This window comes from Meriones unguiculatus (genome assembly GCF_030254825.1).
Source record: "Meriones unguiculatus strain TT.TT164.6M chromosome Y unlocalized genomic scaffold, Bangor_MerUng_6.1 ChrY_unordered_Scaffold_35, whole genome shotgun sequence".
Lineage (NCBI taxonomy): Eukaryota > Metazoa > Chordata > Mammalia > Rodentia > Muridae > Meriones > Meriones unguiculatus.
Genome location: NW_026843712.1, coordinates 8,258,671 through 8,330,759, shown reverse-complemented (window position 1 = coordinate 8,330,759; position 72,089 = coordinate 8,258,671).

The following is a 72,089-nucleotide window of genomic DNA, read 5'->3' as shown; positions in this document are numbered from 1 at the left end:
TGTGTTTGAGATTGCAAATGTGTACAAAGGACTATGTGACTTCTACTATGGCTTTAGAGTAAGAAGGTTGCAGACAATGAAGCCTGTCTCAAACTCAACAATGTCTCATTCCTGCCCAGAAAGGTAATTGTTATGTTCAACAATTGGTTAGAAAAATATAAAACCAAAAAAACATAAAAAACAACCCAAATTCTCTAAATCTTTGTTTATAGAACTTACTGAAGCCAGATATGTTGGCGTGTTCCTGTATTCCCATCAGTCAGGGAGTGAGAGGAATGTGCATCTCTGTGAATTAGGGACCAGACTGGTCTACAAATTGGGTTCAGGACAGCCAAGGCAACACAGAAAATCCCTGCCTCAAAACAAAACAAAACAACAACAACAACAACAAAACCCAACAAAGAACTTACAGATTTCTGGTGAATATTCTCCTGGGAATGATGTTCAAGTTTGAAGACAAATGCATTTAAAGAAGGTTGCGGGGAAATGTGCCCTATCTAACCTGCTACTGGGCTGGTATTTCAAGGAGTGAGACTGGGCATAGCCACAGGGAAGCCAGCATGCCAAGAGAGGAAGTAGTTCCCTGCCTTGCATTATGGAGATCATTGTACTGAGCCTCCAATGTAGAACAAGTGGTTCTTCAGCATACAGGGAGCTGTTCTCTGAGTGACTGCTCCCTGAGGAAGACCTATTTTGGCACATACTTACATAGTAGGACAATCTGTTATGATGTCTGGCTAGGTCAGACATCCCAATCCATTCAGCCCAAGAGGACAGAGATCTAGACAATTGGAGAGGGTGAGACTGGAATCTTTTAGCTTTGCTTTTGATACATTTGTTTCTGGGTGTAACAGCCCTGGCTATTCTGGACTCTCTCTGAAGAACAGGCTGGCCTTGAACTCATAGATAACCAACTGCCTCTGCCTCTAGAGGGCTACAATCAAAGGCATGTTACCAAAATCTGCTTGAGATGAAATTTTTCATGTCGTCCTTCACTGGGTTGGAAAGTAAGATCTACAAATATGTGAAGCAGAGAGATAAACACATATGCAGTTCCCAGGTGACAACTGTAAGTCCAAATTGTAGTGAATTATTATTTAAGTCATATTAAACTTTCTGAGAAAGCTATGTGCTTTCTTTAAAATCCATGTGGTGGCTAGGGTTATTCTTATGTATTTGAATTGCTTGGAAATCAGCTACCTGGCCTTTTACCTGCAGTTTCCAGCTTGGCTATCCATGTTAACACTGGTGACCAGACCACGCCCCACTGACTTTAAATCAAGGTCTCCAGGGGTGGGATAGATGGTAAAGAGCAGAAAAAGAGGAGAAGCAGCTCCTCAGGTTCCTCTTAAGTCCACCCCCAAGATACATTGCCAGTTTTCTTTTGCACAAACTCCTTATCTTAAAATAATTTATGTTGCCAGGGCTAGTGTGCTAAGGATGGGACTCAAATTTATCCACTGGTAAAATACAGCTGCTTCTGAGAGAAATGACAATTCCTCATTCATTTATTCCAAGGAGGGTGGGAGAGCAGAAAGAGAACATAGAAATGTTATCTCAGTCTCTGGATAGCCAACACCTGCCCACTTTACCTGTGCTGTATATAGAGCCAACCTCCCTAGGATGAAAAGGTGAGGATTGAAATCATCACGGTGTCAGGTCTCAAATCCTGGACAAACTGCTAAGTGTTGTACTTGTTAATACATCAAAGCTGAGGCTGGCTAGCCAAGTGCTCCAAGCATCCCTTCATTTCTAGCTGTTGCAGGGTCCTCCTGGCTTGCATATCCTGCCCCTACCCTGAAACCTTCAGCCCAGGGACTAGCCTGCCATTCTGCCAGCTGCTCATCCCTATATAATCCAGTTATTTTGGCTAGGCTGGTTGTTCTGGCCCTTTTACCTCTTGTTCAGTCTCCTGGCCCAGGCAGCTGCTCTTGGTTTATGACTGTCTCCTCACTTGCTCTCTCTTTTCCTCCCCCCTCAAATGACCCTGCTCAGCTTGGCCCTGTTCACTGTGGATTCTCCCAGATGTCTCATCCTCTGGCTCTATTTAACCTTTTATCTACTATAAAACTTCTTCTCTACTATACTTAGAAGCAGTCTTGTCCTTCTTCTTGTTCTACTATACTTAGTAGCAGTCTTGTTCTTCTTCTTGTTTCTTTTTTCTTTCCTCTCAGTCATCTGATGTCAAAACCCAGAATTTCTGTAGGCTTACATGTGACAAAGGAGTAAGGTGAAGATCCTCCCTCTTGAGATTAGAGAACTATTCTGTGGGAGAAAGAGATGGAGATTTAGTGACAGTTGGGCATGACCCGTACTACACGGATAAAATACTCTATGTTGGTGATTAAGTGTTGTGCATGGCACATGGACAGACACCAACTCTGAGGCAAGTAAGTGTTAGTAGCCTCTGGTTACTGACCTGTGGAATGAGGATCATAATAGCACTAAACCCATACAACTGTGGTGAGTTTTGAATGTGATGCTACTTCATAAAGGACCTAGAAAGAACCTGCTATACAGAAGGCATTTGCATGTGCATATGAGCACACATGTATACATGCATGGGAACACACCTCAATCAAGATGAGCACACACACACATACACACACACACACACACACACACACGCACACCTCATTCAACATGAGTAAATCCAGGATGTTCTGGCTAACCCATAGGAGTCCATGGAACCCAAAGGGGAGCTCTGACAGCTATTCAATAGAGCCCAGCATAGGGAGATCAGTTGCTCATTGTTAAATCTCAGACAACTTGGCAAACAAAAGCTTTTCAGGACTGCTCTGTGTGTAGAAATTGCCCAATAAATTCTGTTGCACCTTGGGAAAGGAGGAACCCACCAAACATGTAAGGACCTGCAAACGCCAGCTGTGTTCATATAAAATCTGAAAAATGGGCTACTGTTCCAAAGGGGTGGAGTGGGCTTAGAATGTTCTGAGAATGTTCTTTAAGAAATGGGACACTGTGGGCCTTGAGGGAGGGCAAGAGAGCTGGGGTAGGCATTCAAACTAAGGAAAAATGTCACAAGAGAAAAACAGAGGTAAAGAAGAAGCCTGTTTGGTTGGAGAAACAATGTTGAGGATGGATTCTGAAAGTCTAACACACCCCAGGTGGGGCTGATATAACACTATTCAGGTGAGGGAAGAAGTGAGTAAGACCATTCATTGTATGAATTTTCACTGTTACAGTGACACCTGCTATGTGAGCTTTGTAAGGCAAGTGTGTATATTTTATATAACAGTGTACAATATTTTATAACCATGTGAAACCCAAGCACACCCTTTGCATAGCAGAATACAAGCTTATAGGCTAGAGCTAATTTCCTCTGGTTGTTGGCACAGCACCTCTGTGGCCCCACTCTTAACTCTTCTAACATTTGATCTTAACATGGCTTTTCTCTATATTCACAGAAGTTAAAGTCAGTATTCATTTGACTTGCCAACAAACTTCCAAATCAATTGTGGCTGATTGAAGGCAATCTTATATGATGCTTATTTGATTTCATAAATATTTCATAGAGACCCTGTCTTCTGTATCCCTTCATTTCATTCAACATTTGTTTGCAGGAGAGGATCCAGACCTTGGCTGTACATATTGAAACTTTTTTTTTTTTGATAAATATTTTAGTTTCTCTGTTTCTTTGTTTTCATAGTAGCTGTGACATGGGAAGGTTTGTGACATGCTTGGGTCTTTCTATTCAGTATGCAGTGCTGAATGAACCGGTTTTGACAAAAAAATTAAATGGCATATGACTGAAAAGTTGAAATGTAGATGACTCTTGACAGCTGGGTCACTGGTTAAAGATCGGTATTTGAGGGAAGGAGGACCCTAGTTCAGTTCCTGGTATGAATATTGGAAATCCTGGGAGTCATAACACTTTTGGATTTTATATCCCTGGCTTCTGTGACCATCTGTACTCATATACACACACAAACTTGTGCAGGCATGCACACACACATGCACACCCAAGCACCACTAAAAATAAAAATAAAGGGTTATATGCCTAGGAGTGGTATAGCTGGATCTTGAGGAAGGACTAGTCCTAATGGCCCAAGAAAGCACCAGATTGATTTCCCAAGTGGTTGTGCAAGTGTACATTACCCCCAGCAATGGGGGAGGGTTCCTTTTTCTCCATGTCTTCTCCAGCATGTGTTGTCACAGGAGATTTTTATTTTTTAGCCATTCTGATGGGGATGAGGTAAAACCTCAGGGTTTTTTAATTCGCATCTCCTTCTTGAGTAAGGATGTTGAAGATTTCCCTAAGAGTTTCTGTTCCATTTGATTTTCCTCTATTGAAAATTCTCTGTTTAGCTCTGAACCCCACTTTTAAATGGGATGACTTGGTTTGTTGGTGATTAATATCTTATGTTTTTCATGTATTCTGGATAGTAACCCTCCCTCTGTCAGATACACTTTTGGGGAAGATCCTTTCCCTACCTGTGGGCTAGGGGGGCCCACGCACGAAAAGTACCTAAACCCACTGCTCCGATGTAGCCCATAGACTCAGTCTCCAAGTATGTTCACTAATATGCAATACAGGGACTCTCTCTGATGTGAACTCATGGGCTGACTCTCTGATCACTCCCCCTGAGGGGGGTGGGGGTGAGTGCAGCCTTGCCAGGCCACAGAGGAAGACAATGCATGCACTCCTAATGAGAAATGCTAGGCTAGGATCAGATAGAAGCAGGGGAGGATCTCCCCTAACAGTAGACTAGAAGAGGTGCATAGGGTGAGAAGAGGAAAGGCGAAAGAGAGATTGGGAAGAGATGATGGAGGGGCCCTCAGCTGAGATACAAAGTGAAATAAAATGTAACAAATAATTAATCAAAATATTTAAAAACACACAAAAATTAAAAATCTTTTTTGTTTGTCTTTTAAAAGAGAGTATCTCTGGTTGTCCTGGACTCACTTTGTAGGCCAGGCTGTCCTTGAACACACAGAGATCCTCATGCCATTTCCTTCATAAGTGCTGGCATTACAGGTGTGCACCATTGCATCTGGCTCTGATAAGAAATCTTAAAGACAAATATTGACTGCTGCTGTTGACACTAGAGTTTCAGGTTTCTTCTCCCTGACATACTTCTTGATGGCTTCCTTGTTTGGAGCAAACACTGGGTAAGCACCTGCAGCCATGATTGCATTTGCCAGATTGTATTCCTGCAAAGACAGGCTAGACAATGAGGGGACCCTCCTTCCTAGACAGCTTGAAAAATGGTTTTGCAGAGAACATGTAACTTTCAATGATGTTGCCTTGGAAGATGCAATAGGCAAGCATCTAGTCCAGTCACATGAGTAGGGTTGGTGAGGAGCCACTCAGACCTCTTTGAGGATCAGCACCTGGGAAAAGAAGCTCCACATTTCTAGTTAGCAAATTTTGGTACCATTTGCTGTTCATTATTGACTATGGAAGTCTTGCTGTCTTCTTTGTCCAGTTAAAAGAATTGAGGGAAACATTTTATTTACCAAGGAAGTTATTCCAGGATGTAAACTGACTGGGCTGGAAGGAACTTTGAAATGTTAGTTCAATCTTAATTCTTTCACTTAATTTTATTTTCCATTTAGAGAAAATTTCATCTTATAAAAAATACTTCATGGATCCAACTACAAAATCCCTTCTAAATTCCATTAACTTTTGTTACTTCTTTGCTTATCCTGAGAACCTTAAGTCTACTATACTCCAGTGACCTCAATTTGCCTGCAAAATGCTTTGCTTGATAAAACTACAAAGACAGGCAATTTTACAAAGATAGTTAGATTTCTCTCTCTCTTTCTGTGTTTGTGTGAAAGGGGGTGTTGAATGAGAAAGAGAAAGAGAGGAAAGTAGAAAGAGGAGGGGCTGCTGGAATTCAGAGCCTTTTGCAGATGGGGCACATATCTATTACTGAGACATTTCCCTAGATGGTTGACAACCCGTCCCCCTTAACTCTTCCCATTTTGAAACAGAATCCTGCCATGAAGTCCAGGCTGTTCTCAAGCTTTCTGTGATCCTCCTGTTGTAGGTGTCTGAAGGGGGGAACTACAGGCATGCCTGGACACAAAGCTATTTACTGAAGCCAAAGCCAGTTAGTGAGCCAAAGCCATTTAGTGGAGCCAATGCCAATTAGTGGAAATGTTACCAAAAGCAGCACTAGGAATCTAGGTCATGGGTGATTGATTTAGGTGAGAACATCTGCTTGTCAGTCTTGGATCATTTTTGAGATATCTTAAGGAAATATTCTTGAGATATCTTGCAGGAGGTATCTCAAACCATAAAACAGTTTTGCAATCTTCTGCAGCAGTAAATTAGTAAAAGGTAAGTCAAAATGATGAATAATGGGAGTAAGCATGACTTATTTTTACAGGGTCTCAAAGACTCCATCAAGATGGGAGGAGTAAGGTGAAGGAGTGTGGTAATTGGAATTCTGCCTCCTGGCCTTGGCAGATGCTGGTCTTATTAATAGTTCCATTTAAAAGAGATTGTCCTTGGTGGTCAATCTTTGCAGGTGGGCTTTTCTGAGCCTGAGAAGTAGATAGCAAGCTCCCTGCACCCTTGGGAACCTCAAGCAAACTATGTATAGCCTTGAGTTAATTCTGCATGCTTTGCCAGGTGGACAGATGTGTTGCTACTGTTAAAAAAAAAAAAAATTGCTTGTATCCTGTGCTTTATCAGTGTTGTTTGCACATTCAGTAAATTGAGACTTGATCAGGAATCTGTCTTGCCTCCATTCTTCACATCTCTGTCTCCCAATTTCCCCCTTTCAGGTGGATCCTGTTCAACTAGCCTGTGGGATGGGTCGGTTGGTGCCCAAAAAAGGGACCTTGAAAAAAAGGGGCAAAAGTGAGAAACATTGGTATTTGGAGCTCCAGATGCCTAAGTAAAAACCGTACTTTGTGATACTGCCCATCGCACAGAGAAAGACAAGGTAGGCAGGCAGCTTAATCATTTGATCAGAACAATAGCAGTCAATGTTAAACAGGACGAGTTGGGAGAAATTCCCTTATACCCTTTAGTTTGTAAATGATGTATGTCCCTCCTTCCCAGTGTAATGTATGTAAATATGGAAACACGGAGAGTGTAGGGAAACAATTGCAAGAGTATTACACCAATAATGGTCCAGAGAAGGTACCTGTTATATCTGTTCCTCTGTGGAATCTAATTAGAGATGTGTTGGATCCTAGGCATGAGACTGATAAAATGAAAAATTTTGATCTCACAAGCTAAGGAATGGCTTAAAGAAAATGGAGCAGCCAAACAGGTAGGAAAGAAAAATACTTCTAATGTGATTTTAAATGTTCATAAAGGAGCTCAAACAGATTTGTGTAATTTGAGAGCAGAAAATAATTAAGAGCTAGATAGTGAGGATGAAAGGGAGTCACAGGAAGAAACTGCCAAGTCTCATAATGCACACTGGTGGCCTGTGCCCTCTGCCCTCCCCCTCCCCCCATGGCTTTCACTACCACATGTGCAGGAGATACATGACCACTGCAGGAAGACATTATTGTTCTTCAAGAGAAAGTGCAATTGGAAAGGAAACAAGTCCAGGTATTAAGAGAATTAGAAAAACTTCAATGAAAACAATAGTAAAAACAATAATAATAATAATAATAATAATAATAATAATAATAATAAAAGTAATAGTAATAGTAAATAATAATAACAATAAGAAATTTGGATTGTTTGGTCTGGTAAATTTTAAAGTTGGTTTACTTTTAAAATTATAAATGTGCTTTATGATTTCATTCCTAAAGAGTATGCTTTGTTTTAATATTACAAAAACAGGTTTTAAAAAAATAGGTAAATGTTTAAAAAGCAGGGACCACCATTGTTCTTTCTCTTGTCTCTGATTTTGCTTTTGTATGCTGGCTGTCTGCTTTGGTTTCTAGTTTTGATTTGCTCTCGAAATCTGGGGAAACTGGGAGAGTTTGCAATCTGGTCAAGGGAATATGAAGGACTCTCTAATTCCCTGGGAAGAGGCTTATACATCTCTACATTTTTTGGCACCAGGAGAAAGGGTCAGTGAGACCGTATTTTGTGTGATAATAGGGCTGTGGGAGTCCACTCTCCATTTGGAAGCTGTGGAGAAGGCCATGGGTGCTCTGCTCCTTCTGGTATCTATGTGTGTGGAGGGGACCCATGAGAGGGTCCACTCCTTCTGGAATTTGTAGTACTTGTGTCCAGTAAAGGCTGGTCAAGCCCTGGTATTTGAGTATTCTGGTTACACCAAGGTGACAATGGAGGATTTCTATGTTCCTTAGCTATGTCTATACGTGTGTTTATTTTTATTTGTGGACAAACAGATGATATTTTGAAATCTGGCTGATGATAATAATATTTTTACATGAGACAGTTTGACTCAACACCTCTGAGTTTGGTACTGGACCATCAGAGTTTAATTTTACAATACATTTTAAAATGTGTCAGGTATTTTAAAACAATAACCTTTGGTAATTCTAACAAGATACTTAAATCAGTTTCTCAAACCTTTAGGTGAGGTAAAAAGACCTTGGTATTTATTTTATGAATTATGAGAAGTAAAAATCAAGCCATGCTGTTTGAGCCAAGTAAACAAGAACCGCAGTTATTACATCATGTTAAAAAAACAAATAAACAGCAACAACAAAAAAAAAAACAACTATGAAATACATTCTTCATTTAAAAAGGCTGGATATCACCTGACAGCAGTGACAGCTAAATACCACTTGAGATAAAGCTGGACACAGAGAGAGACATTGGGACACAAAGAGAGACAGGGCAACCCAAAGAAGGACACCTAGTCTACATGCTGATTTAATGGGTGTCGGGTTAACACTTAACATAGGCAAAAGTGTGCAAGCAGTTTCTCACGCAGGCAATTTTACTTAGCCAAAACATGAGAGGTCTCACGCGAGGTTGCACAAAGTTTGCAGTCTGTTTCTCAAGGTTGCAGGGAGTTTGCTATCTACTTCTCAGTCTCAGAGCACCTAGCCTGCAGAGACTGACTGCCAAGAACCGTCTCTGAGAAATGGAATGATGGATAAGACCCGCATCTGCCAAGGCCAAGAGGCAGAATTCCAATTACCAGACTCTTTCAGAAAGGGTTAAGAAAAAGGATTTAGTTAGCTTCTTTGTTTCAATTACTAATATTTGCCCCTGGTTTCCACAAGAAGTCACTATTGATGTAAGACTCTGGCAGAAAGTTGGAAATTGTCTTTAAAATTTTATGATTCTTCTCGTCCACAAAAAATGCCTGTCCAGACATTTTATTACTGGAATTTGATTAATGATATTCTTCAGGTCAGACATTCCCAACCTGACTTGGCTGAGGTAGTTTCTCAAACTGGAAAGTTCCTCAAAAATGATTCTAGAGGCAGTCCCAAATGCCTTGAAGTAGGTAGGGACAAGGCTGCACTACCCCAACATTTCTGAGTTCCCTCCCTATCTCCATACGTATGCCAGAACCAGAGGCTGCAGACCTAGTTCAGCCTGCAGCCAATTTCCTTTACCCTCCCTTTACAACTCTTCACTTGCAGACACAGGACGGTCCTAATGACCTAACTTTCCCTGAAAAGGCCACTTCCCTTGAGGAAAAAGCTGCCAGATCCTGTAATGTAGACTGGCAACGCCTCCCGTCTTTCCTGGCTCTGGAAGCTGCCCCCTTTTTATCGACTCCATATATTAAAGTTCCTCCTTTCTGTGCACCATCCTTACCTTTTGATTCTGACATAGAGGATGCAGCTCAGTACACTGAAACTGAACTCAGTCAGGAGGTCAAATCCCTCAGGGAATCTACTTCAAAAGAAAGGAGAGCATTTAACACAACTTAAAGAACTGCAGGAAGTTGTCTCCTGTACCAATGTGTTTTATGGCCTCCCCCATTCTTTTTTCTAAGGGATTTAATGTGTCTGGTTTTATGTTGAGGTCTTTGAACCACTGGAAGTTTAGTTTTGTGCAGTCTGATAAGTATGGATTTATTTGCATCTTTCTACATGTAGACATCCAGGTTGACCAGCAACATTTCTTGAAGATGCTATCTTATTCCATTGAATGGCTTTGGCATCTTTGTCAAAGATCACGTGTCCATAAGTGAGTGTGTGGGTTTATTTCTGCCTTTTATGTTCGGTCCATTTGATTCACCATTCTGTATTTATGCCAGTACCATGCAGTTTTTATTAATGTTGCTCTGTAGTACAGCTTAAGATCAGGGAACGAGATACCTCCAGAAGAGCTGTTATTGTAGAGGATTTTTTTAGCAATTCTGGGTTTTTTGTTATTCCATAGGACATTGAGAATTTATCTTTCCAGGTCTGTAAAAAATTGTGTTGGTAATTTGATGGGAATTGCATTGAATCTGTACATTGCTTTTGCTAAGATGGCCATTTTTACTGTGTTAATCCTGCCAAGCATGAGCATGGGAGATCTTTCCATCTTCTGATCTCTTCTTCTAATTCTTTCTTCAGAGACTTAATTTTTTTTCAAACAAGTCTTTGACTTGCTTGTTTATGTCACTTGTGGCTATTGTGCAGGGTGGTGTTTTCAAGCCGTACCACTCCTATGCAAATATCCAAATGAGGCTCAATTACACATAAGGACATTGGCTCAACCATGTTCCTAGCTGCTTTCTTTGTAATAGCCAGAAGCTGGAAACAGGCCAGTTGCCCCTCAACTGAAGAATGTATGCAGATTTTGTGCTACAACTACACAATGGAGTATTACACAGCGATGAAAAATAAGGAAATCATGAAACTTGCAGGTAAATGGTGGGATCTGGCATCATCCTGAGTGAGCTGTTCTAGAAGCATAAAGACATACACAGCCTATACTCATGCATTCAGACATGTAATATAGGAAGAATCTTTTAAAATCTGTACCTCTAAAGAACCTACACAAGAGAGAGGCCCCTAACTAAAATGTTAACACCCTATTCCAAAAGCAAAGAAAAAGGTCATCAGAAGAAGAAGAAAACCAGAAAAAAACTAGAAAGCAGCCACAGAGGGCCTCTGAAAGGCACTTCTGTACAGACTATCAGAGCAGATGCTGAGACATATGGCCAAACTTTGTGCAGTGTTCATGGAAACTTATGTAAGAAGTGGGAAATAGTAAGATCTGGAAAGGAAAATAACTCCACAAGGAGAGCAACAGAACCAGAAATTTGAACACAGGGGTCTTCCCAGAGACTTGTACTCCAATCAAGTACCATGCATGGAGCTAAACTAGAACCACTGCTCAGGTGTAGCCCATGGCAGTTTCGTGTCCAATTGGGTTACATAGTCACGGGAAGAGGGACTGCCTTTTACATAATCTGATTGGCCAGCTCTTGGATCACTACCCCCTGAGGGGAGAGAAGTCTTACCAGGCCTCAAAAGATGACAATCCATTCACTCCTGATGAGCTCTGATAGACTAAGTTCAGAAGGAAAGACAGGAGGATCTTCCCTCTCAGTGGACTTGGGAGGGGCATGTGTGTAGAAGGGGGCAAGAGGGTACGATAGGAAGGGGAGGATAGAGGGGCTTATGAGGGGATACAAAGTGAATAAAGTGTAATTAATTAAAAGAAATATAAAAATAAAAAAAGAAGAACTGGGGGAATTGGATCTTGAATTGACCCAACCCCTAACTGAAGCTGCCACCCTCCCTCCCAAGACAAAGAACAGGGTTCCTAATACTCTGTAGGATTTTACTGTAACTCCTAGCAGAGCACAGGCTCCTGCCCTACCCCCTGCCAAAGAGGTCCAGTCCACCTCAGGCCCTGTAGTTGAAGGAGAGGATGAGGAGGAGAATCTTTCCTCCAGTGAAGGGGCTCCTGCAGATGAAAATGAAATTTCTGCCACCTCAGCTGGGTAATGGGATGGAACATATGAACAACAGTACTGCTGCAATAGGCTTAGATATATGAAAGAACTAAAAATTGCAGTTTCACAATATGGGCCAGTTGTTCTTTTCACACTGTCCATAAATGAAACTCTGAGTGAAAAGTGGCTGACACCCAATGATGGGTAATTTTTGATTCCTGCTGTATTATCAAGGGGCGATTTTGTCCTCTAGAAGTCAGAGTTAAAGAATTTTGCAAGGAAACCACATGGTGTAACACAGTGGCTTGGCAGCGAATCCAAACACTGGACCTTGCAAAAATTATGAGCTAATAGCCCCTATGACTCCAATAAGCAACAAGTCAAGTATCTTCCTGGTCTTCTTTATCAAATACAAACTGCAGGACTCAAGGCTTGGGAACAGCTTCCCTCTAAGGAAGCCCTAACAAACTCCCTAGCCAAAATCCAGTAAGGACCATTGGAGCCCTACTGTAATTTCATCAGCCATCTTACTGACATTTCAGAATGGATTCTGGGCTCACATGAAAATGAGAGTGAATTCATAAAACCTCTTCTTTCCAAAATACTAACCCCAAGCTGCCTTATGGCCATACCCTGAAGGCAAAGACATTCTCTTTATGTCAAGTACTGTGCAGGCATCAGCTCAGCTCATACTATTGGCGTAGCTGTTGGAGCTGTATTCCAGGGCCTAACACAGGGCACCCTCCCTAAAGCTTCCTTTATTTGCAAACAACCAGGGCATTTGGCCAAATAATGAAAGGCCAATAAAACTGAGCACCAGCCGGCTTCTACTTGAGGTCCCTGCAACAATGGCCCTCAGATTGTATCTCTAAAAAGGATACTCAAGGCAATCCCTTACCAAAGCAGGGAAACTTGTTAAGGGGCCTATCTCTGGCCCCAAACATGAAACAAACCTCTGGGGCTACTGGGTTTGTCCCCCAAACATCAACCCCTCAAGCTCAGTTATCTCAAACATTTCCCCCATTCCCAAACAATCAGGACATCCCTTCCTACACATAGCAACAGGCAGGAAGCACAGGGTTAGAATTATGTCCCTCCAAAAGCACAATCCTAACATTGGGAATTCAGGTCTTGAATAGGGGAGTTTTTGGACCCTTGCTTCCTGGCATCTTTGTTCTACTTCTTCTTCTTGCTAGTTCAATTCTCCAGGGACTTCATATCTCTTCCAGAGTTATTGACAATTATTATACAGGAGAGATAAAGATTCTAGTTTCTTCTACTTCTGGTCCCTTAACTAGTAACCAGGGACAAAGAGTTGCTCAGCTGTTACTGCTTCCCTCACCCATTTTAACCAGAAACACTTTTGAAAATCCAGAGGCAGCAATAATTTTGGTTCCTTCCATGCTTACTGGATTCAGACTATTACTCAGGATGGACCCTTCTTCAATTTAAAATTGGATGGAAAAAGCTTTGATGCCACCATAATTACACACACACACACACACACACACACAAATGGCCTTTCTCCTAGCCAATTTCAGCTTCCTTAATCCACATCAGGGCGGATGAAAGTCCAATCCCAAGCAAAGTTCTAAACTCCTCACATGGACAGCTGAGGAAGGAAATACTGTGTGTGCCTGGCCTACCAGCTAATCTCTGGGGTTGGGATATTCTTTCCCAGTTCAATCTCTTTATGCATAGTCCAAATGAAATTTTTACCCACCAAATGCTAAAAATAAAACAGACCTTCCTTCCCAGTCAAGGCTTAGGAAAATATTTTCATGGAATAAAAGAACCTATCCAGGTAATTGAAAACATGACTATGCAGGATTACGCATGACAAATTTAGCTTAATGGTGGTTGGCATCCCTCAACTCCATGCAGACAAAATCACTTGGAAATCGGATGAAGCTGTTTGGGTTGACCAATGGCCTTTAGCCTCAGAAAAGTTATCAGCATGTATGGCATTAGTACAGGAACAGGTTGCCACTGCTCACATTGAACCTACTCTTCCTCCTTGGAATAAACCTATTTTTTGTTGTTAAGAAACGTCTGGCAAATGGAGGTTAGTGCAAGACGTAAGAGAAGTTAATGAAACTATGCCTACCTTGGGTGCTTTACAACCAGGACTGCCTACCCCTACAGACATTCCTGCTGACTTTTACAAGACAGTTATGGATCTTAAAAACTGCTTTTTTATCATCCCCCCTGCATCCCCAGGGTAAAAAGTGCTTTTCATTAAGGTTGCCAGTAACAAACTTCAAAGGGCCTATGCCTTGTTTGCAATGGAAAGTTTTGCCTCAAGGCATGGCTAATAATCCCACTCTGTGTCAAAAGTGTGTAGCCCAGAAAACTGATTCTTTGAGAACATTTTGGCCTTCTATTTATATAGTATGTTATATGGATGATATTCTTTTAGTTGTACCTGATGGCTCACTGTTGCTTCATTCTTGTAAAAATTTTCACAAAAATTAATAGATTATGGTTTACAAATTGCACTAAATAAAATTCAATTAAAAGACATATATTTTTATTTAGGAGTTGAGCTCCATTGTCAAAAAATTACTACACAAATGATCCAATTAAAAACTAGCCATTTAAGACTTTCAATGATTTCCAAAAGCTCCTAGGAAATATCAATCAGATAAGACCTTTTCTTAAACTCACTACAGGGAGCTTAAACTTCTTTTTTATATTCTCAAGAAAGATTCTAACCCTTATTCTCTTCGCTCCTTAACCCCAGTGGCAACAGAAGCCCTTCAGGCTTTGGAAACAACTATCCAAAACAAGCTAGGTACATTTTATTTTCTCTAAGGAACCCATTCTCTTTGTCTTATGTTCCTCATCCCATAAGCACACTGGGGTGTTTTGGCAACATAATCTTCTGTTGTGGACTCATCTCTCCACCTCTCCCACTAAGGTTCTTGCCCGTAATACTCCTTTGGTTGCAGAACTCATCTTTGTGGGACACAGACAAAGCTGTAAATTTTTTGGCAAAGTTCGTGATAAAATAATACTGCCCTATTCTAAAGGTCAGTTAGAATGGCTGATGCAAACTACCAAGAATGGTCCAGGAGTTATCATTTCCCTCACCTTAGGGAAAGAATCAGGTATTCCACCTGTAGCTATTGGACCCAATCCTGTCTTCTCCTTACCCACATAGATAGAACTCAGGAAAAATGATTTTTTCCCACACAGACAGAGCCTAAATAAACTGTCCCTGTAACCCCAACTCCTTCCTTTGATGATAAGCCTATCCCCTCCTTATTTGAAGATGGGATTGATACAATCTATATTATTTTATACCTTGTTAATCATAACTTATTAGCCCTGATTCATACATACCTGAGCTTACTGAATCCTATTGGTTTTTTTATGATGCTGCCCCTCCCTTTTATGAATGCATTTCTGTCACTGAGGAAATCTACTCCTCTGACCATTCTAAATGCAGATGGTCACAACAAGCTGAGGCTAGATTGACACTGCCTTCTGTTTCTGGCCTTGGGTTATGCATAGGCAATAGTATTCCTCAGATACAGACATTTTTGTAATGGAACCATTACACAGTCAAGCCACTTTACCAATTATATCCTCCTAGGAGACAATAGCTGATGGAATTGCAGTGATGGCATTACTCCCTGTATATATACACCCCTCACCTCAAAAGCAATACTATGACATTTGTGTCATTGTCCCATTAATTCCCCACATAACTTATTATTCTTGGGAAGATTTTGCCAGTTTTGTGACCCCTTTAATGACCATGCATTGCTCAGAACAAAAATAGAGGCCATAATTGCTGTTACACTAACTTTCCTCCTTGCACTCTGAGCAGAGCTGCTGGTCTGGGACATGTATCACCTCTTTCATTCTCTCCAATAAGCATTACTCTGACCCTCACCTGAAAACTGAGAAGGATATTAAGAAGTTGGAGATTGGCATTACCAATTAGAGAAATCCCTCCTTTCACAGTCTGAAGTTGTCCTACAAATTGAAGAGGACTAGACTTGATTGTCTTCCAGCAAGGGAGTTGCTGTGCTGCCCTGAAGGGAAGAGTGCTGCTTTATACTGGGATTGTAAGGCACAGCATGGCTAAGGTTAGGGAAGGCTTAGAAGAGAGAAAGAGATAGAGAGAACAAGAGAAAAGTTGGTTTCATAATTGGTTATCAATGTCTCCCTGGATCACCAATCTTGTTCCTTCAATTGTGGGACCCATTGGGTGTTCCTTCTCCTCATATGTATTGGCCCGTGGGACATTAAAAGACTTAACTAGCTTTATAACCAGCACATTGATTCCCTGGCATCTAAACCCTTACAAGTTCATTATCACAGATTTGGTTTGGCTGACAGAGTCTTAGATGAGCCCCAGGGCAACTGCTGAGAGTCTGTCTCAAGGGTCTTGACTGCCTGCATTTGGCTCTCATGAAAAAATCATAAAACTCAGATAAATGCTTGCTTGATGTATCTTGGGTACCTGTAAGGGGTACAAGATGAGGTAGGGCAAGGGGAGCGCCCAATTGCCTGTTTCTGAGTCCCCTGACAATGAAACCTAATTGCATTGATGTTTGTGTCTGATTACCCCTAAACACAGCCTGCTGCTGATGCCCTCAGGTGTTGATGGGGTCTATTTCTCCTTCCCAAAAAGATACTCATAAAGGGTATAAAATGCCTTTGGAGGATCAGGTCAATACTTCCCCCTCTGTTTAATGCCCACGATCTGTTGGGGGACATATGAAGGCCCCAAGGAGAGTTTGCTCTGGGAAAGAGCTCAGTGGGACTTTCCCACAGATTTATGACCCCCCCAGGACACAGTCCTGAGAAGAGTCACAATGTGTTCCTGTGACAGGCTTATTGCAACTGCCAACAGGCTTATCTGATCTACTTCCCCTCCGCTCTGAAGCCTCTGGTATTTTCCCACCACTTGTGGTGGTCTCTCCATTCCCTCCTATACCCTGTCCTTCAAACCTATAAAAAGCCTAAACTGTTTCAATAAAGTTGAAACCTCGACAATAATCATTACTGCCTGGTCTCCATTTCTTCTCCTGCCTATTCTTATTTTACGGGTAGGTGTCCTCCTCGATCACTCCACCTCAGAGTCCCTGCTGATCAGGGGCAACCATCTGCAAGTGACTTTATGAGGTCAAAGCCTATCTACTAGACTCTTAAATTGTTTAAAAGGGAGGAGATGCTGGGATCCAAAGCTATTTACTGAATCCAAAGCCAATTAGTGAACCAAAGCCATTTATTCCAGCCAATGCTGGAAGTTACCAACAGCTGCACTAGGATCATAGGTCATGGGTGATAGATTTATGTGAGAACATCTACTCTTCAGTCTTGGAGCATCCTTGAGATATCTTAAGGAAACATTCTTGAGGTAACTTAAAGAAGGTTACTCAAACCTTAAAACACTTTTGCTATCTTCTGCAGCAGTAAATTAGCCTTCCCCCCTTTCCCGCCTAGTCTTATATAGTTGTGAAAAAATTTCCTACCCGTTCTTTCCCCACACACATACCCGGCCCCCCATTTTGAAAGCCATTGAACCCCCGCGGGTCCGGACACAGGCATGTATTACCACACTCAGTCTGAGATTTTTGAGTCTCATTTGTCATAAAGGTCATTCTTCTGTAAGGGGGAGCAGCAGCAGTTATATGTTGCTGCTCCTCCCGATCTCAAACAGGCCCTATTGGGTCCTCAGGGACACTACCATTTCCTACCCTAGCATGGAAAATCCTTGGGCAAAGTATCTGGTGCAATCTTCTCCTTCTAGAACCTGGTCAAACAGAAACCCTCAACGCTGTAGCCTTTTGTTTCCTTCTTCCTTCAGTCTTGAATTGACATTTAGTAGGTGCCTAGTATGGCTCAGGATGTGGAGCCACGAAGTGGATGAGGTCTGTATCTCACCTTTGAAGAGATATGACAGGCAGCATGAGATCACTGCCTGGAGGAAGGGTGAGCAGAATGGGAAAAGGCAAGGCCAGGGAGGACCCTCAAGAACACTTGATGTCATTGGCTTCCTGGTGCGAATATGCAAATGAAGAAATGTCACTTCCTATATATGCTGTTTGGAAGGTGTCTTCAGGAGCTGTCTTCTAGAGCCCCTGCAGGAAGGCTTGTGGGTAGTGAGCCTCACCAAGTAGCAGGCAGAGTAGAGGCCTGAGGGCCTCCCAGTGTAAGTGATTTCTTCGGGTCTTGGGTGCTAGAAGGTTGGTGTGAGACTGGAGGATGGGGGAAGGACAAGGACCTACTGGGACTGGAGGCCACAGGGGAAGGCTGAGATGTCAGTCCACTGTGTGACCAGAGGACAGGAGAGGACAGAAGAGGACTGTGGACGGCTGTGTGTGATGTGAAGCCACGGGAGGACTGTGGAGGGCTGTGGAGGGCTGTGTGGGAATGGAGGCTGGGGGAGGACTGTGGACAGCTGTGTGTGACAGGAGGCCGGGGGAGGACTGTGGAGGACTGCAGAGGGATGTGGAAGGCTGTGTGTTACTGGAGGCCAGGGGAGGACTGTGGAGGCCTGTGGATAACCTGAGGCCTGGGTAGGATTGTGGAGGACTGTGATGGTAGGCCTTTGTGTGATGGAAGCAGAGGAGGACTGTGGAGGGCTATTTGTGACTGGAGGCTGAGGGAGGACTGTGTCGGGCTGTGGAGGGTTTGGGTGACCTGAAGCTGGGGGAGGACTGTGGCAGACTGTGACTGCAGTTTAATTGAGGACAGAGGAGGACTGTGGAGGGCTGTTTGAGACTGGAGTCTGGGGTAGGCCTATGCAAGGCTGTGTGTGACCTGAGGCCTGGGGAGAACTTGGAGGGCTGTGGCATCCAGTGTGTGACTGAAGGACAGGGAAGGACTTCAGAGGTCTATGTGGGGTCGGGGGCCAGTGGAGGACTTTGGAGGGCTGAGGCAGCCTGACGGTGACAGGAGGACAGGGAATGATTCTGGAGGACTCTGATGGCAGGCCTGGGTGTGATGGAGGACAGGGGAGGACTGTGTCTCTAGGTCCAGGTGTGACCAGAGGCCTGGGAAGGACTGTGGCTGGAGGCTCTAGTGTGAAGTGAAGCCACAGGTGAAGACTGTGATGCAAGGCCTGTGTGTGACTAAAAGCCTGGGAAGGACTGTAGCAGGGGTGGCAGTGTGTGACTGAGCTGGAGGTGGGGAGTGGAATGGAGGGCTGAAGACATGGCAAGCTGAGGTTGAAGGAGGCAGGTACTGGATGAGAGCTGTGTCTCAAGCAAATGCTCTCTTATTGCAGGGCAGAATATTTTAAGAATGTTTGAAGTGCCTGTGGAAAATCTGGAGAAAGTCAGAAGTATGTGGCCATGGGTAAAGAGCATGCTTCTGAAGACTGGACTTGACAAAAGCAAAGAATTTCTGAAGGGCCTTAAAGGCTTTGACCCAAGTGAGAGATACTTTTATGATACATCTTGGCCAGATGTTTCTCCAGGGGAATTTTTCAGAAAGCAAAGGAGATACTGAAGCAAGCCATACTGCTGTAGCCTGTGCAAATACTCAGCAGATGTGCTTGCTTCTCTGAAAAATCATTTGCATCATTGCCATGAAGATGAGGCTGACCAAGAGTTGCAGATCCAGTGTCCAGATTGCTCATTTGTTTCATGGCCTGATGTGGTGAGCAAACACTTCCAGTTGTTCCATGAGGCTGCTGTGAAAGTTCACAGCCCAAAGGACAAGGTTCTGGGCAATGGGAAGCGACTGAAGGGTTGTATAAAACATTTCACATGTTTAAAATGTAACTTTTCATTCTGGAGCATGAAGGAATGTAGCTTCCTTCTGGAAGCATGAAGAAGCATGTGCTGATCACCCATTTTCACTCTCTACTTAATGCTTATGATGGCTTTCACACTAAGGAAGTCCAGATACAGTTAAGAGCCAGTGATATTCTTTCTGTGGCAAGCACTCTACCACCTGAAAGATACTTTTGTAAAAAGTGTAGTACCAGGATGAGCAGCCAGGATGATCTAATGACCCATATTTTGACATCAGATATACACAAGGATTTGGAGAAGAAGTTGAGGTCTATAATTTCAGAAGACAAAAAGAGGCCGGGGCTTCTGGAGCAAAGGCCTATTGTTGCAAAGGCAGGCTTGTCCAGACCACCAAAGAGCAGGGCTGCACACACAGCTGCTCCAGCCAAGCCCCCTTGGTCTCACTGTGCCTTGACAGAGAAGACCCCAAGACCAGCCACTGTACAGCCAGTGACCTTAGCACAACCTGTGATTTCCACAAATCTACAGCCACCCTAAATGGGGTCCCAGGCTCTTCCTGGAGCCTCACCTATTCTCATTTTGATACTTCTGAGTCCCACATGGCTTTTAGCCTTCTACCCGTGGGCCAGACCAACCTCACACTGAGGCCTTCATCTCCCTCAACTGACCTTTTCTCAGGCACAAGGCTTCACCTAAGAAGCCTGTAGACCCTCTTGCACTATCTGTGAGCCAGCCACTTGGGCCTGTGAATAAGACTGTTGGAGTGAGCAATCACTCAATGAGTCAAGCCATACAGTCTGGGATGTTATCACCCACAGAGCCCATGGGGTCTACAAGTCGACCAGTGAGACCTGCAGTCAGATCAGTGGGGCTTACAAGAAGTAGGCCAGTGGACTGGTCAGGCATGGTACTCTGACTTCTGTCTTTTCAAACAACCCTGGGGTTCTCCAGACCATGCGACCAGGAACAATTTCTGTGGGTGAGCTGGTCTCACAGGCAGGCCTTCCTGAGGGTCAGATGACCTCTGCTTCTGTGATTGCTGCACAGAATGTAGCTTCTGGGGTTCTCCCCACTAGTCAAGCAGTCCATTCCAGAGTTCCCCATATAGGTCAGACAGTCTCCTCACAGGTTCTTACCTCTTGTCAGACAATGTCTGATAGGGTATTACTTACAGGTCAAGTGGTATCAGATGGGTTACTACCCCCCCAAACTGTGGGGGTCTCAGATGACCATGTGAAACAGGGTGTGAGCACTGGTATTCCTCTGCTTGTTCTGCCTGTTAACTCAGGCCTATCTGTTTTTGTCTGGCATGTTTCAGCTCAGTCAGTCTGTTGGGACCAGCATCCTGCCAGAGAGCCAGTTAGTAAGAGCTGACCTGTTCCTCAAGTCAGGCTCTGTTTTCAGGAAGCTGCTTCCAACAGGCTCACAGTTCAAGGGGAAGCCCCTTTACATTCTGGACCCCATGCCTGTCCCTCTGCCTATTCCTCAGGGCTCTACTGTCATGACTGTTTCATCCCAGGTGTCCACCCTATTCCTACCCCCCAGTGTGGGTATGCTGATTTCCAGTGCTCCAGCCAGCTTGTCTTCCTCCCTAGGGCTGGTAAGCAATGCAGACTAGAACATATTTGTTCAGGTCTCCTCACCTGAGGTGGATATGAATCTGGTTGCCACACAGGCCAAGCAGTGGAAAATCTGCCCAGTTTGCACTGTGTTCTTCCCATCCAGTGTCTACCAGGCTCACATGGAAGGGGCTCACAAACAATGTGAGTTCAACTCCAGTGAGAAAGTTGAACCAGTAAAACTGGCCTTGTGTGCACTATTTCTAAAATGGACAGAGAGAGGCCCATGTATTGCCTCTCCTGCCAATGCCTAGTCTCAGAGGAGGAGCTAATGTACTACATACTCACACATGGCTTGGGGTGCCTGTTTTCCCCATGTACTTTCCACAGCATTCAGGGTCTCTTGGAGCACAGCAAAATTAAACACTTGAGGAGGAAGAAGCTGTTGTTGGATTATCTTAACATGGGCTTCCAGTTGAGCCTAGATGCTGATGGCAACCTGGTGTTCCCCCATCTTGATTTCATCATCACTCTGCCAAGAGAGGAGATTGTAGAACAGGAGGTCCACCTGGCTATCCTCTCAGGCACATATTCCACATTGCTGGTGCCCTTGTATGTTAAGATGTGGTCTCAGGGTAAGGTTGTAACTCAGCTCAGAAAAGGAGAGCTGACCTGCCCCATCTGTTTGACAATATTTATGGTAACCAATGCCTACATGTTACACTTGAAGGACCGACACCATATTATTCCCATCGCCTGTACAGTCCTCAGTTCGCCCACTTTTAGGTGTGTCCACTGTGGTGGGACCTACCCTGGAAGCTTGACTGTGGAGACTATCACTCTTCATTTGTTGCATTGTGCACATGCACCCAAAGACAGCTCAGACCTGCAAGTTCGGTCCAGTTTTGTGGAGAACAGTGAACTGCAGTTTGCCAGTGAGAAAAAGGTTACTGATTCTACCTCTCCCTTCAAAAGAAAATGGCTAGATGGCCATCTGTGTCCAGAAGACCAGAGGAGGGATGGGAAAGGGCCCTTGTGTGTACTGGGTAATGAAGCATCAGATCCGGAAGAAGGGACTAGTGCTGTGACTTTGAAGAGACAAAGGAATGAAAGTGCAACTAAGGAACTTGAGGCCAGTAATGATTTACTCCAGATCCTAGCATTAGATCCTACTGAATGCAAAGACTACTCCTCTCAGGAAAAAAGGCATTTTCTTAGAGAGTATTTCCAAAAGAAACCATATCCTAGCAGAAAAGAAGTTGAATTGTTGTCTTTACTCTTGAGGATTGAAAAAAATTATTGTGGCTTTGTTTTTTTGGAACAAGAAGATATGTTTGCTTGAAGGCAAGAGAAGACCACAGACCCTCAATACTTCTAGGTTTTGATATGTCTGAACTTAAAAATGTTAAACACAGACTGAACTTTGAGAATGAACCACAAAAGTCCTAGGCAGTAGTTAGTGCTGATTTTGGTGCCACCTTTGCTCTCTTGTGTTGGTTTCTGCAGTTTTTCTGGATTTTGCAAGGGTTTAGGAATACTTAGTTTAAGAAGTAAATGCTACCCCAGATGCACTGATTGATGTAGTTGTGTCTTTTAGCAGTTACTTCTAAGCTTTCTGTTTTTTTTGTTTGTTTGTTTGTTTGTTTTGTTTTGTTTTGTTTTTTCCCAATCATGAGAATGAAGTTTGGTATTTCATATATCCCTTATTCTTAGTATTGTCCATGTTAAATGATAAGAAGAGGAGTCTATAAATATTTGTCTTTTCACTTTAGGAAATTTCTGCTTGTTTGTAAATGGTTAGATGAAAGTAATAGCATCTTTGGGAGTGTTAGAGGCAGCAGCTAGGACACAGCAGTGCTGAGAGATCGGAGCACTGTCGTGTTTGTCTTTCTATTAACACATTTTTGATATTAACTTCTGTTAGTATTTAATTACCATATTAAGAATTTGATTTATGTTTTCAGGGTTGTTTTGAAAGCTGTGTATGAAAACACAACTCATTTGCCTATGGCCTCTCAGTACTAAATGTTTGTATTTTTATTATTATTAAAAGATTCCCATTTCAGGAACTGGTATATAACTCATAATAAGTTCTTTTACAAGTGAAGTATTTGTAAGGACTGGAATGCATTCCTTTGTGAACTTCATAGGACATGGAAGGCGCTGGACCTACACATAGCTTGTGCCTGTTTTGGAGAGGAATAGGCAGAGTAACAGCCCTGGGGTCCCACATATAAATGGGCTTCTCATTACAGGCAGATCTTTAATCTCCAGTAAAAGATAAGACAATTGTTAGAATAGACATTGAGAAGACACAGAACTCTATCTTTCTTGAACTACCAATAATCGCATTGGATGAAAGTACCATGGTCACATCTATGGCATTTCTGCCCTTGTGTGTGGAACCCATTGAAATGTAGTACAAGTTTCAATCTTAATGGTTGAATGGGTTAGACAGGGAAGTTTCTCTTCCTAGTTTTTAGTATCTTACTATATGTGTTAGAGTCAAGAACGTGGGATTACATCTGGCCCATTTATCCATTTGAGGGACTGCTATGGAACCTGTTTACTACAGGTCTGTGGATGCCAAGCCCTGTGTTTTCCACAGGCTATAATCAACAGCAGATTTCACAGTGATGCAGATCAGCCAGCTTAACTCTGGACTATGTATATATATATTTTTTCCATCAGAACAAACTACATCTGATCATGAGGCTGTGCTCATGAAGAAGGAATACACAGAAGAAAGTATACTACTGGTTTTTATTCTGAATAAGGTGGTGATTGTGTCTTTTCCCTATTGGCTGATGTCTGACCTCCATCTTACACATTTGGCCAATTTGAATGGAATTGGGGCACAGGAATATGGAGGAAGGAGAAAGGAATCACTTTTATTAAGTTTATTAATATTAAGTTTCTAGAACAGGAATAGGACCTTTTGAATAAACGAAAGTTTGACTTGAGATAGGGGAGGGATTATAACAATTGCAAATCTTATAAGATGAGGAAGACAACGATATAATTCCTAAGTACCAGTTTTATCTTATTTGTTAGAAAAGACTCATGTTCTATATTTCTCTCGTTTCATTTAAAATACTCTTCAAACACATTATGTTTGGTTTTTCTTTTTCTATCTGGAATAAGAATTAGCAATTTTGCTATTAATGGTTGACTCAACTATCCTGTGTTAGGCTCCTAGTACAAAGAATTAATTGTTACATTTATTTCATTAGCATGGTTCAAAATGAGCCCCTTCTTACTAAGGGTATTCCTTTGACCAGCAGATTAATTTACCTCCATTAGGAATATTGCCCTTTGATGTGTAAAGGAGGAACTTGCTTCCTTCAGGTATAGGATCCACAGATGGGGCTCCAGAAAGCAGTACAGTGTTGCTAGATGGATTTTTCTTTCTTTCTTTCTTTCTTTCTTTCTTTCTTTCTTTCTTTCTTTCTTTCTTTCTTCCTTTCTTTCTTTCTTTCTTTCTTTCTTTCTTTATTTTTTTTTAAGACAGGGCTTCTCTGGCCTTGGTTAGTTCTGGAACACACTTTGTAGACCAGGCTGGCCTCCCACTCAGAGATCCACTTCTGACTCCAGAGTCCTGGCATTACAAGCCTGTGCCACCATAGCTCAGCTGCATGGATTTTTTTTTTTAAACTTTAACATTAGCATGTAGTTTCTGTAACATGCATTCAGGCAGTTTGGAATCTGTTTTGACTCTTGGTAAAAACTAGTCAATTTTGAGACCTTGTCTGGCTTTTTTGTTGCTACAATTGTTATCTCTCTTGAGAGTTTCTGCTGTGAATTAAAATTGGTTTTACCACTGCCATAAAATAAAGTTTGTTTTGGAACACAGTCTCAGAAATTTATTTTACATGGTGTCTGAGGTCAATTTTGTATTACAAAGGCAGAGTTGAATAGTGATAGAGATCAGCTGACCTTGAAATTTAATATTTGCTCTCTGGTTTCTGTACAGATTTTTTCCCAGCACCTAGATTAGAGGAAAGCAGAAACATTTCTGAGTTTTTGGAAACTTTCTCCCCTGGATCACTTTCTCATCTTTACTAGCATCATACTTATATTATTCTCCTATCTGTTAAATATTTTACTTACTGAACTTCACCCTTTATTTAGATGTTCCATATAATCTCTCCCAATATCTCTTACCTCGCAACAGCTCCATTTGTTCCTGATACATCTGCAAGTAACCTTGTAGATGCTATGAAGAGAGTGGCTAAAGGAGACCTTTATCCCTTTCACCCCAGGCTGGGTATACTTCTTTACAATAGTCCTCTATTTTCTCCTCTTCCCTTCTCTTGATGCTCTGTAGTACCCTGCTGCTACTTCTAGTTCATTTTGTTACAACAAACCTGGCAATGGAACTAGTCACAGTCATCCTAAATAAACTCTATGACCACTTTCTCTCACTGAGCCAGTTTTTTTTTTTCTCCTTATATCTCAACCTTCCCAGAAAAACCACATGGCTTTATGCTGTTACCAAATTATCTCTTAATTCTCTATTTTCAAATCTCTTGAAGAATGCACACAGCAGTCAGGGGTGGTGTCACATACCTTATTCCCAGTACTCAGGAGACATGGCCAGCCTAGTTTACAAAGTGAGTTCCAGGACAGCCAAGGGCTGTTCCACAAAAATAAATAAATAAATAAATAAATAAATAAATAAATAAACTTTTGTGTGGAGGTTTGGAGGAGGGAGAAAGACAGACAGCAATTGCATGATTGGATGCCGCCCAGCAATTCAAGCCTCTCCCATTGCTCTATGTCCTTTTCATTGGTCCCAGAATTTCCCCCATGACAAAAACTCTCTTCAGCTACAAAAGAGCTACAGTGTCCCTACCGTGCATTTTTATATCCTCTCAGAGTTAGGAAACAAGTTTTCCTGCCTTTAGCTCATTTTCTTATTTAGATGAACAGGGATTTGGAAGCTTATGCCAAAAAAGGCCTTTCCTCCCCAAGTGGCTCCTTGATTATGCTGTTTCATCACAGCAAAAGAAAGTGTAGTTATGATACAACCTAAAAACTAGACCTACAGTTTGCTTAACAGTAAAACATTGGTGAAGGGTTGTGGGGTGGGAAACTTCAGATTCGATAGGCATCACAGATAGGAGAGCAGTGAGGAGATGGATAGTGGTCATGCCAAGTACATTCTAAACACAATTTCCAATGTGATTTCAAAGCAAGAAGGGAATCAAGCCAGCATTTATTGAAGGCCCTTTACTGGCAAGCCTTGAAGTAGAGGGTGTTATTTAATCTTCACCAAGAAAGATAAATGAAGCTTGGAGCAATTAGATGATTTCCACAAGATTATTCAGTTAGTGAAGAACTCAGACTCTATCATTTTAACATACTTTGTAGATATGGACTGTGTGGGAAGGACTCTGATGTGTTGGGACACAGTATTCCATGGTGATAAGCTCAGAGTAAGAGATGGGTTGAGGTGCCATCTTACTAAGGAAGCCCTGTCTATCCAAAGTATGTAAGAAGGGAGAAGAGGTGAGTGTGTATATTTTGTGTTCACTGAGCCTGGAGTTCAGTATTTCATCTAGATTGGCTGGCTAAAGATCATTTTGTTTCTTCTCCTCTGTGCTGGGGTTATAGATCCAGGAAACTGTAACCAGCTTTTTATGTGGACACCAACAGTCTGAATTCAGCTCTGAATTCAGTCTGAATTCAGTGTGACAAGCAATTTACCTACTGAGCCATCTCCACAGTCCAATTTTATGTGCTTTTAATTATATTTTATAGGCATTTTAGTTCTCTGGAAAGCAAGAATAGAGAGAAAACTGTGGTAAGCAGTGTCACTTGGCAGCATATGGAATCATAATTTCCCATAAAAGTTAAATCTGTTGCTTAACACTGTTGTGAGAAAAGTGTTTGGATAATGCAGGAGGATTGGAAGGACTGTCAAAATCATGGAGACCTCCAAACATCCACTTTTTTGAACAGAAATTGTCCAGTTATGGTTTTTAAAAATGGAGGATATAAATGCCAAATGAGAACAATTTATTGAAAATACAAGGAAATAATTCTCTCTCTAGACTTACACCTCCTGAATGTTTCCTGTGTGCTTGAAATTTCTTCTAAAAGGAAGATCTTAACATAGTAACTGGAACTCATGTGTTAGCTGACAACTCATTTTCCACATTTTTCTTCTTTTTCATGCCTATGAGTACTTTTGAATTGGTATGTAGGTTGAAAAGTGAAAATCTTTTGGAAGTTTTCCTAGTTTTCTTTCCATTAGATTCTTCTATTCCTATTCTTTCATAGGATACCTTATCACAGGGAGGGGAGTGAATAATGATAATCAATGTGTTTCTCCCTTATTCTTGATTTTAGATTGTGCCTCTTAAGATGTTTCCATGTGCAAGAGAGAGAATATGCAGGAGGCAACATGAAACAGAGGCCCTGCTGCCAGAGAGGTGGGGTGAATTAGAGAGCAGTGTCTGATTGAATGGAGAGAGCAACATGAGATTCTAGCAAATATAGTGAAGCACAGTCAGACTATTTTGACAAACAGCACTATAAAGGACGACATCACAGAGGGGAAGAAACTCTGCCAGGTGGGAGGGGGCATCTTTACCTTGTTGATGATGTGTATCACTCCTTTTGTTGCTGCATTGTCATCGTCCACAATGGATTCCCCCCAATTGTAATATTTTGCAAGTGCAAATTCAATGGTAAAGTGAGTACACTTGATTTTGTGTTACCTCTGGGTTGTCTGCCTTTTGAGCATCCTTGTCCATGTAGTTTTGGGCCATTAAATACTTTAACTTGTGACCCATTGTACATCACAAACCAATAGACAATCATATTCTACATGAGAGGTATTCTCTGACTGTCAGTCTATTCCACTCTTGCAGAGGAATTTTCATTCAAAACATGGCTTCTCTGGCAAGAGATCACATCCAAACACCACCTACACTGGAATGCAAACAGCATCTTTAATCCAGGAGACAGAGGCCAGCAGATATGAATTGAAGGCCAAGAGGCAAATAAAGAAAAGCTTAGGTCAATGTGTGGTGATACAATCATTGTTTAATCCCAAACAATGAAAGGAATGGTAGTTTATACAAGAAAGCACCCACTTTTGAAAATGATGTCTAATTGAGTGACAGAAATGTTGATGATTAGAGAAAGATTTGACAGAAGAGGATACGCCCAACTCTCATGAGAAGAGAGGAAAGGGAATTTCCTTAGAGAAAAGAGAAAGAGAGACAGAGAGAAGAGAGAGGAGAGAGAGAGAGAGAGATGACAGGAGACAGTTTTACTGGGACAGTTATAGGTAGGTTTCAGAGAGAGAACAAGCTAGACTGAGGTGTAGAACAAATGAGGTAGAGAATGAGAAGATTAAGCAGATTGCTGGAGTTAGTCTGAGGTCAAGCAGAGCAATTCAGGGGCTGAGAGAGAAGCCAGATTGAATCAGTCAGCTGGGAGAGGAGTTTGAGCCAGAAGAGTTCAGTTGAACCATCCAGCCCAGACCTCAGAAAGAACAAGAAAGGGGGAGCTTATTAAGCAGTAAGGCTCAGAGGTTGACAGCGTTCCATGTCTAGGTTAGGAGAAGGAGGCAGTGAAACAATTGAATGAAGTTTCTGTTTACAAAGTCTCTTTGAGTTCATTTAAAAAAATGTAGAGGGAATTCACACAAAGCATTATTCAGGGGAGATTCCTATAGATCAGGAATATGCAAATCAATAAGCCAAGGAGACAGCCTGGGACATCTCTGTCCTTCACTACCCTCCTGGAGAATCAATTCTTGCCAATACCTATCTTGGCTTGCCAGATACCTTCAGCACTATGAGGATATCAACTCTTGCTAGAGCTCCCTCATTTGTGGTAGCTTTTACAGAGATCTCTGCAAACTAATAGAGACAGTGACTATCTACTGTTCAAGAGAAACTGACCTCCATTTTTCTTTTTTTTTTTTTTTTTTTTTTTTTTTCTGGTTTCCTTTTTTCCCTTACTGGGACCTTTGTTTGCAATTTCTTTGTGATCTTACAGAGGAGGGACATTTGCTTAAACCTGCACATGAGTTCCATGTACAAACGCTGTGGTATCACGTGTCATCTCTAACATCTTTTTAAAATAGGATATTTTTATTGTATTAGACACAGGAATGAACTTGAGAAACACTTGTGTTTGATGGTTATCTTCTGTAGGCCAGGATCTTAATGGATTTATTTTGGGACTTGCACAACTCATAGCATGCCAGGGTAGATGTTAATGTTTTGAAGAAAATTGAAGGTTTGAAACGCCAATGAATTTACAAAGCACAGTATATGAGTACACAAAGTCATGCTGTAAATTAAGAAAATTAATAAGGATAATTACCTCTTGTGAGCAGTGTGGTGTTCCACTGCAATTTTATACACTATGCAGTGGTCTAATTAGGAAATTTATGCTCTCTGTCATCCTCATCCTTTATTTCTTCCTGGGATGACAATGTTCAAATCCTCTGTTCCAGCTATTTGTTAGATTTACATAGGAACTCTGGAGATTACATGTGTGACTCCACACAAGTGCTCACAGAGATCCACATGCCTCTGTTTTTTCCGGGGCTGAGGTTAAAGTCTTTTTTCACATTGCCCTATTGTACTCCAAATTTGTATTTAAACAATTCAGAAAAGAACATGAGTGTCCCTGGAATTTCCAAAGATTTGTAAGATATCCATGAAAGCACATGTAGGCTATCACATGTCCTGCTGTGTAGGCTCAGCTCACTAGGTTCTTTTGCCAGTGCTCATAGGCAGACGGGGAAGCTGGGATGCTCTGAGCCATTGCTGTGTAAGGAGTCATTGTGACAGTAGTTGCTTGCTAGAACCCTCACATATTTGTACCTTGTCAACTCATGGAAAGACTCTAACACCCAACCAATCATAGGCATGAAACCAGACTTACCCCTTGAAGTGACATGGGAGTCCTTGACAGAGTATAGGAAACTGGAAAGAGAAAACAGGTTTTCTGGAGCTCTATACTTCTGTGGACATTGCCCTTGCTCTATCACCAAGATACCTGTGTCTGCAGAGTTGGCCCCCACTATAGGCTTGTAGTTTAGCTAACTTACATGACATCCTTTTACTGGTGATGGAACCACTGGGAGGTTTGTGTCACTACACACCAGAATGAAGTGTGTGGAATTGAATATGTTGACCCTTTCCTGGTCATATCAGGAGGAGCTTGCTGGTCTGCATTTGGGATTCCTGCTTCAGGGAGCTAATCCTTTTCTTTTTTTCTTTTTTTCTTTATTCCTTTTCATATAATATATATTTTAAAGATTCCCTTATTTTATGCATATGAGTGATTATCTTTCAGGCCCACCAGGAGAGGGAGTTAGATTGCACTACAGAGAGCTGGGAACCACCATGTGGTTGCTGGGAATTGAACTCTGGAAGAGCAGCCAGTGCTCTTAACTACTGAGCATTCTCTACAGCCACATACAATATATTTTGTTCATGTTTTCCTGTTCCCTTAACTCCTCCCAGATCCTCCCCCCTTTCTTCCCCACATAACATTTGTTCTTTCTCTCTTAAATACACAGACACACACAAATGAAAATAAAAACAAACAAAAAGGCAGTAAGACAAGAAAAATAAAGAGCAAAGAAAAAAAAATCTCACAAAACCTGAAATACAACCATGGGATTTGTTTTGTGGTGACCATAAACTCCCAGTCATGAGGCCAGCCCTGGAGTATGGTTAATATACACAGTGACACTCCATTGGATAAAAGTGATTTTTTCTTTTGTAATAGCAAGTCTCAATGAGCTCTGTACTCGCCATGGAACAATCCCCAAGGCACATGCACAAGGAAATAGGAAGAAGTACCTTAAATCTCAGGAATATCAGTTCCTGGGCTGGAGCCCTGAACTTCACAGAAGGTAGAAAGCTAGCCAAGCACCATCCCATTCAGCTCTCCTGCTGTGTGCAATGTGAGCATCTAATTTCTGCTCTTGCCATGGTAACTTCCCCTTGATACTAGACTGTTCACTCAAACTCTTTGCCAGAATAAACCCTTAAGTTGTTTTTGTCAGACACTTGGTTAATTTCCTGGGCAGAAAATTAATGAATATATTGGTGTAGCCTAGTTGTTTTTTTGTTGTTGTTGTCATTGTTTTCCTCTCTTTCTATTTCTTCTCTTAAATATGTGTATATATGTGATCATTGTTGTAACTGGGTGATGTTCACACAGGCATCTATTTTCTCTGTATACATACCTGGAAATTTCTATCACAGTAATTCAGAAAGGTACCCCTTCCCAAAGAGCTAGATGACAGTGCTCTTACCCCCTCTGCCTTGGCCAGGTGAAGGAAGATTCCCAGCAATGATGTTGCTAACATGTGCAAGGACGACAGGGTCTGCAGATCCACCACTCTGTAAGTGCCTGGGACTCTGTGGTATGTAAATCACCTAGTCATAAGGGTCACAATAAAAAATAAATCCATGCACCAGGGATAAATGCAAGAGGAAAATCAGCTCTGAAGTCAAATTATGACATGCAAATTTCATGTTCTCCCATATACAAACTTCACACTCACTTTTGCAGTGGTGAGACTTAGCTGGAATTAGTCTTTAACCACCTATGCCTCACTTTTCACATCTGTCAAAAGTGTAACAACCATCTCAAAGGTGTTCGGAGCGTTAACTTAGCTGTATTTTTTATTTATTTTTTTTTATTGTTCTTTCTTTGTTTATTTTTTTAATTTTTCATCAATTACACTTTATTCATTCTGCATCCCCCCATAAGCCCCTCCATCTTCCCTCCCCATCTCACTCTCCCTCCTCCCTCTGCATGCATGCCACTCCCCAAGTCCACTGATAGGGGTGGTTCTCCTCTCCTTTCTGATCTTAGTCTATCAGTTCACATCAAAAGTGGCTGCATTGTCCTCTACTATGGCCTGGTAAGGCTGCTCTCCCCAGGGGGAGGTGATCAAAGAGCAGGCCAATGAGATTATGTCAGAGGCAGTCCCTCTTCACATTACTATGTAACCCAATTGGACTCTGAACTGCCCTGATCTGTGCAGGATTTCTGGTTTATCTCTATGAATAGTCCTTGGTTGGTGAGTATGAGTCTCATGGAAGTTCCCTGTGTTCAAATTTTCTTGTTCTGATGCTCTCCTTGTGGAGACCCTGTCCTCTCCAGCTCTTACTATTTCCCAGTTCTTACCTAAAATTCCATTCACTCTGCCCAACAGTTGCCCATCAGGCTCAGCATCTGCTTTGATAGTCTTTAGGGCAGAGGCTTTCAGAGGCCCTCTGTGGTAGGTTCCTAGGTTGTTTCCTGTTTTCTTCTTCTTCCGATGTCCATCCTCTTTGCCTTTCCGGATGGGGATTGGACATTTTTGTTAGGGTCCTCTCTCTTGCTTAGGTTCTTTAAATGCACAGGTTTTATTGGGTTTGTCCTATGTTGTATGTCTATATGAGTGAGTATATACCATGTGTGTGTCTTTTTGCTTCTGGGACATCTCACTCAGGATGATCCTTTCTAGATCCCACCATTTACCTGCAAATTTCATGATTTCCTTATTTTTCATTGCTGAGTAATATTCCATTGTGTAGATGTACGACAATTTCTGCATCCATTCTTCAGTTGAGGGGCATCTGGGTTGTTTCCAGCTTCTGGCTATTACAAATAAAGCTGCTACAAACATGGTTGAGTAAATGTCCTTTTTGTGTACTTGAGCCCTTTTGGATATATGCCCAGTAGTGGTATGGCTGGATCTTGAGAAAGTGCTATTCCTAGTTGTCTGAGAAAGCGCCAGATTGATTTCCAGAGTGGTTGTACAAGTTTACATTCCCACCAGCATTGGAGAAGGGTTCCCCTTTCTCCACAACTTCTCCAGCATGTGTTGTCACTTGAGTTTTTTATCTTGGCCATTCTCATGGGTGTAAGGTGAAATCTCAGGGTTGTTTTGATTTGCATTTCCCTAATGGCTAGTGAGGTTGAGCATTTCTTTAAGTGCTTCTCTGCCATTAGGTATTCCTCTACAGAGAATTCTCTGTTTAGCTCTGTTCCCCATTTTTTACGTGGGTTACTTGGTTTGCTGCTTTTCAGCTTCTTTAGTTCTTTATATATACTGGATATGAGTCCTCTGTCAGATAAAGGGTTGGTGAAGATTCTTTCCCAATCTGTAGGTGGTCGCTTTGTTTTGATGATGGTGTCCTTTGCTTTACAGAAGCTTTTCAGTTTCATGAGGTCCCATTTATTGGTTGTTGCTCTTAGCGCCTGTTCTGTTGGTGTTCTGTTCAGGAAGTTTTCCCCTGTACCAATGAGTTCTAGGGTATTTCCCACTTTTTTTTCAAGCCGATTTAATGTGTCTGGTTTTATGTTGAGGTCTTTGATCCACTTGGACTTCAGTTTTGTGCAGGGTGACAAGTATGGATCTATTTTCATTTTTCTACATGTAGACATCCAGTTAGACCAGCTCCATTTGTTGAAGATGCTATCTTTTTTCCATTGTATGGTTTTGGCATCTTTGTCAAAGATCAGGTGTCCATAAGTGTGTGGGTTTATTTCTGGGTCCTCTGTTTGGTTCCATTGATCCACCATTCTGTTTCAATGCCAGTACCATGCAGTTTTTAAAACTGTTGCTCTATAGTACAACTTAAGATCAGGGATGGAGATACCTCTGGAAGATCTTTTATTGTAGAGTATTGTTTTAGAAATTCTGGGTTTCTTGTTATTCCATATGAAGTTGAGAATTTTTCTTTCCAGGTCTGTAAAGAATTGTGTTGGTAATTTGATGGGCATTGCATTGAATCTGTAGATTGCTTTTGGTAAGATGGCCATTTTTACTATGTTAATCCTACCAAGCCATGAGCATGGGAGATCTTTCCATCTTCTCATATCTTCTTCTAAATTTCTCTTCAGAGATTTGAATTTTTTTTCATACAAGTCTTTGACTTCCTTGTTTAGGGTTACTCCAAGGTACCTTATGTCATTTGTGGCTATTGTGAAGGGTGTTGTATCCTTAACTTCTTTCTCAGCCCTTTTGTCTTTTGTATACAGGAGGGCTACTGATTTTTTTTGAGTTAATTTTGTATCCTGCCACTTTGCTGAAGGTGTTTATCAGCTGTAGGAGTTCCCTGGTAGAGTTTTTGGGGTCACTCACGTATACTATCATATCATCTGCAAATAGTGATAATTTTACTTCTTCCTTTCCAATTTCTATCCCATTGATCTCCTTCAACTGTCTTATTGCTCTAGCAAGGACTTCCAGAACTATGTTGAAGAGATATGGAGAGAGTGGGCAGCCTTGTCTTTTCCCTGATTTCAGTGGGATTGCTTTAAGTTTCTCTCCGTTCAGTTTGATGTTGGCTATAGGCTTGCTGTATATCGCCTTTACTATGTTTAGATATGTGCCTTGTATCCCTGATCTCTCCAATACTTTGAACATGAATGGATGTTGGATTTTGTCGAAGGCTTTTTCAGCATCTAGGGAGATTATCATGTGGTTTTTTTCTTTCAGTTTGTTAATATGGTGGATCACATTGATGGATTTCCATATATTGAACCACCCGTGCATACCTGGGATGAAGCCTACTTGGTCATAGTGGATAATACCTTTGATGTGTTCTTGGATTCGGTTTGCAAGTATTTTATTAAGTATTTTTGCATCAATGTTCATAAGGGAGATTGGCCGGAAATCCTCTTTCTTTGTTGAGTCTTTGTGAGGTTTAGGTACCAAGGTGACTGTGGCTTCATAGAATGAATTTGGTAATATTCCTTCTGTTTCTATTTTGTGGAATAGTTTGAAGAGAATTGGTGTTAGCTCTTCTTTGAAGGTCTGGTAGAATTCTGCGCTGAAGCCATCTGGTCCTGGGCTTTTTTTGGATGGGAGACTTTTGATGACCGCTTCTATTTCTTTGGGGGATATAGGTCTATTTAGTTGATTTACCTGGTCCTGGTTCAGCTTTGGTAAGTCAAATCGATCAAGAAAATTGTCCATTTCATTTAGATTTTCAAATTTTGTGGCATATAGACTTTTGAAGTAAGTCCTAATGAGTGTTTGGATTTCCTCAGTGTCTGTAGTTATATCCCCATTTTCATTTCTGATTTTGTTGATTTGGGTGGTGTCTCTCTGCCTTTTAGTTAGCCTGGCTAAGGGTTTGTCGATCTTGTTGATTTTCTCAAAGAACCAGCTCTTGGTTTCATTGATTCTTTGAATTGTTTTATTTGTTTTCAATTGATTGATTTCAGCCCTGAGTTTGATTATTTCCAGCCATCTACTCCTTCTTGGTGTGTCTGCTTCTTCTTTTTCTAGGGTTTTTAAGTGAGCCATTAGGGTGCTTGAATGAGCTGTCTCGAATATCTTCTTGCAGGCACTTAGTGCTATGAACTTTCCTCTTAGCACTGCTTTGATTGTGTCCCACAAGTTCGGGTATGTTGTGTCTTCATTTTCCTTGATTTCTAGAAAGACTTTAATTTCTTTCTTTATTTCTTCCCTGACCCAGCTGTCATTTAGTAACAAGTTGTTCAGTTTCCATGTGTGTGTAGGCTTTTTGTTATTTCTGGTATTGTTGAGGTCCAGCTTTATTCCATGGTGATCAGACAAGATACATGGGATTATTTCAAGGGGTTCCATCACCAGTAACAGGATGTCATGTATGTTAGCTAAACTACAAGCCTATAGTGAGTGCCAACTCTGCTGACACAGGTATCTTGGTGACAGAGCAAGGGCAATGTCCACAGAAGTATAGAGCTCCAGAGAACCTGGTTGTCTCTTTCCAGTTTCCTATAGTCTGTCAAGGACTCCCATGCCACTTCAAGGGGTAAGTCTGGCTTGATGCCTATGATTGGTTGGGTGTTAAAGTCTTTCCATGAGTTGACAAGGTACGAATATGTGAGAGTTCTAGCAAGCAACTACTGTCACAATGACTCCTTAGGCAGCAATGGCTCAGAGCATCCCAGCTTCCCCGTCAGCCTATGAGCATCGGGCAAGGAATCTAGTGAGCTGAGCCTACAGAGCAGGGATATGTGATAGCCTACATGTGCTTTCATGGATATCTTACAATTCTTTGGAAATTCCAGGGACACTCATGTTATTTTCTGAATTGTTTAAATACAAATTTGGAGTACAATATGACACTGTGAAAAAAGACTTTAACCTCAGCCCAAGAGAAAACAGAGGCAAGTAGATCTCTGAGAGCACATGTGTGGAGTCCCACAGGTAATCTCCAGAGCTCCCATGTAAAGCAATCAAATAGCTGGAACAGAGGATAAGAACATGTTCATCCCAGGAAGAAATAAAGGATGAGGATGACAGAGAGCTTAAGTTTCCTAATTATTCCACTGCATAATGTATAAAATTGCAGTGAAACACCACAGTGCTCACAAGAGGTAATTATCCTTATTAATTTTCTTAATTTACAGCATGACTTTGTGTACTCATATAATGTGCTTTGTAAATTCATTGGCATTTCAAACCTTCAATTTTCCTTGAAACATTAACATCTACCCTGGCATGCTACAAGTCCTACAAGTCCAAAAATGAATCCATTAACATCCTGGCCTACAGAAAATAACCATCAAACACAAGTGTTCCTCAAGGTCATTCCTGTGTCTAATACAATAAAAATATCCCGTTTTAACAAAAGAAGATGTGACAGATCACAAGTGATACCACGGCCTTTGTACATTGAGCAGGTTTAAGCAAATGTCCTTCCACGTTAGATCACAAAAAAATTGCAAACAGAGTTCCCAGTAAGGGAAAAAAGGAAACCAAAATAAGAAAATTGGAGCTCAGTTTCTCTTGAATGGTAGATAGTCCCTGTCTCTATTAGTTTGCAGAGATCTCTGTAAAAGGTACCACAAATGAGGGGGCTCTAACAAGAGTTGATATCCTCATAGTGCTGAAGGCCTCTGGCAGGCCAAGATAGGTATTGGCAAGAAATGATTTCCTGGGTGTGTAGTGAAGGACAGAGATGTTCCAGAATGCCACCTTGGCTTATTGATTTCCATGTTACTGATCTAAAGGAATCTTATGCTATGTGTGAATTCCCTCTACATTTCTTTTTAATAAAATCAAAGAGACTGTGTAAACAGAAAATTTATTCTATTGTTTCAATTGGTGACTAGAAGTCTCACCGCCTCCTTCTGCTAACCTAGACATGGAAGGCTGTCAACCTCTGAGACTTACTGCTTACTGAGTTCCCCCTTTCTTGTTCTTTCTGAGATCTGGGCTGGGTGGTTCAACTCAACTGTTCTGGCTCAAACTCCTCTCCCAGCTGACTGATTCAATCTGCCTTTTCTCTCAGCCCATGAATTGCTCTGCTTGACCTCAGTCTAACTCCAGCATTCTGCTTTTTCTTCTCATTATCTGCCTCATTCCTTCTTCACCTCAGTCTAACTTGTTCTCTCTCTGAAACCAAACTGTCACTGTCTCAGGAAAACTGTCTCCTGTCATCTCTCTCTCTCCTCTCTCTTCTATTTCTCTCTCTCTTTTCTCTAAGGAACTTCCCATTTCTCTCTTCTCATGAGAGTTGGGTATGTATTCTCTTCTGTCAAATCTTTCTCTAATCATCAAAGTTTCTGTCACTCAATTAGACATCATTTTCAAAAGTGGGTGCTTTTTGTCTACAAACTACAGTTCCTTTCATTGTTTGGGATTAAACAATGAATGTATCACCACACCTGGACCTAAGCTTTTCTTTATTTGCTACTTGGCCTTCAACTCAGATCTGCTTGCCTCTGTCACCTGGATTAAAGATGCTGTTTGTATTCTGGCCTAGGTGGTGTTTGGATGTGATCTCTTGCAAGAGAAGCCATGTTTTAAATGAAAATTCCTCTGCAGTGTGGAAAAGACTAACAGTCAGAGAATATCCCTCATGTAGAATATGATTGTGTATCAAATTGTGATGTGAAATTGCTCACAATTTAAAGTATTTAATGGCTCAAAACTACATGGATACGGATGCTCAAAAGGCAGAAAACCCAGAGGTAATACAAAATCAAGTGCACTCACTTTCCCATTGAGTTTGCACTTGCAAAATATCACAATTGGGGGGCATCCAGTGTGGACTGAGACAATGCAGCAACAAATGGAGTGATACACATCATCAAGAAGGTAAAGATGTCCCCTCCCACCTGGAGGAGTTTCTTCCCCTCTGTGATGTCTTCCTTTAGAGTGCAGTTTGTCAAATGAGTCTGACTGTGCTTCACTATCTTTGCTAGAATCTCATGATGCTCTCTCCCTTCAATCAGACACTGCTCTCTAATTCACCCCACCTCTCTGGCAGCAGGGCCTCTGTGTCATGTTGCCTCCTGCATATTCTCTCTCTTGTACATGGAAACATCTTAAGAGGCACAAGTCTAAAATCAAGAATAAGGGAGAAAGACATTGGTTATCATTATTCACTCCCCTCCCTGTGATAAATTATCCTAAGGAAGAAGAGTAATAGGAGAATCTAATGGAAAGAATACTAGGAAAACATCCAAAAGATTTTCACTTTTCAACCTAAGTCCCAATTCAAAAGTACTCATAGGCATGAAAAAGAAGAAAAACATGAAAAATGGGTTGTCAGCTAACTCATGAGTTCCAGTTAGTATGTTAGGATCTTCATTTTAGAAGAAATTTCAGGCACACAAGAAACATTCAGGAGGTGTAAGTCTAGGCAGAGAATTATTTCTTGTATTTCCAATGAATTGTTCTCATTTGGCATTTACATCCTCAATTTTTAAAAACCATAACTGGACAATTATTGTTCAAAATTTTGGATGTTTCGAGGTCTCCATGATATTGACAGTCCTTCCAATCCTCCTGCATTATCCAGACACTTTTCTCACAGCAGTGTTAAGCAAGAGATTTAGCTTTTATGGGAAATTATGATTCCATATAATGCCAAGTGACACTGCTTACCACAGTTTTCTCTCTAGTCTTGCTTTCAAGAGTAATAAAATGCCTATAAAATTTGATTAAAAGAACATAAAATTGGACTGTGGAGATGGCTCAGTAGGTAAATTGCTTGTCACACTGAATTCAGACTGAATTTAGAGCTGAATTCAGACTGTTAGTGTCCCCATAAAAATCTGGTTACAGTTTCCTGGATCTGTAACCCCAGCACAGGGGAGAAGAAACAAAATGATCTTTAGCCACACAGTCTAGATGAAATACTGAACACCAGGCTCAGTGAACACAAAATACACACACTCACATCTTCTCCCTTCTTACATAATTTTAATAGACAGGGCTTCCTTAGTAAGATGGCACATCAACCTACCTCTTACTCTGAGGTTATCACCATGGAATCAAGAGTCCCAATACTTCTGTGTCCTTCCCACACAGTCCATATCTACAAAGTATGTTAAAATGATAGAGTCTGAGTTCGTCACTAGATGAATAATCTCGTGGAAGTCATCTAATCCCTCCAAGCTTCATTTATCTTTCTTGGTGAAGATTAAATAACACCCTCTACTTCAAGGCTTGCCAGTAAAGGACCTTCAATAAATGCTGGCTTGATTCCCTTCTTGCTTTGAAATCCCATGGGTAATTCTGTTTAGAATGTACTAGGCATGACCAATATCCATTCTATACATGATGCCTGTTTCCTGCTATTTTTTAGTGCCTCTGTCCTGGAGGCTTCAGAACAAATTCCTTGCCCTATGTATGATAATTGGAACTTCTGAAGTTCCATTAGATTCCACATATCACACCCCCACCTTGTGTTCCTTGCGTTTCTTATAATGCAAAAATGTGAGTCAGTGCTATATCATCCTCCTGTCACACATGAGGCAACACTCAAAAATAAGTCAGTGGAATAAGTTCATGATTGTTGTTTTCTTAGCCACTGGACTTTACTGCTCCCTCATGAAATCTTATGTCAACTGGCATCATGCCTCCATGGTTAGGATCATTATGTAGAGGTATGTGGGCTGTATGCTGCATAAAGGCACTTGGTCAAAGGGTAAGTGGAGGTGAAGTCCAGCCCACATTACTTGGCTTGCTTTGTACCCATCAGGAGTTAAAAACTTGAAAAGAAGAGGTTGCTTTTTTCAAAGTTCAGGCCTACATAAATGTGTATTTTGTTGTGACATGAATATTAAGCCTTCAAGGTCTAGCAGAACATTTCCTCATAGCACTATCTGTGATGCGTATGGTACCTGAAGTTTCACACCCCACCCCACTTCACCTATGTTTTACTGTTAAGGAAACTGTAGATCTAGCATTTACGTTGTATCATAACTACACTTTCTATTGCTGTGATGAAACACCATAATCAAAGAGCCACATGGGGAGGAAATGGCTTGTTTGGCATAAGCTTCCAAATACCTGTTCATCTTATCCAAGGAAGTCATAACAGGAACTCTGAATCAGAGTGAGAACCTGAACAAACACAAGAGCTGATGCAGAGGCCATGGAGGGTTGCTGCTTTCTGCCTTGCTTCATATGGCTTGCTCAGTCTGCTACCTTATAGAACCAAGAACCACCAGCCCAGGCATGGCACAATCACAGATGGACTGAGGCCTGCCCCATCCATCACTAAATAAGAAAATGCCCTAAAGGCAGTACTGCAACCTGATCTTATGGAGGCATTTCCTTCATTGAGAGGAGGCACCTCCTCATATGACTTTAGCTTGTCAAGTTGAGATAAAATAGCTACCACAGATAGGACAAGAGTTGATCATGGCACAGGGCCATCTAATCAGCCACTTGTATGGATGCCCAAATGGTTCATATGAGCAAATGCAGACCTTTATGTGTATGGAAACTGTTAGCACATCATAGTCCCTTGCTTTGGCAGCTGCTTGGTCTGGCCACAAGGGAAAGAAGGAAGTGTAATCTTTTAGCAGGAAACCATTTTTCCTAACTCTGCGAGGATATAAAAATATATGGTAGGGACACTGTAGCTGTTTTGTAGCTGAAGAGAAAGTGATCCAGGGTAGAAAGTTTCCAAAAACTCAGAAATGTTTCTGCCTTCCTCTAATCTAGGTGCTGGAAAAAAATCTGTACAGAAACCAGAAAGCAAATATTAAATTTCCAGGTACACTTATCTCTATCACTATTCGACTCTGCCTTTGTAATACAAAATTGACCTCAGACACCATATAAGATAAATTTCTAAGACTGTGTTCCACAACAAAATTTATTTTTATTTTTTGGCAGTGGTAAAACCAATTTTAATTCACAGCAGACACTCTCAAGAGGGATAACAACAGTAACAACAAAAAAGCCAGACAAGGTCTCAGAATTGACAAGAGTTTACCAAGAGTCAAAACAGATTCAAAACTGCCTGAATGCATGTTACAGAAATTACATGCTAATGTTACAGTTAAAAAAAAAATAATGTAACATTTGAGCTATGTTGTCACAGGCTTATAATCCTAGCACTTTGAAGTCAGAAGTGGATCTCTGGTGGAAGGCCAACCTGGTCTACGAAGTGTTTTCCAGAAATAGCCAAGGCTATATAGAGAAGCCCTGTCACTGAAAAACAACAACAACAACAACAACAACGAAAAATCCATCTAGCAACACTGTACTGCTTTCTGGAGCCCCATTCTGTGGGTGCTTTACCTGAAGGAAACAAGTTCCTCCTTTACACATCAAAGGGCAATACTCCCAATGGAGGTAATTTAATCTCCTGGTCAAAGGAATACCCTTAGGAAGAAGGGGCTCATTTTGAACCATGCTAATGAAATAAATGTAACAATTAATTCGTTGTACTTAGAGCCTAACACAGGACAGTTGAGTCAATCATTAATAGCCCCAATTGCTAATTAGTATTCCAAGATAGAAAAAGAAGAACCAAACATAATGTGTTTGAAGAATATTTTAAATGAAAGGAGAGAAATATAGAACATGAGTCTTTTCTATATTGTTGTCTTTGTCATCTTATAAGATTTGCAAATGTTATAATTCCTCCCCCATCTCAAGTCAACCTTTCGTTTATTCAAAAGGTCCTATTCCTGTTGTAGAAACTTAATATTCTGAGACAGTGTTTCCTTTCTCCTTCTCCATTTTCCTGTGAACCAATTCCATTCAAATTAGACAAATGTGTAAGATGGAGGTCAGACCCCAGGAAACAGGGAAAAGACACAATCACCACCTTATTCAGAATAAAAAAAACAGTAGTATACTTTCTTCTGTGTATTCCTTCTTCATGAGCACAGCCTCATGATCACATGTAGTTTGTTCTGCTGGAAAAAAAATTATTCTGACCTGAGCTGGCTGATCTGCATTACTGTGCAATCTGCTGGTGCTTACAGCCTGTGGAAAACACAGGGCTTGGCATCCAGAGACCAGTAATAAACAGACTCCTTAGCAGTCCCTCAAATGGATACCTGGGCCAGAGGAAATCCCACATTCTCGATTCTAACACATAGAGTAAGATACTCAAACTAGGAAGAAAGACTTCCCTGTCTAACCCATGTCACCATTAAGATTTAAACGTGTACTCCATTTCAATAGGTTACACACACAAGGGCAGAAATGCCAGAGATGTGACCATGGTGCTTTCCTCCAAACTGCTTATCAAGAATGTAGTTCAAGAAAGATAGAGTTCTGTGTCTTCTCAATGTCTATTTTAAAAATTGTCTTATCTTTTCCTGGAGATTAAAGATCTACATGTAGTGGGAAACCCATTTATATGTGGGACCCCATGGCTGTTACTCTGCTTATTCCTCTGCAAAACAGGCACAAGCCATGTGTAAGTAACTCATACTAGAGTCCAGTGCCTTGGATGTCCTAAGTTCACAAAGGAATGCATCCCAGTCCTTACAAATACTTTACTTATAAAAGAAATTATTATGAGTTATGTAACAGTTAATGAGATGGGAATCTTTTAATAATAATAAAAAAAAACCGTTTTACTGTATAGGCCATAGGCATATGAGTTGTGTTTTCAGACACAGCTTTCAAAACAACCCGGAAAACATAAATCAAATTCATAATATGGTAATCAAATACTAACAGAAGTTAACTTCAAAAATGTGTTATTAGAAAGCCATACACATGTCAGTGCTCCCATCTCTCAGCACTGCTGTGTCCTGGCTGCTGCTTCTAACACTCCAGAAGATGCTGTTACTTTCACCTAAATATTTACAAACAAGAGAAATTTCCTAAAGTGAAAAGACAAGTATTTATAGACTTCTCTTCTTATGATGTAACATGGATAATACTAAGAATAAGGGATATATGAAATACCAAACTTCATTCTCATGATTTGGAAAAAAAAAAAAAAAAAAAAAAAGAAACCTTAGAAGTAACTGCTAAAAGACACAACTAAATCAATCAGTGAATTGGAGTAGCATTTACTTCTTTACCTAAGTATTCCTAAGCCCTTGCAAAATCCAGAAAAACTGCAGAAACCAACACAAGAGAACAAAGGTGGCACCAAAATCAGCACAACCTACTGCTTAGGACTTTTGTGGTTCATATTCAAAGTTCAGTCTGTGTTTAACATTTTTAACTTCAGACATATCAAAACCTAGAAGTATTGAGGGTCTATGGTCTTCCATTGCCTTCAAACAAATATATCTTCTTGTTACAAAAAACAAAGCCACAATAACTTTTTCCATCTTCAAGAATAAAGATAACAATTCAACTTCTTTTCTGCTAGGATATGGTTTCTTTTGGAAATAATCTCTAAGAAACTGCTTTTTTTCCTCAGAGGAGTAGTCTTTGCATTTGGTAGGATCTAATGCTAGGACCTGGAGTAAATCATTACTGGCCTCAAGTTCCTTAGTTGCTCTTTCATTCCTTTGTCTCTTCAAAGTCACAGCAATAGTCCCTTCTTCTGGATCTGATGCTTCATTACCCAGTACACACAAGGGACCATTCCCATCCCTCTTCTGGTCTTCTGGACCCTGATGGCCATCTGGCCATTTTCTTTTGAAGGGACAGGTAGAATCAGTAACGTTTTCCTCACTGGAAAACTGCAGTTCACTGTTCTCCACAAAACTGGACCGAACTTGCAGGTCTGAGCTGTCTTTGGGTGCATGTGCACAATGCAACAAATGAAGAGTGATAGTCTCCACAGTCAAGCTTCCAGGGTAGATCCCACCACAGTGGACACACCTAAAGGTGGGCGAACTGAGGACTGTACTTGCCATGGGAATAATATGGTGTTCTTCCTTCAAGTGTAACATGTAGGCATTGGCTAACATAAATGTTGTCAAACAGAGGGGGCATGTCAGCTCTCCTTTCCTGAGCTGAGTTACAACATTAACGTGAGACCACATCTTAACATACAAGGGCACCAGTGATGTGGAATATGTGCCTGAGAGGATAGCCAGGTGGACCTCCTGTTCTCCAATCTCCTCTCTTGGCAGAGTGATGATGAAATCAAGATGGGGGAACAACAGGTTGCCATCAGCATCTAGGCTCAACTGCAAGCCCCTGTTAAGATAATCCAACAACAGCTTCTTCCTCCCCAGGTGTTTAATTTTGCTGTGCTCCAAGAGACCCTGAATGCTGTGGAAAGTACATGGGCAAAACAGGCACCCCAAGCCATGTGTGAGTAAGTGGTACATTAGCTCCTTCTCTGAGACTAGGCATTGGCAGGAGAGGCAATGCATGGGCCTCTCTCTTGTCCACTTCAGAAATGGTGCACGCACAGCCAGCTTTACTGGTTCAAGTTTCTCACTGGAGTTGAACTCACTTTGTCTGTGAGCCCCTTCTGTGTGAGCCTGGTAGACACTGGATGGGAAGTACACATTGCAAACTGGGCAGATTTTCCACTGCTTGACCTGGGTGGCAACCAGATTCATATCCACCTCAGGTGAGGAGACCTGAACAAATATGTTCTGGTCTGCATTGCTTTCCAGCCCCGGGGAGGAAGACAAGCTGGCTGGAGCACTGGAAATCGGCATACCCACACTGGGGGGTAGGAATTGGGTGGACACCTGGGATGAAACAGTCAAGACAATAGCTCCCTGAGGAATAGGCAGAGTGACAGGCATGGGGTCCAGAATGTAAAGGGGCTTCCCCTTGAACTGTGAGCCTGTTGGAAGCAGCTTCCTGAAAACAGAGCCTGACTGGAGGAGCAGGGTGTTATGTGCACTGTCAGATCTTACTAACTGGCTGTCCGGCAGGATTCTGGTGCCAACAGACTGACTGAGCTGAAGCATACTGGGCCCAACAGATGGACCTGAGTTAACAGGCTGACCAAGCAGAGGAATACCAGTGCTCACACCCTGGTTCACAAGGACATCTGAGACCACCACAATTTGGGGAGATAGCAACCCAGATGATACCACTTGACCTGTACGGAAAACCCTATCAGACATTGTCTGACAAGAGGTAAGAACCTGTGAGGAGACTGTCTGAGCTATATGGGGAACTGTGGACTGGACTGCTTGACCAGTGGGGAGAACCCCAGAAGCTGTACTATGTGCAGGAATCACAGAAGCAGAGGTCATCTGACCCTCAGGAAGGCCTGCCAATGAGACCAGCTCACCCACAGATATTGTTCCTGGTGGTATGTTCTGGAGAACCCCAAGGTTGTTTGAATAGCCAGAAGTCAGAGTACCAGGCCTGACCAGTCCACTTGTGGGCTCCACTGGCCTATTTGTAAGCTCCACTGATCTGACTGCAGGTCCTGATTTTCGACTTGTAGACCCCATGGGCTGTGTGGGTAGTAAAATCCCAGGCTGGATGGCTTTACTCACTGAGTGATTGCTCACTCCAACAAACTTATCCACAGGCCCAAATGGCTGGCTCACAGATAGTGCAGGAGGGTCTACAAGCTTATTAGGTGAAGCCTTGCCTGAGAAAAGGTCAGTTGAGGGAGATGAAGGCCTCAGTGTGAGGTTGGTCTGACCCACAGGTAGAGGGCTAAAAGCCACATGGAAATGGGCCACATACTTCTGACCTTGTCCAGATTTTCCACAGGCACTTGAAACATTCTTAAAATGTTCTGCCCTGTAATAAGAGAACATTTGCTTAAGACACACCTCTTGGGCATGAGAACCCAGCCCTTATCTGCCTCCTTCAACTTCAGCCCTCCAATCTTCTCCCCAACCCCAGCTCAGTCACACACTGCCACCCCTGCTGCAGTCCTTCCTGGGATTTTAGTCACACACAGGCCTTGCATCACCTTCTTACCCTGTGGCTTCACTTCACACCAGAGCCTCCAGCCACAGTCCTTCCCAGTCCTCAGGTCACACCTGGGCCTAGAGACACAGTCCTCCCCTGTCCTCCATCACTCAGGGGCCTGCCATCACAGCTCTCCACAGTCCTTCCCTGTCCTACAGTCACCCTAGAGCCACTGCAGCACTCTGTAGTCCTCCCCCGGCCGGAATCCAAACAGACCTCCTCATTCCTCCCCTGTCCTTCAGTCACACACTGGAAGCCACAGCCCTCCACAGTCCTCCCCAGGACTGAGTTCGCACACAGCCCTGCACAGTCCTCCCCCAGCCTCCAGTCACAAACAGCCCTCCACAGTCCTCTGTCCTCCATCACACACAGGCCTGCCGTCACAGACCACCACAGTCCTCCCTTGGCCTCAGGTGACCCACAGGCCTCCACAGTCCTTCCCGGGCCTCCAGTCACACACAGCCCTCCACAGCCCTCAACAGTCCTCCATAGTCCTCCCCGGCCTCCGGTCACACACAGCCGTCGACAGTCCTCCCCCAGCCTCCATTCACACACATCCCTTCACAGCCCTCTACAGCCCTCCACAGTCCTTCCCCTGCCTGTGGTCACACACAGCATTCCACAGCCCTCCACAGTCCTCCCTGGCTTCACATCACACACAGCTCTCCACAGTCCACCCCCGGCCTCCGGTCTCACACAGCCCTCCACAGCCCTCCACAGCCCTCCATAGTCCTCCCCCGGCCTCCGGTCACACACAGCCCTCCACAGCCCTCCGCAGCCCTCCACAACCCTCCACAGCCCTCTACAGTCCTCTCCTGTCCTCTGGTCACACAGTGGCCTGACATCTCAGCCTTCCCCTGTGGCCTCCAGTCACACTAGGGCCTCGTCCTTCCCCGCGTCCTCCGGTCTCACACCAACCTTCTAGTGCCCGAGACCCCAAGAAATCACTTACTCTGGGAGGCCCTCAGGCCTCTCCTCTGCCTGCTATTTGGCGTGGCTCACCACACACGAACCTTCCTGCAGGGGCTCTAGAAGACAGAGCATGAAGATGCCTTCAGAACAGCATATGTAGGAAGTGACGTTTCCTCATTTGCATATTCGCACCAGGCAGCCAATGACATCAAGCGTTCTTGAGGGTCCTCCCTGGCCTCGCCTTTTCCCGTTCCGCCCACCCTTCCTCCAGGCACTGATGTCATGCTGCCTGTCAGTGTTGTCTGGTCTCCTGTCATATCTCTTCAAGGGTGGGATACAGACCTCATCCACATTCGTGGCTCCACATCCTGAGCCATACTAGGCATCCACTAAATGTCAGTTCAAGACTGAATGAAGAAGGAAACAAAAGGCTACAGCGTTGAGGGTTTCTGTTTGACAAGGTTCTAGAAGTAGAAGATTGCACTAGATACTTTGCCCAAGGATTTTCTGTGCTAGGGAAGGAAATGGTAGTGTCCCTGAGGACCCAATAGGGCCTGGTTGAGATGGGGGAGGAGCAGCAACATATAACTGTTGCTCCTACTCCTTACAGAAGAATGACCTTTAGGACAAACGAGATTCAAAGAACTCAGACTGAGTGTGGTAATAGATTCCTGTGTCTGGACCCGCTGTGATTCACCGGGCTTCTAAAATGGGGTCCGGGTATGTGTGTGGAGAAAGAATGGGTAGGACACAGAGACACAAGGAGGGAGCCTAAGTCTGTTTGTCTGATCGAAGCCTTGTTCATTGGAAATTTTTACACAACTATGTAAGAGAAGGCAGGAAAAGGGGGAAGGCTAATTACTGCTGCAGAAGATAGCAAAGGTGTTTTAAGGTTTGAGGAACCTCCTGCAAGTTACCTCAAGAATGTTTCCTTAAGATATCTCAAGGATGTTCCAAGACTGACGAGCAGATGTTCTCACATAAATCTATCACCCATGACCTGGGGTCCTAGTGCAGCTGTCGGTAACTTTCCGATAATGGGCATTGGCTCCACTAAATGGCTTTGGCTCACTAATTGCCTTTGGCTTTAGTAAATAGCTTTGGATCCCAGCATCTCCTCCCTTTTAAACAGTTTAAGAGTCTAGTAGGTAGGCTTTGACCTCATAAGGTCTTTTGCAGATGGTTGCCCCTGACCAGATGGGACTCTGAGGTGGAGTGATCGAGGAGGACACCTACCCGTAAAATGAGAATGGGCGGGAGAAGAAACAGAGACCAGGCAGTAATGACACTTGTCAAGGTCTCAACTTTATTGAAACAGTTTAGGCTTTTCATATGTTTGGAGTACAGGTGGTAGGAGGGGTGTGTTTGACAATTTGGCCTGCTTGCTCCCTGGTGATTTTAAAAAGCAGTCAAAACATATGGGAATTTAAATGATGCAGGGCACATTTTTTTTTTTTTTTATGGCCTGCTCAACAGGGTTTACTGAAATGGGGAATGCCAAACATGTGACAGCATATGCACATGAATTTCACTGGAAGGTCTGAGGGCTCTAGGAGGTGACCAAGATAAAAGGGTTGACTTCTAGAGTTCATTATCTCATGGAACTGGAAAAAAAGAGGAGCAACATTTGTAAAAGTTCTAATATAGGGAACGCTTTCATGAAGTGGAACAGAGTGGCCAATATAGGCAGGCACTGTCAGTATATAGATGAAAAGGGAAATTTACTGAAATATGAAAAAAATTAACTACGGCAAAATGCTCTATAAGTGGTGCTGATTTAAAAGGAGATTGGATAGAATTAGTTTTTCCATTAATAATATAGGCAGGGACCCCATTATAGCAGCCATCTGTAAACACTAAATGTGCCTCTGATAATTTTTGAGGGGAAGTAATTTTGGATAAGATGAGAGTGTGGGTTTTAATAATTGAAGTAACTCATTAGCAGGATAATGGTTATCAATTATCCCAGAAAAGGAAGAACAGACAATGGGCCAAATATCAGTAGTTTGCATCATCCATTCTCACTGACCTTTAGAATAGGGCAGTATTATTTTATCACAAACTTTGCCAAAAAATTGACAGCTTTGTCTGTTTCGCACAAAGATGATTTCTGCAACCAAAGGAGTATTAGGGCCAAGAACCTCAGTGCGAGAGGTGGAGAGATGAGTCCACAACAGGCGATTATGTTGCCAAAACATCCAGTGTGCTTATGGGATGAGATACACACTAGAAAGTGAAGGGGTTCCTTAGAGGAAATAAAATGTACCTCCCAGATTTTAGATAGTTGTTTCCAAAACCTGAAGGGCCTCTGTCCCTGCTGGGGTAAAATATGAAGATAAGAAGGGTTAGAGTCTTTCTTGAGGATATAAAAGAGAAGTTTAGGCTCCCTGTATTGAGTTTAAGAAAAGGTCTTATCTGATTGATATTTCCTAGGAGCTTTTGAAAATCATTGAAAGTCTTAAATGGCTAGTTTTTAACTGGATATCTTGTGTTGTAATTTTTTGACAATGGAGCTCAACTCCTAAATAAAAATATGGGTCTTTTAATTGAATTTTATCTAGTGTAAGTTGTAAACCATAATCTTTTAATTTTTGTGAAAGGTTTGATAAGAATGAAGCAGCAGTGAGCCATCAGGTATAACTAAAAGGATATCATCCATATAACATACTATATAAATAGAAGGCCAAAATGTTCTAAAAGGATGAATAATCTGGGATACACACTTTTGACACAGAGTGGGACTATTACCCATGCCTTGGGGCAAAACTTTCCATTGCAAGCAAGGGATAGGCCCTTTGACGTTTGTTACTGGCAGGCTTAAAAAAAAGCACTTTTACCCTGTGGATGCAGGGGGATGGTAAAAAAGCAGTCTTTAAGATCCATACCTGTCTTATAAAAGTCAGCAGGGATGTCTACAGGGGTAGGCAGTCCTGGTTGTAAAGCACCCATGGTAAGCATAGTTTCATTAACTTCTCTTAGGTCTTGCACTAACCTCCATTTGCCAGACTTTTTCTTAACAACAAAAATAGTTTTGTTTTTTTGTTTTTTGTTTTTTCTGCAAGGAGGAGGAGTAGGTTCAATGTGACCAGTGGCTAACTGTTCTGAGGCTAAAGGCCATTGGTCAACCCAAACAGCTTCATCAGATTTCCAATTGATTTTGTCTGTATGGAGTTGAGGGATGCCAAGCAACATTAGGCTAATTTTGTCATGCCTAATCCTGAATGGTCATGTTTTCAATTACCTGGATAGGTTCTTTTATTCCCGGTGAATGTTTTCATAAGCCTTGTCTGGGAAGGAAGGTCTGTCTTATTTTTAGCATTTGTTGTGTAAAAATTTCATTTGGACTACACATAGTGAGATTGAACTCGGAAAGAATATCCCAACCCCAGAGATTAGATGGTAGGCCAAACCCACACAGTATTTCCTTCCTCATCTGTCCATGTGAGGAGTTTAGAACTTTGATGGGGATTGGACTTTCATCCCATGATCCTGATGTTGGTTAAGGAAGCTGAAAGGGGCCTGGAGGGAGGCCATTGTGTGTGTGTGTGTGTGTGTGTGTGTGTGTGTGTGTGTGTATGTAATTAAGGTGGCATCAAAGATTTTTCCATACAATTTTAAATTGAGGAAGGGTAGATCCTGAGTAATAGTCTGAATCCAGTAAGCATGGAAGGAACCAAAATTATTGCTGCCTCTAGATTTTCAAAAGATATTCTGGTTAAAATGGGTGAGGGGAAGAAGTATAAGCTGAGCCATTCTTTGTCCCTAGTTACCAGTTAAGAGACCAGAAGTGGAAGTAGCTAGAATCTTTATCTCTCCTGTATAATCATTGTCAATAACTCTGGCAGAGATATGTATTCCCTGGAGAATTGAACTAGAGAGACCAAGAAGTAGTACAAAGGTGCCAGGAGGCAAGGGGCCAAAAATCTCCCCTATGCAACACCTGAATTCCCTGGTGTTAGGATTGTGCTGATGGAGGCACACAAGTCCAACCCTGTTCATCCTGCCTGTTGCTATGTGTAGGGAGGGATGGCCTGATTGTTTGGGAATGGGGGAAATGTTTGAGATGGCTGAACTTGAGGGGTTGATGTTAGGGGGACAAACGCAATAGCCCCAGAGGTTTCTTTCATGTTCGGGGCCAGAGACAGGGCCCTTAAGAAGTTACCCCAATTTGGTAGGGGATTGCCTAGAGTATCCTTTTTAGAGTGACAATCTGAGGCCAAGTGTTGCGGGGACCTCAAGTAGAAGCCAGATGTTGCTCCGTTTTATTGCCCTTGCTTCCTTGGCAAAATGTCATGGTTGTTTGCAAATAAAGCAAACTTTAGGGAGGGTGCCCTGAGTTAGGCCCTAGAATGCAGCTCAAACAGCTATGCCAATAGAATGAGCTGAGATGATGCCTGCATAGTCCTTGATATAAACAGAAATGTCTTTGCTTTCAGGGTATGGCCATAAGGCAGCTTGGCAGGGAGGGTTAGTATTTTGGAAAGCCAGAGGTTTTATGAATTCACTCTCATTTTCATGTGAGCCCAGAATCCATTTTGAAATGTCAGTAAGATCGCTGATGAAATTACAATAGGGCTCCAGTGGTCCTTGGTGGATTTTAGCTAGGGAGTTTGTTAGGGGTTCCTTAGGGGGAATCTGTTTCCAAGCCTTGAGTCCTGCAGTTCATATTTGATAAAGAAGACCAGGAAGATACTTGACTTGTTGCTTTTTGGTGTCATAGGGGCTATTAGCTCATAATTTTTGCAAGGTCCAGTGTTTGGAATCGTTGCCAAGCCACTGCATTACACCATGTGGTTTCCTTGCAAAATTCTTTAAAAGCTGACTTGTAGAGGACAAAATCGCCCCCTGATAATACAGCAGGAATCAAAAATTACCCATCAATGGGTGTCAGCCACTTTTCATTTATGGACAGTGTGAAGGGAACAAATGGTCCATATTGTGAAAGTTCGTTTTTTAGTTCTTTTATATATCTAAGCCCAATGCAGCAATACTGTTGTTCATATGTTCAGTCCCTCTACCCAGCTGAGGTGGCAGAAATTTCATTTTCATCTGCAGGGGCCCCTTCACTGGAGGTAATATTCTCCTCCTCATCCTCTCCTTCAACTACAGGGCCTGAGGTGGACTGGACCACTTTGGCAGGGGGTAGGGCAGGAGCCTGTGCTCTGCTAGGAGTCACAGGAAAAACCTGCAGGGTATTAGGAACCTTGTTCTTTGTCTTGGGAGGGTGGGAGGCAGCTTCAGTTAGGAGTTGGGTCAATTCAAGATCCCATTTCCTCAGTTCTTCTTTTATTTTCATATTTTTTAATTAATTACAATTTATTCACTTTGTATTCCCTCATAAGCCCCTCTCTCCTCCCCTCTCTATCCTACCCTCTCACCCCCTTCTTCACACATGCCCTTCCCCAAGTCCACTGAGAGGGAAGTTCCTCCTCTCTATCCTTCTGATCTTAGTCTATCAGAGCTCATCATGAGTGAATGGATTGTCATCTTTTGAGGCCCTTTAGACTCATCTCCCCTCAGGGGGTAGTGATCAAAGAACAGGCCAATCAGATTATGTAAAAGCAGTCCCTCTTTCCATTACTATGTCACCCAATTGGACAAGAAACTGCCAATCTGTGCAATCTGGGCTACATCTGTGCAGTTGTTGTAGGTTATCTCCGTGCATGGTACTTGATTGGAGTATGAGTCTCTGGGAAGACCCCTGTGTTCAAACTACTGGTTCTTTTGCTCTCCTTGTGGAGTTATTGTCCTCTCCAGATCTTACTATTTCCCACTTCTTACATAAGATTCCATAAACACTCCCCAACGTTTGGCCATAAGTCTCAGCATCTGCTCTGATAGTCTGTAGAGAAGAGCCTTTCAGAGGCCCTCTGTGGCTGCTTTCGAGTTTGTTTCCTGTTTACTTCTTCTTCTGATGTCCTTCCTCTTTGCTTTTCGGGATGAAGCGTTACCATTTTACTCAGGGTCCTCTCTCTTGTGTAGTTTCTTTAGATGTACAGATTTTAAAAGGTTCTTCCTATATGACATGACTGAATGCATAGACGGTGTGTGTCTTTCTGCTTCTGGGACAGTACAACCAGTATGATTGCAGATCCCACCATTTACCTGCAAATTTCATAATTTCCTTAATATCATTGCTGAGTAATATGCCATTGTGTAGTTGTTCCAAAAATTCTGCATCCATTCTTCAGTTGAGGGGCAACTGTCCTGTTTCCAGCTTCTGGCTATTACAAAGAAAGCTGCTAAAAACATGGTTGAGCAAATGCCCTTCTGTGTAATTAAGCCTCCTTTGGATATATGCCTAGGTGTGGTATGGCTGCATCTTAAGGAAGCACTATTCCTCTTTGTCTGAGAAAAAGATACATTCAATACCAGAGTGGTTTTGCAAGTTTACATTCCAATTAGCAGTGGAGGATGGTTCCCCTTTCTCCACAACCTCTCCAGCATGTGTTGTCTATTGTTTCAATTTTTCATCTTGGCATTCTGGAAAGTGTAAGGTGAAATCTCATGGACTTTTTGATTTGCATTGAGCATTTCTTGAAGTGTTTCTCTGCCATTCTATATTCCTCTGCAGAAAATTCTCTGTTGATCTCTGTTCCCTAGTTTTCAATTGGATTACATGGTTTGCTTCTTGTCAGCTTCTTTATTTCTTTATATATACTGTATATTAGAGCTCTGTCAGAAAAAAAATGGTTGGTGAAGATTCTTTTTGAATTTGTAGGCAGTCATTTTGTTTTGATGACAGTGTCCTTTGATTTTCAAAAGCTTTGTAGTTTCATGACGTCCACTTTATTGATTGTTGATCTTAGAGCCTATACTGTTGGTGTTCTGTTCAGGAAGTTCAAATCTCTATATGCCACAAAATTTGAAAATCTAAATGAAATGGACAATTATCTTGATCAAATCCAGTTAACGAAAACTCAATGAAGACCAGGTAAATGAATTAAATTATGTCATAAGCACCAAGGAAATAGAAGTTCTCATCAAAAGTCTCCCATCCAAAAGAAGGTAAGGGCCAAATATTTTCAGTGCAGTATTCTACCAGAATTTCAAAGAAGACCTAACTCCAATTCTATACAAAATATTCTACAAAACAGAAACTGAAGGAGCACTACAAGACTCATTCTATGTAGCCACAGTCATTTCAGTACTTAAACCTCTCAAAGACTCAACAAAGAAAGAAATGGCCAATCTCCCCTATGAACATTGATGTGAAAATACACAACAAAATACTTGCAAACTGAAAAGAAGATCACACCAAAGATATCATCCACTATGACCAAGTAAGCTTCATCCTAGATATGCAGGGGTGGTTCAACATAAGGAAATACATCAATGTGATCCACCATAATAACAAACTGAATGAAAAAAAAAAAAAAAAAACACATGATAATCCCCTTACATTCTTGAAAAGCATTTGACAAAATCAAACATCCATTCATGTTTAAAGTCTTGGAGAGATCAGGGATAAAAGGCACATATCTAAACATAGTAAAGGAAATATACATCAAACTGAACAGAGAGAAACTTAACTCAATCCCACTAAAATCAGAGACAAAGCAAGGGTGCCCACTCTCTCCATATCTCTTCAACATAGTTATGGAATTCCTTGCTAGAGCAATAATAGAGTTGAAGGAGTTCAAGGGGATGCAAAATAGAAAGGAAGAACTCAAATTATCACTCTGTGCAGATAATATGATAGTTTACATGAGTGACCCCAAAAATCCTCCCAGGCAACTCCTACAGCTGATAAACACCTTTAACAAAGTGGCTGGATAACAAATATATCAAAAAATTCAGTAGACATCCTGTATACAAAAGATAAAATGGCTGAAAAAAATATTAGGAAAACAACACCCTTCACAATAGCCACAAATGACATAACCAAGCAAGTTAAAGACTTATTTGAAAAAAAAATTCAAGTCTCTGAAGAAAGAATTAGAAGAAGTGATCAGAAGATGGAAAGATCTCTCATGCTCATGGCTTGGCAGGATTAACATAGTAAAATTGGCCATCTTAGCAAAAGCAATGTACAGATTCAATGCAATTCCCATCCAATTACCAACACGTTTCTTTACAGACCCGGAAAGATGAATTCTCAATGTCCTATGGAATAACATAAAACGCAGAATTGCTAAAACAATCCTCTACAATAACAGCTCTTCTGGAGGTATCTCCATCCCTGATCTTAAGCTGTACTATAGAACAACAGTAATAACAACTGCATGATACTGGCATAGAAATAGGATGTTGGATCAAATGAACTGAAGAAAAGAAGCAGAAATAAACCCACACACCTGTGGGTTATGGACACCTGATCTTTGACAAAGATGCCAAAACCATACAATGGAAAAATATAGCATCTTCAAGAAATGGTGCTGGTCAAACTGGATATCTACATGTAGAAAAATGCAAATAGATCCATACTTATCAGACTGCACAAAACTAAACTTCCAGTGCATCAAAGACCTCAACATAAAACCAGACACATTAAATCAATTAGAAAAAAGAGTGGGGGAGGCCATAGAACTCATTGGTACAAGAGACAACTACTTTCAGTTTTTTAATATGTATAAAATGGTCTCTTTTCTTTTGAAGTACTTTCCCTGCGGGATTTAACCTCCTGAGTGAGTTTAGTTTTAGTGTACTGAGCTGCATCCTCTATGTCAGAATCAAAAGGTAAGGCTGGTGCACAGAAAGGAGGAACTTTAATATATGGAGTCCATAAAAATGGGGCAGTTGCCAGAGCCAGGAAAGACAGGAGGGGTTACCAGTCTAGATTAAGGTATCTGGCAGCTTTTTCCTAAAGAGAAGTGGCCTTTTCAAGGAAAGTTAGGTCATTGGTCGGTCCTGTGTCTGCAAGTGAACAGTTGTAAGGGAGGGGTATAGGAAATAGCCTGCAGGCTGAACTAGGACTGGAGCCTCTAGTTCTGGCATAGGTATGGAGATAGGGAGGGAACTTGGGAATGTTTGGGTAGTGCAGCCTTGTCCCTACCTACTTCAAGGGATTTGGGACTGCCTCTAGAATCCTTTTTGAGGAACTTTTCAGTTTGAGAAACTACCTCAGCCAAGTCAGGTTGGGAATGTCTGACCTGAAGAATATCATTAATCAAATTCCAGTAATAAAATGTCTGGACAGGCACCTTTTGTGGACCAGAAGATTCATGAATTTTTTTAAGACAATTTCCATCTTTCTGCCACAGTCTTACATCAATAGTGACTTTTTGTGGAAACCTGGGGCAAATATTATTAATTGAAACAAAGAAGTTAACTAAATCCTTTTCCTTAATCCTTACTGAAGGAGTCTAGTAATTGCAATTCTGCCTCTTGGCCTTGGCAGATGTGGGTCTTATACATATTTCCATTTCTCAGAGACTGTCCTTGGCAGTCAGTCTATGCAGGTTGGGTGCTCTGAGCCTGAAATGTAGATAACAAGCTCCCTGCAACCTTGGGAAACAGACTGCAAACTTTGTGCAACCTCGAGTGAGACCTCTCATGTTTTGGCTAAGTAAAATTGTCTGTGTGAGAAACTGCTTGCACACTTTTGCCTATGTAAATGTTAACCTGACACCCATTAAATCAGCATGTAGACTAGGTATCATTCTCTGTGTTACCCTGTCTCTCTCTCTGTCCAGCTGTATCTCAGGTAGTATTTAGCTGTCCCTGCTGGTAGGTGACATCCAGCCTCTTTAAATGAAGAATGTATTTTATACATGATATATTCATAGTTTTGTTTTAAATGATGTATTGTAATAACTGCGGTTTTTGTTTAGTTGGCTCAAACAGTATGGCTTGATTTTTACTTCTCAAAATTAATGAAATAAATACCAAGGTCTTTTGACCTCGCCCAAAGGTTCTGAAACTGATTTAAGTTTCTTGTTAGACTGACCAAAGGTTATTTTTTTCATATACCTGAAAAAAATTTAAACGTATTATAAAATTTAACTTTGATATTCCAGGAGCAAACTCAGAGGTGTTGAGTCAAACTGCCTCATGTCTAAAAAAATTAATATATGTCTAAAATATTAATATCATCAGCCAGATTTGAAAATATCATCTGTTTGTCCACAAATAAACATGTACACACATACAGACATAGCTAAGGAACATAGAAATCCTCCATTGTCACCTTGGAGTAAACAGAATACTCAAATACGAGGGCTTGACCAGCCTCTACTGGGCACAAGTACCACAAATTCCAGAAGGAGTGGACCCTCTCATGGGTCCCTTCCACACACATAGATACCAGAAGGAGCAGAGCACCCATGGCCTTCTCCACAGCTTCCAAATGGAGAGCAGAATCCAGGAGCCCTTTTATCACACAAAATATGGTCTCCCTGACCCATTTTCCTGGTGCCAAAAAAAAGTAGGGCTTTATAAGCCCCCTCCCAGGGAATTCATAGTCCCTTGACCAGATTGAAAACTCTACTAGTTTACCCAGACATCAAGAGCAATTCAAAACTAGAAACCAAAGCAGAAAGCCAACACACAGGCATACACACAGACACACACACACACACAAAAAAAAAAAAAAAAACAGAGACAAAGAGAAAGAACAATGGCAGTACCTGCTTTTTAAACATTTACATATTTTTTAAAACCTGTTTTTGTAATATTAAAACAAAGCATGCTCTTTAGGAGTGAAATCATACAGCACATTTATAATTTTAAAAGTAAACCAGACTTTAAAATGTACCAGTGAAAAAATCTAATTTTTGTTATTATTATTTAGTATTACTGTTATTATTATTATTACTATTGATTTTATTTAATTTTTGTAATTCTCTTAATAACTGAATTTGTTTACTTTCTAATTGGACTTTCTCTTAAAGAACAGTAATATCTTCCTGCAGTGGTCTTGTATCTCCTGCACATGTGGCAGGGAAATCCATGGGGGAGAGGGGGTGGACAGAGGGCAAGGCAGCCAATCTGAATTATGAGACTTGGTAGTTTATTCCTCTGACTCCCTTTCATCCTCACTATCTAGCTCTTAAATTATTTTTGACTCTCAAATTACACAAATCTGTTTGGGCTCCTTTATAAACATTTGAAATAATCTTAGAAGTACTTTTTTTTTTTTTTTTTTTTTTTTTTTCCTGCTTGTTTGGGTGCTCCATTTTCTTCAAGCAATTCTTTAGCTTGTGAGATCAAAATTTTTCATTTTTTCAGTCTCATGCCTAGGATCCAGCACATCTGTAATTAGATTCCACAGAGGAACAGATATAACAGGTACCTTTTCAGGACCATTAATATTGTAATATTCTTGCAATATTTTCCCTACACTCTCCCACTTTTCCATATTTACATACCTTCAACTGGTAAGGAGGGACATAACTCATTTACTAACTAAAGGGTACGAGGGCATTTCTCCCTATTAGTCCTGTTTATTTTAACATTGACGTTAAAGTCCCGTAAATAACTCCCTGCTACTGCTCTGCCCAATGATTGAGCTGCCTGCCTACCTTGTCTTCCTCTGTGCAATAGGCAGTATCATGAAGCACTGGTTTTACTTAAGCATCTGGAGCTCCAAAAACCAGTGTTTCTCACTTTTGTCCCACTTTTTCAAGGTCCCATTTTGGGCACCAACTGACCCATCCCACAGGCTAGATGAACAGGATCCACCTGAAAGAAGGAAATTGGGAGACAGAGATGTGAATAATGGAGGCAAGACAGATTCCTGATCAAGTCTCAATTTACTGAATGTGCACACAACACTAATAAAGCAAAGGGTACAAGCAAATTTTTTTCACAGTAGCAACACATCTGAGCCACCTGGCAAGGCTTGCAGGAATTAACGCAAGGTTATACAAAGTTTGCTGTCTGGTTCCCAAGGGTGCAAGGAGCTTGCTATCTACATCTCAGTCTCAGAGAAACCCACATGCAGAGACTGACCACCAAGGACAATCGCTGAAAAAATGGAACTATTTATAAGACCCACATCTGCCAAGGCCAGGAGGCAGAATTCCAGTTACCAGACTCCTTCACCTTACTACTCCCATCCTGATGAACTCATTGAGACCCTGTAAAAATAAGACATGCTTACTCCCATAAATAATCATTCTGACTTACCTCTTACTAATTTACTGCTTCAGAAGATTGCAAAACTGTTTTATGGTTTGAGATATCTCCTGCAAGATATCTCAAGAATGTTTCCTTAAGATATCTCAAGGATGCTCCAAGAATGTCAAGCACATGTTCTCACCTAAATCTATCATCCATGACCTAAGGTCCTAGTGTGGTTTTTGGAAACTTTTCCAGTAATTGGCATTGGCTGCACTAAATGGCTTTGGCTCACTAGTTGGCTTTCACTTCAGTAAATAGCTTTGTATCCAGGCATGGCTGTAGTTTCCACCCTCAGGAAGCTACAACAGGAGGATCACAGAAAGCTTGAGAAGAGCCTGGACTTCATGGCAGGATTCTGTTTCAAAAATGGAAAAAATTAAGGGGGGCAGATTGTCGACTATCCAGGGAAATGTCTCAGCAATAGCTACTTGCCCCATCTGCACAAGGCTCTGAACTCCAACAGCCCCTCTTCTTTCTACTTTCCTTTCTTTCTCCTTCTCCTTCTATACCCCCTCACACACACACACACAGAGAGAGAGAGAGAGAGAAAGAGAGAGAGAAATCTAACTATTTATGTAAAATTGCCTGTAGTTGTAGTTTTATCAAGCAAAGCATTTGCAGCCAAATTCAGGTCACTGGAATATAGTAGATTTAAGGTTCTCAGGATAAGCAAAGAAGTAACAAATGTTAATGGAATTTAGAAGGGACTTCCTAGCTGGATCCATAAAGTCTTTTGTATAGGATGAAATTTTCTCTAAATGGAAAACTAAATTAAGATTGAACTAACATTTCAAAGTTCCTTCCAGCCTAGTGAGTTTGGATCCTGGAATAACTTCCTTGGTAAATAAATGTTTTCAGTCAATTCTTTTAACAGGCCAAAGAAGCCAGTAGGACTTCCATAGTCATCAGTGAACCACATATGGTATCAAAATTGGCTAACTAGAAATCTGGGGCTTCTTTTCCCAGGTGCTGATCCTCAAAGAGGTCTATGTGGCTCCTCACCAAACCTACTTATATGACTGGACCAGATGCTTGCCTATTCCATCTTCCAAGGAGACATCATTGTAAGTTACATGTTCTCTGCAAAACTATTTGTCAAGCTGTCTAGGAACGAGGTTCCCCTCATTGTCTAGCCTGTCTTTGCAGGAATACAATTAGGCAAATGCAAACAAGGCTGCAGGTGCTTACCCACTGTTTGCTCCAAACGATCAGGCCATCAAGAAGTATGTCAGGGAGAAGAAAGCCACAACTGCAGTAAGTGTCAACAGCAGTAGTCAACATTTTGTTTTAAGATTTTTTTTTAGAGCCAGATGCAATGGTGCATACCTGTAATGCCAGCACTTATGAAGGACATGGCATGAGGATCTCTGTGTTTTCCAGGACAGCCTGGTCTACAAAGTGAGTCCAGGACAACCAGAGACACTCTCTTTCAAAAGACAAATAAAAAAAAGATTTTTATTTTTTGTGTGCTTTTAAATTTTTTATTAATTATTTGTTACATTTTTTAACTTCGAATCCCAGCTGTGGGCCCCTCCATCATCTCCTTCCAATCTCTCTCTCTCTCTCTTCCTCTTCTCTCCTCATGCCCCTCTCCTAGTCTACTGTTAGGGGAGATCCTCCTCTTCTATCTGATCCTAGCCTAGCAGTTCTCATTAGGAGTGGATGCATTGTCTTCCTCTGTGGCCTGGCAAGGCTACACTCACCCCTACCCCCATCAGGGCCAGTGACCAGAGGGCCTGCCCATGAGTTCACATCATAGAGAGTCCCTGTATTGCATACTAGTGAACACACTTGGAGACTGAGTCTATGGACTACATCTGAGCAGGGGGTTTAGGTCCTCTCCATGCATGGGCCGTCAGAGCCCATAGGTAGAGAAAGGATCTTCATCGAACCTGTATCTGACAGAGGGAGGGCTTATATCCAGAATATATGAAGAATTTAAGAAGTTAATCAGCAACAAACCAAGTCATCCAATTTAAAAGCGGGGTTCTGGGGGAGCCAAGATGGCAGCACCAGTACAACAGCGTGTTTGAGGAGCAGGACACCACTTTCCATGCAGAGACCAGGAGACTGAACTCCAGGCCCCGAAACTACATCGATCGGGGAATTGGTCAGGTCCACTCATGGCTACCCAGCCAGAACCCAGAAGAAATCCCCGGTAATTCAGGCTTTGGGTCTCCGGGCTGGAGCCACAAGCAGGCGTGTCCCAGCCACTTTCCCAGGCTGATCCGTGGGCACAAGGGTGCCTGAGACTGGGAGTCCCAGTCTCGGGGGGACCCCACAGGGAAGCAGAGTTGTGGGACTGATTGCAGGTCACCCAGTCTCTCCCCGGAAGGTCTCTGCTGCCATCACAGCTGAGCTCCTGCAGCATGCAGAGAGCTTTGCGCTCAGCTCAGTGGTACAGACAAGCTGTGAGCCCCAGTACAACAGGGACTGGGAACCCCTGTCTGGAGAGGACCCCACAGAGTAGGAAGAAACCGTGCTGCTGAGGTCACCTAGGGAAAGTCTAGCAGACTGCAGATTGCAAACAGACAGAACTGAGTGCCCCAAGACAACAGAGCAGTACTCACCCGCCACAGATTACCACAGCTAATAACTAAATTTACAGCAAGAAACCCAGAAGGAGGGCAGCTGCCCCCAGGACTTCTCCCGGTGAGAGGAGAGCCCTCTTGACTAATCAGGACCACCGTTACCACCCAGGTCTCTATGCCTGAGGTGAGCTGTAGCAACTCCTGAAAAACACCAGACATCCAGCGACTATACCCAAAAAGCTGGGAAGGCTTCCTTGAGGAAAAACCATCTTCCTGCCAAAGGGATTCTCTCGACTACAACAGTCCAGGAACAACCAGAAACTAAATTCAAACAACTAAGATAACCCAATGGGTAGAGGACAGTGTAAAAGTTCAACCAACAAAAGCCAGAGCATCATGGCATCTCCAGAACCCAGTTATCCAGGGGCAAATAGCCCTAGACACCCCAGCATAAATGAAATTCAAGGAGATGACCTAATATCTATGCTCAAGAAGATGATAACAGAGGAAACAAATAAAATACGAAAAGAAATAGAAGAAGCTGAAGCCAAAAAGTATGTGGCCTTTAGAAAGGAAATGCTTAAATCACTGAATGAAATAAAAGAAACAGTGGATTGGTCAAACAAACAGTTGGAGGAATTGATGGAAAAACATGAAAATACAGTCAGACAGGGGAAGGAAACCAACAAAATAGCTCAAGACCTGAAGATAGAATTGGAAAAATTAAAAAAAAAAAAACAAAAATGGAAGAAATTGTGGAGAGAAAGAACTTAGGGAAGAGAGCAGGAACTACAGAGGTTAGCATAACCAATAGGCTACAAGAAATGGAAGAAAGAATCTCAGGTGTGGAAGATACAATGGAAGAAATCGATGTATCTGTCAAAGAAAATGATAAATCTAAAAAATTCGTGACACAGACCATCCAAAAATTTCAAGACAACATAAAAAGACAAAACCTAAGAATAATAGGAATAGAGGAAAAAGAAGATTCCCTGCACCAAGGCCCAGAAAATATTTTCAACAAAATCATTGAAGAAAATTTCCCCAACTTAAAGGAGAGGCCAATAAGAATACATGAGGCTTATAGAACACCCAATAAATTAGACCAGAAAAGAAAATCCTCCTGCCACATAATAATCAAAACTGTAAGTATACAGAACAAAGAAAAAATACTAAAAGCTGCAAGAGAAAAAGGCCAAATAACATATAATGGCAAACCCATTAGAATCACACCTGACTTTTCAACAGAGACTATGAAAGCCAGAAGGGCCTGGACGGATATCATGCAGGCCCTAGGAGAACACAGAGGTCAGCCCAGGCTACTATACCCTGCAAAACTCTCAGTCCTCATAGACGGAGAAAACAAGATATTCAATGACAACAACAAATTTCAACAATACCTACAAACAAATCCAGCATTACAGAAGACACTGGAAGGGAAAATACAACCCAAGAAAGCTAGCTACATTCAAGAAAACACAGGAAATAAATAACGCCACTACAGTAAAACAAAAAGCAACTAAGCACACAACCATATGACCACAGCCAACATCAAATTCAAAAGATCTAACAGCCACTGGTCATTACTCTCTCTCAATATCAATGGACTTAATTCTCCAATAAAAAGACACAGACTAACAGAATGGATGCATAAACAAAACCCAGCAATCTGTTGTAAACAAGAAACACACCTAAGTCACAAAGATAGACATAACCTGAGGGTAAAGGGATGGAAGACGGCTTTTCAAGCAAATGGACGCAAGAAGCAAGCAGGAGTAGCCATTCTAATATCTGATAAAATAGTCTTTCAACCAAAATTAATCAAAAAAGATGGGGAAGGACACTTCATACTCATCAAGGGAAAATTCCACCAAGAAGACATCACAATCTTGAACATCTATGCCCCAAATACAAGGGCACCCACATTTGTGAAAGAAACATTGATAAAACTTAAACCACCTATAGATCCTCACACACTAATAGTGGGAGACTTCAACACCCCACTCTCAACAAAGGACAGGTCAACAAAACAGAAATTAAACGAAGAAACCATGTCTCTGACAGAGGTCATGAATCAAATGGACCTAACAGACATTTCCAGGATCTTACACCCAAACACAAAAGAATTTACCTTCTTCTCAGCACCTCATGGAACTTTCTCCAAAATAGACCACATAGTTGGTCACAAAGCAAGCCTCAACAAATACAGGAAGATTGAAATAATCCCTTGTATCCTGTCGTATCACCATGGAATAAACCTGGACCTCAGTAACAACAGAAATAGCAAAAAGCCTACAAATGCATGGAAACTGAACAACTTGCTACTAAAAGACAGCTGGGTCAGGGAAGAAATAAAGAAAGAAATTAAAATCTTCCTAGAACTCAATGAAAATGAAGACACAACATACCCAAACTTGTGGGCCATAATGAAAGCAGTGCTAAGAGGAAAGTTCATAGCACTAAGTGCCTTCAAGAAGAAATTTGAGACAGCCCATTCAAGCAACTTAATGGCTCACTTAAAAACCCTAGAAAAAGAAGAAGCAGACACACCAAGAAGGAGCAGACGGCTGGAAATAATCAAACTCAGGGCTGAAATCAATCAATTAGAAACAAATAAAACTATTCAAAGAATCAATGAAAAAAGCTGGTTCTTTGAGAAAATCAACAAGATAGACAAACCCTTAGCCAAGCTAACTAAAAAGCAGAGAGAATCTATAAAAATCAGCAAAATCAAAAATGAAAAGGGGACATAACTACAGACACTGAAGAAATCCAAACAATCATTAGGTCATACTACAAAAGAGAATTTCAGGACAATCTCCCTTATGAACATTGATGCAAAAATACTCAACAAAATACTCACAAACCGAATACAAGAACACATCAAAGATATCATCCACCATGACCAAGTAGGCTTCATCCCAGGTATGCAGGGGTGGTTCAATATACGGAAATCCATCAATGTGATCCACCATATTAACAAATTGAAAGAAAAATCCACATGATAATCTCCCTAGATGCTGAAAAAGCCTTTGACAAAATCCAACATCCATTCATGTTTAAAGTATTGGAGAGATCAGGGATACAAGGCACATATCTAAACATAGTAAAGGCGAATTACAGCAAACCTATAGCCAACATCAAACTGAATGGAGAGAAACTTAAAGCAATCCCACTGAAATCAGGGACAAGACAAGGCTGCCCACTCTCTCCATATCTCTTCAACATAGTTCTGGAAGTCATTGCTAGAGCAATAAGACAGTTGAAGGAGATCATTGGGATACAAATTGGAAAGGAAGAAGTCAAATTATCACTATTTGCAGATGATATGATAGTATACGTGAGTGACCCCAAAAACTCTACCAGGGAACTCCTACAGCTGATAAACACCTTCAGCAAAGTGGCCGGATACAAAATTAACTCAAGGAAATCAGTAGCCCTCCTGTATACAAAAGACAAAAGGGCTGAGAAAGAAATTAGGGAAACAACACCCTTCACAATAGCCACAAATGACATAAGGTACCTCGGAGTAACCCTAACTAAGGAAGTCAAAGACTTGTATGAAAAAAAATGTCAAAACTCTGAAGAAAGAACTAGAAGAAGATATGAGAAGATGGAAAGATCTCTCATGCTCATGGCTTGGTAGAATTAACATAGTAAAAATGGCCATCTTACCAAAAGCAATCTACAGATTCAATGCAATTCCCATCAAATTACCAACAGAATTCTTTACAGACCTGGAAAGAAAATTTCTCAACTTCATATGGAATAACAAGAAACCCAGAATTGCTAAATCAATCCTCTACCATAAAAGATCTTCTGTAGGTATCTTCATCCCTGATCTTAAGTTGGACTATAGAAAACAGTTTTAAAAACTGCATGTTACTGGCACGGAAACAGAATGGTGGATCAATGGAACCGAACAGAGGACCAAGAAATAAACCCACACACTTACGGACACCTGATCTTTGACAAAGATGACAAAACCATACAATGGAAAAAAAGATAGCATCTTCAACAAATGGTGCTGGTCCAACTGGATGTCTACATGTAGAAAAATGAAAATAGATCCATACATGTCACCCTGCACAAAACTGAAGTCAAAGTGGATCAAACACCTCAACATAAAACCAGACACATTAAATCGGCTTGAAATAAAAGTGGGAAATACCCTAGAACTCATTGGTACAGGGGAAAACTTCCTGAACAGAACTCCAACAGCACACGCTCTAGAGTCAACAATCAATAAATGGGACCTCATGAAACTGAAAAGCTTCTGTAAAGCAAAGGACACCGTCATCAAAACAAAGCGACCTCCTACAAATTGGGAAAGAATCTTCACCAACCCTTTATCTAACAGAGAACTCATATCCAGTATATATAAAGAACTAAAGAAGCTGAAAAGCAGCAAACCAAGTAACCCACTTAAAAAATGGGGAACAGAGCTAAACAGAGAATTCTCTGTAGAGGAATACCGAATGGCAGAGAAGCACTTAAAGAAATGCTCAACCTCACTAGCCATTAGGGAAATGCAAATCAAAACAACCCTGAGATTTCACCTTACACCCATGAGAATGGCCAAGATCAAAAAGTCAAGTGACAACACATGCTGGAGAGGTTGTGGAGAAAGAGGAACCCTTCTCCACTGCTGGTGGGAATGTAAACTGGTGAGACCACTCTGGAAATCAATCTGGCATTTTCTGAGACAAGTAGGAATAGTGCTTCCCCAAGATCCATCCATACCACTCCTAGGCATATATCCAAAAGAGGCTCAAGCACACAAAAAGGAAATTTGCTCAACCATGTTTGTAGCAGCTTTATTTGTAATAGCCAGAAGCTGGAAACAACCCAGATGCCCCTCAACTGAAGAATGGATGCAGAAAATGTGGTACATCTACACAATATAATATTACTCAGCAATGAAAAACAAGGAAAGCATGAAATTTGCAGGTACATGGTGGGATCTGGAAAGGATCATCCTGAGTGAGTTGTCCCAGAAGCAAAAAGACACAAATAGTATATACTCACTCATATAGACATACAACATAGGACAAACCCACTAAAACCTGTGTATCTAAAGAAACTAAGCAAGAGAGAGGACCCTAACTAAAATGTCCAATCCCCATCCGGAAAGGCAAAGAGGATGGACATCGGAAGAAGAAGAAAACAGGAAACAACCTAGGAACCTACCACAGAGGGCCTCTGAAAGCCTCTGCCCTAAAGACTATCAAAGCAGATGCTGAGCCTGATGGGCAACTGTTGGGCAGAGTGAATGGAATTTTATGTAAGAACTGGGAAATAATAAGAGCTGGAGAGGACAGGGTCTCCACAAGGAGAGCAACAGAACAAGAAAATTTGAACACAGGGACCTTCCCAGAGACTCATACTCCAACCAAGGACTATTCATAGAGATAACCCAGAACCCCTGCACAGATGTAGCCCATGGCAGTTCAGAGTCCAATTGGGTTACATAGTAATGTGAAAAGGGATTGCCTCTGACATGAACTGAATGGCCTGCTCTTTAGTCACCTACTCCTGATGGGGAGCAACCTTACCAGGCCATAGTAGAGGACAATGCAGCCACTTTTGATGTGAACTGATGGACTAAGATCAGAAAGGAGAGGAGAACCTCCCCTATCAGTGGACTTGGGTCGTGGCATGTATTGAGGGAGAAGGGAGGGGGGATTGGGAGGGGAGGGAGGGGCTTATGGGGGGATGCAGAATGAATAAACTGTAATTGATGAAAAATTAAAAAAAAAAACAGGGAAAAAATAATTTAAGAACCTTAAATGACTTTCAAAAGTGGAGGAAAACATGGAGTTAGTCAATTTACATGGAGCACTTCTTGCCCCTGGGGGCAATGGTCTCCTGAACCTACTGAGGCCTCAGACACCACCACTGCTAGTTCTAGAACTGATGCAGGATGTTCCAAGGAGGGGGTTAAGGCTTCTTATAATATTTCCTATAAGCCCACACCTGTTTGTTTAAATCCCCCATTTTTATTCATTATTAGTCAGATAGAGCCAAGTAATTGTGGTAATGATACTTGCTTTTTTGCCCAATGCTGGAATGCTAGTAAATTTACTACCTGGTTACTCACATGCCTTACTGGGTGCCTGTGCTTGTTGATGCCCCTCACGCTTTGTCTCTCTTCAGACAGAAAAGGGATCTTGGAACTACAGCTGCCATTGTTACTGCCATCTCAATGGCAGCTGTTGGAGCTACTACCTCGCCATTAGCAATGAGTCATAGTGGGCAGACTGCTCAGACCCTGAACAACCTTTTAGTCAATGTAGCTCATGCCTTAGATGTACAAAAAGGAATTAATGCTCAACTAAAAGGAGGTTTGATGGTGTTCAATCAGAGGATTGACCTCGTGCAGGAGCAAATTGATACCCTATGGCAAATCGCTCAACTTGGCTGTCAATGAAAGTATGCTGGACTTTGAGTCACTAACATACAACATGAGAATTTTCTCTGTGCTGCAAATCTGTCTAAACAATTGTCTAGCTATATTTTAGGTAATTGGACTGGAGAATTCGATTCTATTATGGAGCAGCTGAGAGTGGTCATTGTCATGGTAAATTCTACCAGAGTGGACACAGGACTAGCCACAGGATTATCATCATGGATTGCTGCAACCATGAATCATCTGAAGGAATGGGCGGGCATGGGAGCTTTAGCAGGCCTTCTGGTTTTGGTCACCTTGGTTTGCCTGTGGTATATATGCAAGATTAGAGTCTCACAACAGAGGAATGCAGCCATGAGCATTCAGGCGTTTACAGCCACTGAAGCAGGACAGTCTCCCCAAGCATGGTTGGCTACCATAAAAAGCCAAATGGTATGCTCAGGATTCGAGGCTAAGCAATGCACTCAGGGACAGCTGCTTTCGATGCAGAGAAGAGCATGTCTGATTGCATGTGGGTTGATGCCCCAGGTCCCACCTCTGAGAAAAAGGTATCTGACAGGTCTGATGCTCTTTGGGTGGGTGACACCTAAATGAACATCAGTACAAAGTCCCAATTTATTTCTAATATCAGAGATCAGACCTCTACTCTTGCCTGATGTGTCTAAAACAAAAAGAGAGAACTGTAATGCCGTAATGCCGCACCTGAAAGATGGAGCTTGTTTCTGCCCTCCACCTTCCCCATGGTGAGTGCTCTCTGTCATGAACAACTCCACATTTGGCTAAAGCCGAGGATTTAGCTTGCTTCCATGTATGTGGACCTATCTACATTACCCACGTGGCATGCTGAGGTTGGCTAACCAGAGGCTATTTAAAGTGGGCTGGCTTTACCCAGGGTCAGATGATTGTTCAAGGTTCCTGAATAAACTGCATTGAAAAAAAAATTGGAAAAAAAAAGTGGGGTTCTGAGCTAAGCAAATAATTCTCAAAACAGGAATATGAAATGGCACAGAAACACTTAGAGAAATCTTCAACATCCTTACTAATGAGGGAGATGCAAATTAAAAAACCCTGAGATTTTAACTTACCCCATCAGAATGGCTAAAAAATGAAAATCTCATGTGACAACACCTGCTGGAGAAGACATGGAGAAAGAGGAACCCTCCTCCATTGCTGGTGGGAATGTAAACTTGTACAACTACTTGGGAAATCAATCTGGTGCTTTCTCAGGCAATTAGGACTAATATTTCCTCAAGATCCAGCTATACCACTCCTAGGCATATAACCTTTTATTTTTATTTTTAGTGCTGCTTGGGTGTGCATGTGTGTGTGCATGCCTGCACGAGTTTGTGTGCATAAATGAGTACACAGAAGCCAGAGGTATAAAATACAAAAGTGTTATGACTCCCAGGATTTCCAATATTCATATTAGGAACTGAACTAGGGTCCTCCTTCACTCTAATATCAATCTTTAACCACTGAGCCAGCTGTCAAGAGTCATCTACATTTCCATTCATCTTTCATATGCCATTTAATTTTATTTTATCAAAACCTGTTCAATTCAGCGCTGCCTTGAATCGAAAGACCCAAGCATGTCACAAACCTTCTCATGTCACAGCTACTGTGAAAACAAAGAAAGACAGAAACTAAAATATTTAACAAAAAAAAAACGTTCAATATGTACAGCCAGAGTCTACATTTTCTCCTGCAAACAAATGTTAAATGACCTGAAGGGATACAGAAGACAGGGTCTCTATGACATATTTAAGAAATCAAATAAGCCCCATCTAAGATTGCCTTCAATCAGCTACAGTTGGTTTGGAAGATTGTTGGCAAGTCAAATGAATACTGACTTTAAATTCTGTGAATATAGAGACAAGCCATGTTTGGATCAAATCATAGAAGTGTTAAGAGTGGGGACAGAGAGCTGCTGTGCCAATAACCAGAAGATATTACCTCTAGCCTATAAGCTTGTATTCTGCTATGCACAGGGTGTGCTTGGGTTTCACATGGTTATAAAATATTGTACAATATTATATAAAATATACAAACTTGTCTTATAAAGCTTACATAGCAGGTGGAACTGTTACCATGGAAATTCACACAATGGATTGTCATACTGACTTCTTCCCACATGTGAATAGTGTTATATCAGCCCCAACTGTTAAATGTTAGACTTTCAGAATCCATCCTAAACATCTTTTCTCCAACTAGAAATGCTTCTTCACCTCTGTTTTTCTCTTGTGATATTTTTCTTCAGTTTGAATGCATTCCCCAGCTCTCTTGCCCTCCGTCAAGGCCCACAGTGTCCCATTTCTTAAAAAAAAACATTCTCAGAACATTCTAAGCCCACTCTACCCCTTTGGAACAGTAGCCCATTTGTCATATTTTATATGAACACAGCTGGCATTTGCAGGTCCTTACATGTTTGGTGGGTTCCTCCTTTCCCAAGGTGCAGCAGAACTTATTGGGCAATTTTTACACACAGAGCAGTCTTTTGTTTGCCAAGTTGTCTCAGACTTCCCAAGTGAGCAACTGATCTCCCTATGCTGGGCTCTATGGGATAGCTGTCAGAGTTCCCTTCGCATTCCATGGACTCCTATGGGGTACCCAGAACATCCTGGATTTACTCATGTTGAATGAGGTGTTTGTGTGTGTGTTTGTGTATGTGCGTGTGTGTGTGTGTGTGTGTGTGTGTGTGTGTGTATGTGCTCATCCTGATTGAGGTGTGTTCACAGGCATGTGTACATGTGTGCTCATATGCACATGCAAATGCCTTCTGTATAGCAGGTTCTTTCTAGGTCCTTTATGAAGTAGCATCTCATTTAAAACTCACCACAGTTGTCTGGGTTTAGTGCTATTATGATCCCCATTCCACAGGTCAGTAACTAGAGGCTATGAACACTTACTTGTCTCAGAGTTGGTGTCTGTCCATGTGCCAGGCACAACACTTAATCACAAACATAGAGTATCTTATCTGTGTAGTATGGGTCATGCCCAACTGTCACTACTTTTCCATGTCTTTCTCTCACAGAACAGTTCTCTAATCTCAAGAGGGAGCATCTTCACCTTACTCCTTTGTCACATGTAAGCCTACAGAAATTCTGGGTTTTGACACCAGATGACTGAGAGGAAAGAAAAAAGAAACAAGAAGGACATGACTGCTTCTAAGTATAGTAGAGAAGAAGTTTTATTGTAGATAAAAGGTTAAATACAGCCAGAGGAGGAGACATCTGGGAGAGTCCAGAGTGAACATGGCCAAGCTGAGCAGGGTCATTTGAGGGGGGAAGAGAATCGAGAGCCAGAGAGGAGACAGTCATAAACCAAGAGCAGCTGCCTGGGCCAGGAGACTGACCAAGAGATAAAAGGGCCAGAACAACCAGCTTAGCCAATATAACTGGATTATATAGGGATGAGCAGCTGGCAGAATGGCAGGCTAGTCCCTGGGCTGAAGGTTTTAGGGTAGGGGCGGGATATGCAAGCCAGGAGGACCCTGCAACATCCTTAAATGGAGAGATGCTTGCAGCACTTGGCTAGCCAGCCTCAGTTTTGATGTATTAACAAGTACAACACTTAGCAGTTTGTCCAGGGTTTGAGACCTGACACTGTGATGATTTCTTTCCTCAACTTTTGCTTTTTTTTTTTTTTTTCTTTTTTTTTTTTTTTTTTTTTTTTTTTTTTAACACAGTCCAATTCTTGTGCCTCTTCTCCTACATAACTTTAACTCTAGAAATTGCCTAGGACCCTAAGCCTGGCAAACAAAAGTCACTCCACTGCTTATCCCCAGGATGCTGTGAAGCCAACACCAGAAGACCCAACACACACCCCTGCTGTGTGCCTAGAGGTCCCATAGTTTACTTCTCATTGGCACTCAATTGTACCTGACCGTACCCTGGAGCTTGGACTCTTCCAACAGTAGTTTTTGACCCCAAAACCTCCAGCACCTCAAACTCCCATGTTCCTGTCTTCCCATGTAAACAAACTAACTTTCAAAGCCTCTACCCATCCCTGATGAAAATTCACCTTATGCTTACTCATTTCTATCCAAAGATGTTTTTTGTAGGCTGTGGCAAAACCACAGTATAAGTCCAGGCAT